General features: G+C 32.7%; 1 long non-coding RNA gene and 1 other non-coding gene across 2 annotated transcripts; one reads left to right on the top strand and one right to left on the bottom strand.

Moving 5' to 3' along the window:
• Nucleotides 1-17,997: 17,997 nt before the first annotated feature.
• LOC115887517 lies at nucleotides 17,998-55,957 on the top strand. The gene is made up of 3 exons (XR_004051094.1): nucleotides 17,998-18,180; nucleotides 23,532-23,785; nucleotides 55,804-55,957. It is a non-coding gene; the product is annotated as an uncharacterized LOC115887517 (long non-coding RNA).
• On the bottom strand, nucleotides 27,661-27,734 carry Trnat-agu. Its single transcript has one exon. It is a non-coding gene; the product is annotated as a tRNA-Thr (tRNA).
• Nucleotides 55,958-72,089: the final 16,132 nt, after the last annotated feature.

The following is a 72,089-nucleotide window of genomic DNA, read 5'->3' as shown; positions in this document are numbered from 1 at the left end:
ACTTATTTTATTAAAATTGATAAAAGCTGTTGCCTTTTCTGTAATGGACGTTCGAAAAGAAGGTAAGAGGAACTGTTTTTTTCTTTTTTGCACTTAATTAAACCTAAGTAATATTAGTTTTTATTATTAATTTATTTGAAGGCAACAAAAATAGTATTTTTACGTTTTTGCTTGTCACTCTTTAAGACTTTTAACTACTTTCCCTTTCAAATCCTCTTAAACGGCATGATAATACTTGTTGCTTAAAGTATATTGCATATGAATTAATTGCCACTGGCTGCCGCGAATTGCCGCCGGATCTTATACCGGGTGGTTAAAGATTGACTTTTTGTTTTAAAATAAAAGTAACTTATTTTTTCCTCTTCGTGTCAACTTATTTCGTGGACACACTGTATATCAATGGACAATAAAATTGTATTTATAAAATGAAACAACTGTCTCTTTTATTTTTTCAACATTTAAAATAAATTTGACCTCTTCAATATGAAAAAACATGTACATGATAGAGAACAACGGCATACGGTCGAGTCGGCCTACAAACACGTAAACGTTTACGTACGCATGCGCATTTCTTATATTTTTTATTTTTTATACACGTAAAAGATTCTATACGTCTACGTACAGTATGTCTGTCCGTTCTGTAGCTACGGGGTATCCGTGAGAGGGGAAACGATATTCTCTCGATGTTTTTCGTAAAAAATTCCCATCAATAAAAATTCGACAAATTTGCAATTAGCCAATAAAATGAATGGGCGGAACGATTTGCGGTGACGTACTCGTCAAGTCGACGTATAAAATATTTTGCTGTTTATTTAAATGTTTTTTGTCCGCATTCCTTTCATAGACACAGAAGTACTGTATATGTGCCAGCAGCGGCCGACTCGACCGTATGCCGTTGTTCTCTATTATGTGGCAAAACATAATCTGTATACCTTCCGAATAGTTAGAACTTAAAATGCAAATCACACGAACTGGGCCCAATTTTTTAAATACATATTACATTAAGTTTTTTTATATGCATTTATTTAGCATTTGTTATCAATTTCTATTAAAAAAGGTGCAGTCAAGCTATATCTAGATATCTAACAGTTATGACCGCGCAGCTAATTAAGGGGAACCACTGTGGCATCGCTTTCATTTTATATCCATGATGTTTGTTTAGAACTTTTGTTCGAGTCTATTGATGTCCTGCTACATAAATACGCAATTTTCATAATTTATGAACACGACGTTAAATTATAATTTATTTTATTACTAATATACCGGGTGTTCCAGAAATAAGTGCAAGTATTTTGAGGGGTGGTGGATCTCCATAAAAGAAACGTATTTTCTCTTTATAGTTTTTCAAATAAGTCCAAAATAACGGAGTTATTTTACTTTGAAAATTTCCAAAAAAAAAATAATTTTTTGCTCAAATTTTGCGAACCACTGGATCTTTTCTGGATTTTCCTTTTTGTAAATTTTATATACTACCTATGTTGCCATATTATCAAGAAATTATGTTTTTTAACTAAAAACTAAAAAAATATTCCAAAAAATTTCGAATATTCCAAAAAAAATGTTCGCGAAAAAAACCTCATAGGCGTGTTTCTGGGGTTGAACTATTCTACCACTTAAAATACTTGCACTTATTTCTGGAACACCTTGTATATTCAAATATTTATACCCATACTGAGTTAACTCTATTCTTATTTTATATAACTATGTATTTTTTTATTATTTATCAGTACTCCTCACCAAAAATTTCTTCAAATAATATTATGAAACACAGTTTGAGATTTTTCCCCATTTAATTAAATGCCACCACACACCGAACGGAGATTCTTATGGGAAAAACGGGCCGTCTCAATCATCACGAAACACCATTAAAATCGAATTCCCATCGGGCCGACGGAATTCGGGCGGCCGAAGGTTGTTTGTTGGTGGTTCTTGCGGTACCGTAGCCTGGCGCCACCGGCCCATCAAGATGGACATTCCATGGGCGTGCAGCAGGGCAAAGGGTTGATTTAATTAGATCTGGCCGTACCGTGACGGGTACAAATCGGCCCGATCGGTTCATCTACACCGGTGGTTCGGGTACCGCTGCATGTAGGCGGCGTTGTCAAATATAAGCAATCCAACGAGATTTACTTTTTTTGGTTTTCTTCTAGGCGTCTTAAGCTGCGTCCACATTGCTCGCGAGCAGGCCGAACGAACACGGGAAACACGTGAAACAATCGGAGCGAGATGTTCGCGGTTCGAAGCGCTCGAGCTGTTTGCGTTGTTTGTTTAGTTTTTAGTTTGGTTTAATTCATAAGATTTGGTATTTACTGCAGTATGATAACGCTACCATGATTTTTCTTATTTTTTTTTGATCCAGAATTAAAAATAGTTGTGTTAGTGGATTAATAATATTAAATATACCTTTAATAAAATATATACGACGGCCAACTAAATTAATAAGTCTTTCAAAATCAGTAGCGAACATTAACAGTAGCGATAAAAATTATTAAAAAAAACATTCCCTCTGTCTGTTTGTAAATCTTGTAGAAGTTTACTTTCACTGTGCTAGGATCTACTTTTGAAATTATTAGACATCCAACACCTTTTTTTCTCTTTGTCTCATTCGTTTTGCAATAATGATCGCACTAGCAGCCGCTATTAAAAATACTTTGGCACAAATTAACTACAACAGATGCGAAAGAACACCGAATTACGCGTTCAGGTTTCTGTGACCTTCAGAAAGAGTTCATAGACAATCCGCATCAATGTATAGTTTGGGTGAAAATAATCTGCAGCAATATGTTATCGAGGCATATAATCTCACAGTAATTTAATAGATTGCTCGTCATATTATATCGGTTCGTAGGAGATTAGGAAAAAAAAGATATTTATAGTATAAAAAATTAATTTATTTAACAAAATTTAATTAAAGATGTGACAAAATAGTTACTTTTCTATTGGTTCTATCGGACTTTTTTCGACTATATAAATCTTTATTTTTTGTAAATTTAATGCATAAAATATTTTCAATCTAATAAATAATTTAATGATGTAAATAAGAGGAAATTTCTCACATGGGTGGTCAAATTCTATAGTTTTCATTATATCAAACAGCCTCTGAATGTTTTCTTCAGTGCAAAACTCATCAAAATTTAATATAAATAATTTTTCCATTTCCAGTAAATAAAATGAAAAAATTTTTCCACTTTCATGATCAAAGGCTTTTAAATGGGTAAATAATTTCGAGTTATCCAGAGATTCGGATTCTTTTGCAAATTTTAGACAAATATCACATTGATGTATTTGAAGACCCTTTTAATTGATGTAGTCAATTATTATTAAAGGCATTTTGAGTTGAAAACATTTCTCAGAGGCTGTTTGATATAATGCAAACTATAGAATTTGACCACCCATGTGAGAAATTTCCTCTTATTTACATCATTAAATGATTTATTAGATTGAAAATATTTGATGTATTAAAGTTTACAAATAAAGATTTATATAGTCGAAAAAAGTCCGATAGAACCAATAGAAAGGTACTATTTTGTCACATTTTTAATTAAATTTTGTTAAATAAATTAATTTTTTATACTATAAATATCTTTTTTTTCCTTATAAATAAACACATTTGTATCCCATTTTAAATAAGATATACAAATTACCAAAACTTAGAAATAACAGTTTAAAAGTTCAACAAAAATCCTACACCCGTTTTTAAAAAGAAACATATAACCACGCACTATGTCATTCCAGCAAGCGAATACGACACAGCATAGGTTTCCGGACGACTGGTGTATTTACACCACTCAATAGGCGTGTGGGGTTTGCCGAGCGGTTTTCGATGCAGTCGCATCTGTTATAGGTAATTTGTGACTTTGGTATATCCATACCCGAGCCCCACACGATCGCAAGCACTACATTACAATGTGGACGTCGTTGCTTGCGAGCCGAAAGATCTTGAGAAACACGAGAAGCAGGAAGCGCAAGCAACGCGAGCACAATCAGAGGCAAGAGCGCAAGCAGGATCACGAACAATGTGGACGCACCTTTACGTTTGTCATTGTCGACTCAATATAGGAGATGAAATTCAGAACTATACACGATCAGATTAAATTTTAAACATTAACTTGGCAAATATCACGAAATAGAAGAAGTATCCTCTATTATTAATATTTCTATCATAAATTCCATTCTTCTGTTAATCGTTCAAATAATTTTGTTTAACATGGTAGATTTTAAGGATGACTTTCTCGTATATTTCGAACAACTCGTCAACGTCGCTTGCTTTCATTTAATTTGGTCACAAATTTAAGCAGACCTGGGCCCGGTGTTCCAATCAGATAGCACCTATTACCGCTTGTTCAGCTTGTTCTAGATAATTCTCGGTGATATTTGTATTTTAATTTTGTCAGCGTTTAAAAGGGACAGGACGTTTCGAACACGCGGCTTAGATAGGGTTCCAGACGTCCGGGTTAATCCGGACATGTCCGGATTTTCACGACGTCCGGTTGAGTTCGGGCGGATTTTCCATAAGCGTCCGAATTTTAATGTTAAGAAATGTCACAATAATGCAAAAATAATATATTAGTTTTAATAAATTTAGATACTTAAAAAATCGTCGGTAAATTGAGCAGTGTAAATTAATTGTTTTAAATTTGAAAGTTGTAATTTTTTTTTCAAACGTCACAAAAGTACCTATTAATTCTTGCGACGTGATTGACAACATAAAAAAGAAATTATAACGCCTAGGCATAAAACTAAAGCACTTTTACGCCTAAGCACAAAAGCAAAGCACAAAAGTACGAAATATATTAGAACTGACATAGTGTCAAATTCAACGAGCGTAATCATAGTTTCTCGATATACGTATAATTACCTACAAGGTATTACTTATAAATCTTTATATATTATTTGGAACGTTTGAAATTGTTTAAAAAATTATTTCTTGCGTTTGAAAAATAGAAAAAGTCGCAACAAAAGCTCGCTAGAAAAAGTATCATTTTTACTCCTGATTAAACAATATATTATTTTTGCTCTTATATCCCTAAAAAATTATGACGTCCGGATTTTGTCCGGAAACCAATAATCAACGAAAATCTATACTAATATATAAAATCCTTAAGTGACTGACATACTGATTAATCACGATCCTGCTCAAACCACTCAACGTAAGATGCTCAATTTTGGCATACAGGTTGATTCTAGGGTGTAGAGGTTCGATAAGAAGGGATTTTTCGAAATTCCAGTTCCAAGAGGGTGAAACCACCCCTCAAATATTACAATAATTTTTATTTAAAAAAACGGTCAAATTTCCGAAAAAACGCTTAAACACGTATATTTTATTTTGTTTTTTTACATATTTTAAGATTTTTTAAAAACGTATACAGGGTGTTTCGAAAAATCTGGTCATTCATTAATCACGATCCTGCTTAAAACGCTTGACGTAAAAAGCTGATTTTTGGAAAACAGATTAACTTTAGGGTGTAGAGGTTCGATAAGAAGGGATTTTTCGAAATTCCAGTTCCAAAAGGGTGAAACCACCCCTTAAATATTACAATAATTTTTATTTAAAAAAGCAGTTCGAAAAAACAACTTAAACATATTTTATTTTGTTTTTTATATTTTAAGATTTTTTAAAAGCATTATACAGGGTGTTTCGAAAATCTGGTCATTCATTAATCTGATCCTGCTTAAAACAGCTTGACGTAAAAGCTGATTTTGGAAAACAGATTAACTTTGGGGTGTAGAGGTTCGATAGAGGATTTTCGAAATTCCAGTTCCAAAGGTGAAACCACCCTTAAATATTACAATATTTTTTATTTAAAAAACGGTCAAGTTTCCGAAAAAACGCTTAAACGCGTATATTTTATTTTGTTTTTTAGATATATTAAGATGTTTTAAAAATGTATACAGGGTGTTTCGAAAAATCTGGTCATTGATTAATCACGATCCTGCTTAAAGCGCTTGGCGTAAAAAGCTGATTTTTTGAAAACAGATTGACTTTAGGGTGTAGAGGTTCGATAAAAAGGGATTTTCCGAAACTCGAATTCTAAGGGGCTGAAACTATCCCTCAAATATTAAAATATTTTTTATTTAGAAACCGGTGAGTTTTTCGGAAAACTCTTAAACACGTATATTTTATTTTGTTGTTTTACATATTTTAAGATTTTTTTAAAATTTATACAGGGTGTTTCATAAAATATGACCATTGAGTAATCACCATTCGCTTAAACTGTTTGATGTTTAAAGCTGATTTTTGGCAAACGGATTGACTGTGGGGTGTAGAGGGTCGATAAGGAGGGGTTTCTCGAATTCCAAGAGGGTGAAAACGCCCCTCAAATATTACAATATTTGTTATTTAAAAAACGGTTAGTCTTTCGGGAAAACGCTTGGATAAGCATAATTTATTTGTTTTTTTTTACATATTTTGAAATTTTTTAAAAAACCATACAGTGTGTTCCAAAATGTTGGGTAATTTCTTAACCACGATTCTGCTTAAACTGCTTTTACGTAAAAAGCTTATCTTTGGCAAACGGATTTTTCGAAAATCAAATTTCAACAAGATGAAACTACCCCTCAAATATTACCAAGTTATATAATAATATCGCCATATTGTTTTTTCTCATGCTGACATAAATGTGAGAAAATTTTATCCAGTTTGTATGTTAATGGAAATTCTTGCTTTGCTTTATCATCACCATTACAAATGATTAATTCGACGCGAACGAAGTCGCTGGTAAACGCTAGTATTCGTATAATTTGACAACATTACTGTAAACCACTATAAACACGAATTGTTGGTTAGGTTCAAAATTTTTTCTCTTCTTAAATAAATTTAACCGTTAATATTATTAGGCATTTGCACAAAAGTGTAAAAAATTTTGGATTATATTCCACAAAATTTGCAGGCTATTGAGGAAACAGAAAATGTACAGATTACAGAAATAATTTAAAACTATATTACTACTACTAACTATTAAACGATATAAGCTTATATTAATAAAAATTAATATTTCAGGCTGCAATCTGATATAAATAATAGTAATTAGATCATATTAGTAGTCACTATAGGCTCATATATTTATGATATTTATTGCTCTAACAACGCTACGATTTCCAAGTATACGCAATTAAATCAACACGGCATTGGTAACAGAGTAAAAGCCCGGGTTCAAGTGAGGGCTCGGGTCGTGCATACAAACAAGGCGGCCGTGATTGTCCGGTACATAATTTAAATAATTCGTATTCAGCATCGGTATCATCTCGTACTATTCCAAAATAAATCCAAAACCAACTGCAAGGAGAATCACAATCACACTGGCTGGTCACTTGGGTGGACGTGATTTTGTTCAAAGGATTCCTTATTTAACGTGTGTATGTAGCAGGCGTGTAGAATAATCTGACTTGTTGCAAAAAGATTAGACATATTATGAAACGCCGGCGTTTTTCACAAAACAAGGATATTTTACAAAGGATCTATCTGTTTTCAGTCGCTTTGCAAAATGCCTAATGAAGACTAGTCATATCACACAAAACATTTTACGCGGGATTGGTTAAACTAACCCAAATTTGTCCAACGACATTTCTTGAACTTCTGTTTCAAAATTTGGAAATAATGGCACAAAAAGTGATAATTCTGTTAAATAGAGAACGGTTAAGGATGATTATTATAAAGCTCTAAATTAATTTTATATTAAAAGAAAGCAAAGTTCCACAAAGAAGCAGTCCTGTACACAGAATCGAATTACAGAGTATAATAATAATTAAATGAGATATTAATATTAAGGTGTTAATATATTCTGTATTTAAAATTAATGTTATTTATAATTAAAATTTATGAGATAGGATTCAAATTGTTTTCGTCTAGACATAATAAAATGTTGACATAAATAATTATGGTTTGTGTCTAGGAAAATATGGGGTATTTTTATTAAAGCGTAAAATATTCAATATGCTTATGCTCATAGCCGACTAAACTTTGATCATTTTTTAATCTTCCTGGCCTCGATTCTCGATTTGGCATTTTTTAAAATGACTGAAAACAGGCAGTCTTTTTGCAGAAGTGTACAGAAAATATCATCATTGTTTAATATGCCTAACTCTGATTAGGCTTTTTGCAAAGTGACTGAAAATAGACACGCATTTTGTAAAAATTCCTTCTTTTGTGTAAAAAAACTGGCGTTTTGTAATATGTCAAGTCTTTTTGCAAAAAAGCCGGATTATTCTATATTTACTACGTCTGCGACATATTATATGTATATTATACAGGGTGTCCCAAAAATAAGTGCAAGTATTTTAAGGTATGGTAGATTTGGTCAAAAGAATTTTTTTTCTTTTAATCGTTTTTCAAGTAAGTTCAAAATAACCAAGTTATTTTACTTTGAAAACTTCCAAAAAAAATATTTTTTGCTAAAATTTTGAGAACCACTGAATCTTTTCTGGATTTTCTTTCATGTAAATTTAAGTTGCTACCTATGTTGCCATATTATCAAGAAATTATGTTTTTTAACTTAAAACTAAAAAAAATTCAAAATTTTTTTTCAAAAAATTCCAAATTTTCCAAAAATTTTTTTTCACTTATAATATCACAAGAGCTTAAATTATTTTCGGAAATTTTTTTGAGGGCACGAATATTTTGATAATTTTCCTAAAATATTCGTGCCCGAAAGAAAATTTCCAGGAATAATTTAAGCTTGCGTGGTATTCGGTAAGAAAATTTCACACCTAAATTTGAAAAAAAAAATATTAATCCAACATGACATTTTAAGATAATTTCAATTTGTTAAGTTATTGAGTATTGATGTTTTTGACATATTGTGTTTGTCATTTTGTTTGATTCTGTCATTAAATATTACTAGTTTTAAAACGTCTGCGTAGAGTAAGAAGTGTATAGCGAAATGTCATGATTTAGAAAAATGAAATAACCAAGTCATTAAAGAAGGAAATTGAAAATATAAAACCAGATAACACCCGAAAATCAAAATCAAGTGTATGAAACAGTTTGTAGTTCATTCACATTATGATTGTAGATCTTATGTTTACCTTCAACTGTCAAAAATTTCCACTAAAGTTTCATTGGCGCCTCGAAAAATTTCCGGTACTTTTAAATTCTCCGTCAACATTAAAGCATCGTGACTAGTTGAAAAGTAGAAGTGTGAAATTTTCCAAAAATACATCGCGAAGGCGTGAACTGGCTGAAATATACTACTGGATTAAAATACTTGCACTTATTTTTAAGACATCCTGTATATAGGCTTTGTCGCGTCACATATGTGAGTCCACATTTTTTTGATAATTTGTTCAGATTTATTATTGGCACTGAGCTGATTTTTCCAGGATTTGCTGATAAAAGTATTTGTAAAACAATGTTTGTATTGTATGGGAAGGAGAATTTAACCACTGCAATCTTGTAGATCTATTGTACCCCCCTTTATTGAGTTATAACTTATCATACAGTCTCAGGACTTTGACAAAAGCCAGTATTTGAGACGGTTTTACAAAGGCCAATCAAAATTTCTCCTGCGGTGAAATGTTATTAAAATTTAGACACGATAGCTCAAAAACGATAAACAGGATCGTAAAAATGAAAAATGTAAACGATTTTTGTCTCTCTCTCCTTAATGCCTTCTCTCCTATTTGAATTTACATATTAAAGTGTTCTAGACCTCCCGTATTTTATACATCTAGCTTTTTTCTTCTTCTTATCTGTCATCAAATTTTATAAATGTGTTGAGCCGAGAATTTAAAGGAGCATACGATACGACCCGCCATCTCACAATGGGACGTGTGATACATAGAACAATAAAATTAAAATAAATGGGTCTAGCTTTTTCTGTTGTTATCATCTGGACCAACAAGTCTCTAGATGGGTAGAGAGTTCGTAGTAGAACGTTCGCCAAAATTCATGGCAGACGTGATAAGCAAAGACAGGAAGACAGGCAAGGGGGTTGCCCGTATTTGTTTGTGGTTTGTTTTAGGCGTGCGTATCGCAATGTGCATTTTTGGTTTCTGCGATTAAATAAAAGGTAGAATTTGATTAAGGTTTATTATGCTTAAGCCTTGCCGTTTTTGAAATATTTTTATTTAACAGTACAGTAAAAATTTTAAAAGCTTCATTTCTCCAAGAGGTATCAATGTTTTTAATACTAAATATTTATTAAGTATTTATTGATCGGTGTGTGTTGCAATAATAAAAATAATACTACCTTATACAGAGTATCTAAAATTTATTTTAAATAATTATTAGCTTCAAACGGCAATAACTTCTTTAATTTAAATAGAACGCCCTGTATATTTTAGGAGAATCAGATGCACAATTTAATTGTCTATCAAATTGTATTATTACACTTTGATAGACCGTTTATTACCTATTTATATTACCGTTTTTTACCTATCCCTTCAAGTTTTCGTAGAAAATGCATTTTCTTATAATTTAGACCTCATTTATCAACATATCCATGGAATATTGACGTTTTAGATTGTTTTTAAAGCAACACAAATGTACAAAATGTACAGGCTAGTAATATTATCGTTTTTAGCAAAACGATAATATTACTAGCCCATTTGTATGCAAAAAGGAAACTATTTAAATCTTTATTAAAGAGTATACCATTAATTAAATATAACACCATTATTTCCGCCTATATACTAATTAAACATACTTAATTGTGTTCGTTAATAAATTATTATAAATAAATGTGGATTTGAGTCAGAAATCAATATAATAATAAGTTATCAAAATTAAAGTCTCTGTTGTTAAAATAAGCATTTATTAAAAAATGAAATATCATTTTTAGGTGTTACTTTTTATCACACTCTCTAATACCCATACAAAATTCAGTTTTTTAGTATTTGGAGCAATTATTATTAATCAACGCAAACAGTCAATTAATGTAGTTTGAATACTGGAATCCTCTTGGAAATTGATCCTCTTTAACAAATATTTAAACAGTTTTTTTTTATTTTTTAATGAAATAAACGAATTATATCGACAAAATTAGTAATAAAGTACTCTTTAAAAATTTGGTACATCCTTAAAAATAATCTAAAATGTTAATATTCCATGGGTATATTGATAAATAAGTTCTAAATTACAAGAAAATGGATTTTCTACGGAAACTTAAAGAGATACGTAAAATGGTATAATATAATTTGATAGACAATTAAATTGTACATCTGATTATAAATAAAATATAGAGGTGTTCCATTTAAATTAAACAAGTTATTGCCGTTTGAAGCTAATAATTATTTAAAATAAATTTTAAGGCTCTGTATAAGGTAGTATTATTTTATTATTGCACAATAACTGATCAGTAAGTAAACTTTAGTAAATATTTGTATTAAAAACTTTGATACCCTTGGAGAAATGAAGCCTTAAAATTTTTACTGCAATTTCACAAGTGAAAATATTTCAGAAAACAGTAGATTTTAAATAATAAACCTTAATCAAATTTACCTTTATTTTAATCGTAGAGACTAAAAATGTAATAATATACAGGGTGTTCCATTTAAAAAAATACAACTTTGATATTTTTTACTTATTTGGGACACTCTGTATCTTGTAAAATTATTTTTAAATTGTACCTCTAATAGTCCTTCATCGAACCCAAAACTTACAATTTGTAAAAATCTCATCGGTTAGCTACAATACTCCGTGTCGTGTGGTGAACAACCCTGTATATATTACAATATATTACAATATACAGGTTGTCTCAGGCTGAGAGAACTACAATATCTAGATTGGAGATTTTTTGCACATCATTGTTTCACAATGAGATCTATGAAATACCAGAAGCTTCCTTATTTTAAATGTGTACCCCCATTTTCTATTACATATTTAAATTCTCTATAAAATTTTATGTATTTTGAAATCAAATAGCCTATACCTAGCGTTAACCGTTTTTGTTAAAACTTAATCTTAAATAACTTCTTAAAAACGATTTTTTTTAGGTATAGGAACATGTATAATCAAAAAGTGACAAACTGAAAAACCTTTTCATTAGTGAAATAAAAAAGTGGGTTTCCATTTGAAAAAAATGATTTATGATAATTTTTTAATCTCTCAATTCCATGACAGCTTATGACGGCCAATATTATATGACATTCAAAAATTTAATTTTTGAAATAGATAGCCACATGTCTTTTCTATATGCCACAGTGGCTGTGGTAATCACTAAATTTGACGTTTAGGCTATACACATTTTTTTGACAGGCAGTTTTTTTTCCACCAAAAATTTTAAATATTTTTTTCCTCAAAAACGGTTAATGTTGGGTATAGTTTTAGATATAAAAATTCATAAAATTTTACAGAGAATTTAAGTATGTAATAAAAAATGAGGGTACCCATTTAAAATAAGAAATTTGCCGTCAACTTCCGATATTTCCGGAAGTGCACTGGTCATATTGAAAATATTTTTAATCGATAGATCTCATTGTGAAACAATGATGAGCAAAAAATATCTGATCTAGATCTTATAGTTCTCTAAAAACTTCTAATGCACGCTCAGGCTGGGACATCATCTGCTGATGATGGCTAAAATAGTTAGCGAAATTTATGTATTGTAGTGATTTAGTGTAGTATTAGAATACCTTAGGGGTAACCTTGGTTCGCTAAGCGTCAGCTGTACATCTAAGTTTCCAAATAGGTACCTGATGGGTACTTTCTTCTATTTTCTTTAATTTTTTATTGAAAATTAAGCCGATATCGAGACTCATCCTTCGCCAGAATGGCGACCGAGAAAGCCGCGAACACGTTTTTTCCCCAAGACGAAAACATGCGGGATTTTTATGATTTATTATCTCGGAAAGTCGGCAGTATTAAGGTACCAATAAACAGACCTCCCAGATTGAAATATAGCCCGTTGGTACCCCGTGATTATCGCTGCGCTCGGGTCCGGCCTCCTCCGATCCCGGAGAGCACCTTGTTAGCAAAATCATCAACGTGTGTGACGTCACGGACTTGGCGCACCGGCAGCCTACAGGCTTAGGGTACTACCGCACAGCTAAATTAACGTACGAGAAACTCAATTTTTTTCTTCTAAAACCATAGCAGGAACAGGGATTGGAGTATTTGGTCCGAAAACTAAATATTCCGAACCTATCCCAGCATGCTTCAGGATGGAGAGATGCGTACAACTTATCTTAGATAGGAACTATCAGAAACAAGAAATCTTATCCTAATATAACTCTGTTTTTTTTCTCAGGTAAGATTTCGACAGACGATGACAGAAGAAAAGCAGATGACGTCCCATACCAATCTATTTATTTTACTAAAAAAAGTTTCTAATCATTTTTAAGTTATCTATGGATGGGTTTAAATATAAATCCGTCATACGTCATGTCTTGTTGTTTTTAACCAGTTTTATTGGTTTATTTAAAAAATGACAGATCGTATTTCAATTTTATTGGTTTGACGGAACGATGAACGACAAACGGACGCCGATGCGTATGAACTCGCCTTTAAATTTTTGTCATTTTTGACGCTTGTCAAAGTCTTGCCAAATTATAGGTTATAATTTTGTGTCAACTTTTGTTAAATACTCTGCGTTTTGGAAGATGATGCATTTTGATTCGTATTATTACGTGTATTTTGTGTCTTTTGAAGTCAAGTGGAGGAAAAATCGAGTGAAAATTAACTGTAGACCCAGAGCACAGTTTATGGTTAATACTCGCTGCCCAGGCAGAAAGTCTTATACACCAATGAAGTTGTCATCTATAAAGTTTGTATACCATTTCGTCGTAGATAAGTGCATCTCGTATATGGTAGAAGGATCAAACTAAACACATACTTAAAACTGGAGTAGCTGTAAAATATCGACATCACACGATAGGTAAATAATGGATTTTAGTACTGCAAAAAAATAATGTCAAAAGGTACTGGTTTAAAAAAATTAAGATTAAAGTTAATTAATCAACCTTTAAGGTATAAAATTTGCTGGGTGTTATTATTAATAAAATAGTTTGTTTTATTTACCTATGTTATTTTATTTATTCCTGTGGAATATTACAAATTTGTATTTGTACATAAGTTATATTGATAAATATAATCATAAATGCGGGTAGTTTCATAAAGCTTGAAAGTAAATAATAGTTCTTTTTTTATATTTTTTTGGTATGTAGTGTCTTGTTCTTGTTTGTTTTGTATTAACACATACCGTTTTTATTAAATAAAATAACTCGATTACATTTTTTCAGTTTTATAGTTTTTTTCACAATATTTTGAAGTAATCACTTGTCATCTTGTCAATCAAATTTTAAATATTTCCTGCTATGCGTTCCAGTTGTACCAACTTATTTCTTTGTAAAATAAAATAAACTAGTTTGAAATTAAAATGACAGACACATCTATCACTGTCAAGGATCTTCTCGTTGGACAAACTATAGTTAAGTAGCCTTTAGAGATACCAACTCACAAGTTGGTCAAAGAATACCTAGAGAGGCTGAATAAATTAGGCAAAGAAAATAAAGTCTTCCTACTCTGTGTACCAGCCCACAAAGGGATAGAAGGTAATGAAAAAGCAAGCGATCTAGCTAGAGAAGATGGACAGAAACACCTTTCTGCGTCCCTAGTGGAAACCAACTGACAGCAGAACCCTGGAATGGGAATCCTCCAAACGGTCTAAGATACTCGAAGAAATTTCTCAGGACGACCGAAAAAAAATAAAGTATTTTCCTTGATTTAAGTAAGTACAATCTTCATTGGATTGTTAGGGGTTTTAGAAGACACTGTTTCCTCGAATCTAGTGATTGAAGCTAAGAAACAGCGGCGAATGCAGATTTTGTGGAAAACTTGGGAAACATCAGAAGATCTCATCACTGAGTGCGCCGAGACAACAACGATTCCTGCCATAAACTTTGGTACGACTGATATCGAAGATGGAGAACTGACCTCTGTAAAACCGTTTCAGATAATGGCTTTTGGTTGGAAACATTAAAACAAGAGAAAGAGTGCATCTTCCAGATACCTTGAGAATGCGGTGACTCGTATATTGGAGGAACAAAATTAAACGTCCATAAAAATCACGTAAAAGAGGTTTGGTATGGTTCTCTCGTAGTATAAGCGGTTGAATTTTACAGTGCACTGAAAAAATCATCGGTTATTCAGGTGCACAGGTGTTATTGTGTTAAATAGTCTATTAATTTAACACCAATCTATTTAAAATAGATGTACGATCATTTTATCTATTGGTATACCTCTTGGTACAAAGTGTACAAAGAAAACAAGGTATGATCGATAGCGGCTCCAATTTCGTTAAGTTTGCGCATACCATCTGTGACGTCATACGCCATACAAAAAAATATCCACATTGTTCAATTGCCACTAATAAAAAAAAAATACCTTAATAGGGAAGAATTAGGACATAACTCCAAAAGTTATGTCAAATTATCGAGCTTGACATTTCAAAAATTATTTTCGCGTTTATTGAGGTATCCCATGGCAAAGAGTAGATAAGACAAGAGACGACAGTGAACAAAGAAGTCTAATTTCGCGAGAGAGACGCAGATATATTAAAATTTAAAGGTCCCATCCAGGGGGGTGACAGTGAAATAGGAAAATTGGAAACAGTCATTAGTGTCATTCCTGTCATTCTCCTCACGACAAGTATGGCCGCCTAGACAAGGACAGCATTGTTTTTGTCTAACTATTGTCTAACTTCACAGTTTAGAATTGACAGATTTCAGTTTCAGAGACAACTTCAGATTTGTTCTAGAACAAATTCGAAAATATTCGACGCCATTTTAATTCATTCCGTTTAGTTTCGTTTTGGAAGTTCAATTTAATATTTCGGCTGAAATTTATAAATATAAAAGTAATAAAGTATATAAAATATATATTACATGAAGAATCCTGGAGAAAATGACGTTTCTGCAGTAGTAGGTATGTCCCATCTATAATCTATATGAAAAATAAGTAGTAAATAAACACTGCTTTTACATTTTCTAGATGCAAGAAAATGGTGTTATAATCTCTTTGATCGGCGATTTTTTTGAAAATGGAAACAATTTGCAGCAAGGTAAGATCATTTTTAACTATAGCCAACATTAGTTATCTCCAGTATGTGCGACTTATTGTCAATAATGCAATAAATCGGACTGATAATCTGATTATGTTATCAGACTAAAAGTCTCTTTTTGCTTCTTTTTGATTTATAAGCCAGGTCTCTTTGGGAATAATGGACGCTTTTTTAAACAGTATATTTATATTTTATACCTATTGATACTTTTACACTGTTAATTTTAGTATAAAAAAATTTGTTTTTCTGTTTTCAGGTTTTTGTATAAGGCTCCCGTTTTCATGTTCCTGTGTCCGTTTTCTGTCCTTGAAGTCTGCGAATACGTGTGTTTATTTACAAAATACTGTAAGTCATGCTTATACCTTAACTAATTTACGTTAAAAGTACATATAATTAACTAATTGGTATTGAAACAATACAATCCTCTATATTTTTATATTTATTTAGTCACGTTGTTCCATATTTCAAATAAATATATGTGAATAAATTATTTTTTGGTTTTATTTATGAAGAGAAAAAATACAAAATACATTTGAACTGAAAGAAGGCCCGCCATTGAATAACCGGAAACGGAAATGAAAATTGAGCCATCATGTAAGCATCATGTCCTTATCATGTCAACCAGTGCCTTCTATTAAAAGATCAGCCTACGGGCGAGATTTATGACGTCACGCTAGTTAGATATAACGGATTAATAAATATGTTGTAGAATACATGGAAAACATAATTATTCCTCAGATTTTTGGTTTGTATTTTAAAAATGATATAGTTTAAATGAAATATACATCCGTTCTTTAGTTTAAAACTCGTTTTTAAAATCGCACTATGGCTAATTTGTGGCATGTTTGTGAATATGTTATAATATATTTTTATATTCACCAATATTCTTTATGAATTTATTTTTAAAACGTCTATCTCATAGTAAAATTGCTTATTCGTTGTAAATTTATCTTTAAAAATCGACTTTTTGTAATATAATAACAAATTAAAACATTTTTTATTATAGTGAATTTACAATTAGTTTTGGAAATTCACAAAGCCTTAGTAAATATTAATAAATTTAATAAAACACTTGTTTATAATAATAATTATAATATTTATTATAAAGGTTAATAAAAAGTCACAAAACAGAACTTATATATTATGTAAGATACTCATTGCATCTCTTCTTGTCTAGAAGAACCTTACTGGAATTCTGCGCCTAACCAAAATAGGGAAAAAATTGCCATTAGATACAAAATAAAAACATGCAAGAAAAAGGTATCTAATCAAAACAATCGACTTACCATCTTAGAGACTATGGATGTATAGAGTCCTCTATTCCGGTCTTCTATTAAGTTTGTCCTCCGAAACACAGTCTGAAAGAATACTTAGAGATATTATGTCGATTTAAAGAGATCATGGAACAATTGTTTACATAAAAAAATCGCTAAAATCAAAATGCAAATAATTATAATAAATGGAGATTGTGTTTTCTAAGAGAGCTGGCTTTATATTTACAGAAACTACATTATGAACATAATTAATATAATATACACCTTAAATTATAAAAACACTAATAACCCACGCACTGAGACTCCCACCTGTTCAAGAAATAAGATACTGCTTAGATTAAAATGTTCTTCGTCTTTCCTCTAACTACGTTTTCAATCCATTACTGCCATTACTTAATTTGCATCATCTTTACAAGAAGTCACGTGACGTAGCGAAATTTTTTACTAAATATATTATGGTAAATTCACAGAAGTTTTGTGAATATGTCTACAGACATGCAATTTTACGACAAGATTGTATTTCTGATTTAAATTTAATTTTTAAACTCACAAAACTCATTGTGAAAATAATATCGTTTAGTAATAATCATTTAATATTAATAAACTGTTTTGCAAAATTACATTTTTTTGTGACACCATGCAAAAATATCTTATTTTTACAAGTTTCTTATTAAAAATACTCTAAGGTATTAATATTTTTTTTGTAAAATTAATTATATTTTTTTTCAGTGTGGACGAAAACCCTGAGGCTATACTCTTGCGATTCAAGGCGGGAAACATTAAAACAAGAGAAAGAGTGCATCTTCTAGGTACCCTGTGAATGCGGTGAGTCGTATATTGGAGGAATAAAACTTTACGAGCATAAAAATAATACGCAAGGAGGTGAAACAATCGAGCTTTATGGAGTTTCAGTAAGTAATATTTCCACCACTGCTACTACAATATACAGTAGTACTGTATATGAACATCTGTTGGTACTACTTGTATATGCTCTCCTGTTCTACGATGAAATTAAAATTGATCACACCATTATCTGTTAGTTCCGAATGTTTAGAGTTTGTCTTCCTCATGGTAAATTAGTTTAACTTGCGCCAGTACTTTCACTTTTTCACATTCATTCCATTTTGACTAAGGGTTGACTAGGACTCCAATATAGGAAAATCAAACAAATATTCACATTTTGAATAAATTTATTCGAATCCGCTGACCTAGTTACAAAAGATGATGCGCTATGCTTTTGTTGTTGTTGCAATATTTAATAAAATATTAAATAAACATTGCTGAATAAAGGTTGATTCTCAGTTATCCATTCCATATCCGTTCCGTATTTTTTATTGTAATGACGCTATACGTAAGCTTTCGTTCCGTATCAGTTCCATACTTTTTATTGTACAATTTATATCAATACGAAAGTTCTGTTTTAAAAATTTGTATCTTTTGAAAAAGATAATAGATTTAATTAAGAGGTGAATGAATAAAAATATCATATGTTAACAGAGCTGATACAAATGTAAGAACTTGACAACGTGAGTGGATCTGGGTGACTTTTTTTGAATGGAACACCCTGTATATTATTGCATTTTTGGCTTCCTTTCAGATCATTTTACATAATCCTAAGATATGAGTAAATCTATTTCGATAGTTTCAGAGATATTAAAAAATAAATCAAAAGTATATATTTTTCAACCCTTCTTAAAAAAAATATTAAAAATACAAGAACTGTTCTGAAATCAAAACTATATTAGATATTTACTTTAGATGGGCTGTTCTTACTTTGCTATAAATATGGTAATCGTAAATCATACAGGGTGTTTAATATTTTACACCAAACTTTCAAAAATATAAAATAATTTTTCTTGGTCTTTTTAAATGGAACACCCTGTATATTATTTTTTTATTTGATGGATAATTAAAAAATGAACATTTTTTGTATTTAAGGTATTTCAAAATTTTGAATAGTTTTCCGGGTACACGCAGTATTATTTCATATGGCGCTTTCAATGGTAAAATACGAGAGAAAAATCATTGGGTGGCTTTGATAAAAATTTACTGTGGAAAACGCCATATGAAATACAAAACCGGGAATATCTGCGAAACCGTGAAAAATTTTGAAATACTCTAAATACAAAAAATGTTCATTTTTTAATTCTCCGTCTATTGAAAAAATAATATACATGGTGTTCCATTTAAAAAAACGAAGAAAAATTATTTTATATTTTAGAAAGTTTGGCGTAGAATTTTGAACATCCTGTATAATTTACGATTTTCATATTTATAGCAAAATAAGTACAGACCATCTAAAGTAAATACCTAATATAGTTTTGTTTTCAGAACAGTTCTTGTATTTTTAAAAAATTTTTAAGAAGGGTTGAAAAAAATATATTTTCGATTTATTTTTTAATATCTCTGAAACTATTAAAATGTTTATTCATATCTTAGAGTTATGTAAAGTGATCGGAAAGGAAGCCAAAAATGTAATAATATATAGGGTGTTCCATTTAAAAAAAATCATCCAGGGCCACTCACACTTTTTTGAGCCACTCTATAGAAGTTAAAATATTTTCCTGAAATACATCCTGGTACATACCTTAGGTTTGCACTAAAACAAAATTCTCAAGTTTTTTATTTTAGGAGCTACAGATGCCCGACGCACTATTGCCGGACCCTGTATATCAGGAAGGTAGCTGATATGGAAGCAAAGATGGAAGGTATAGTGAGAATAAACCTCAATTAGGTCGCATTACGTATGGTTCTCTCGTAGTATAGCCGGTATTACGGTGAATGTGGTTGGCGAGCAGTGTCTAGAGACGTTATTCGTGCCCTAGGGCTGCGGCCACCACGGAGCGATGAAATAGACGCCAAAGTTATAAGCATGAGCGTTTTTAATTAGATATTTCTCGAAATTGCCGTGTAATCATCGTCGAGAAGGGATCTTGTAGTGATAGAAGAGGAAGTTCAAGGTAAATAACGTAAAAAATACGTTAATAGGAATATTTGTTGTGGTACACATTAAACTCTTCTTTTTTCTTCAATATTAAAAGGTGTTCATTGACGAGACAGTGTCTTGTTAAAAACTCCGCGACGCGCGACGGTTCGAAGATTGTTCTTACTTAAGTAAATTAAAATCTTTGATTTTTCTCGGTTGTAAATCTCGATAAATTTCTTCGAGTGTCTTATGTCGGGTCTAGACCAAAGCGACAAAAAGTAAACACGATTTTGAGACAAAAACAAGACAAACTTGAGACAAATTGTCCACACCGCAAGGACAAAAGTACAACAAAGTCAAAAGTTTAGTTGTTGCGAATGAGTTTTATTAACCATGTGTGATTTCACTAATCTCCTACAGGGTTGCCAGATGAAATTTGACGCGTGTCGCAGAACTCAAAAGTTTGAGATAGCCCAATGTCGCAGATTTTGCCAAACCTTCAAAATAGCCCAAAATCGCAGATCAAAAATACATGACGTCTCTTTTATCGTTTTTTTTCTTTGTGACTTTATTAAAAGGCAGCTAAGATAGCCCAAAGTCGCAGATTTTGCCAAAAAGCAGTAAAAAAACCTGTTTTTTGAAAAGTGGGGTAAAGGAAAAGAGGGACTAAAGAGAAACAATTGTTAAGTTTTGGTTAATATAATATTATGATCATTGAACAGTATTTATATTAATATACAGTGTTCCTAAATATCATATACAAACGAAAGGGGGTTATCCTTTGGCTCTTTGACATATTTTATGACTAAAGTTTCATATAAACATGGATCTGCAAACGTTTGGTTTTCAAGCTACAGGGTGTTTTTTCTAATAATATCTCGACAAATCCTTTTGCTGGTTTTGTGAAAATTTGGAAGTGTTATCATAGATAAATGAAACAAGTTTAGATTGGAAAGTGCCCATAAGGACAATGTATACACTATTTGGCGCTATTCTTGCAACGGTCGCGACCCAAAACTTTTGAAAATTTCGGAGCGGTTCGGCTTTTTCCGGAATTATATCGCCAAATATTGTATAATCAAATTTATTATTATTTTCGTTTGATTTTATAAATAAAATACAGTGTGTTGCATACAAGAAACTTTATTTTATATAAGGACGCATGTATGAAATACCTATGAAACATTGGAAACCGACGTTATGCCACGATCCACGATGGTTTTTGCAGTTCACAGTTCACAGCACAGCTTTTTAAGTTTTTAATGCCACTTTTTCACAATTATCACCGGTTGGAGTAAATAAAACTTGAATTAAACTCACAAGATAGCAATAATTACTTTGAAAATGGACGCTATAAACACTTTTCGGAATTTCTTTAATGAGAGCGGTTTAGATTTTGAAAGATTATTATGATTTTTGAAGATTCTGACTTTGACAAGAGAAAATTATTTCTGTTTTTGTTTGCCGTTGTTCTTAGCGACCGCTATAGCAGCGCCAGATCGCGTATAACGGTCGCGACCCAAAATAATTTCGCGACCCAAAATTTTTACGGGCTTTCCGATCTAAACTTGTTGCATTTATCTATGAGTGTTATTTATTATGACAAGATGCAAAAAGTTAGGTTAGCAGTAACCAAAAAAACACCCCTTTTCGTTTGTACATGATATTTAGGAGCACCCTGTATAATACAACAAATAAAATTACAAATAAGATTTTAGGTTAGCCAACTTAAAGTATATTTTCTTTGTAGCCCAAAAAATCTCAGAAAAATTTTGAGAATCGCCCAATTTGCGACTAGTCGCAGAAAGATAAAATGTGTTCCAAAATTATTTTTAAAGTAGCCCAATTTGCGATAAGTCGCCCAATCTGGCAACCCTGATCTCCTACTGTTGGCAGCACACGCCATCCACACTGCGCCGACAACTTGTCTTAAAATATACGAACAAAACATAGACACTTTGATCTTTACCGACTCGAGACGGGACATTGAAAAGCCTCCGAATTTTGAAACAAAACAAAAATGAGACAAAAATGTCCCAGAAATGTATTGGATTTGTCGTAAAACATGAATTTTTCTGTCTTGTCGTTGTTTTGTCTGCTTGGTCTGGACCCGTTGGAGGATTCCCATTCCAGGTTACGGATTGAGTCTTCCAGAATGGTCCTGATAACGGTGAAGTGGAGGAACTCGTATATACGTATTATAGGTATTGTTATCGGAGTCTGTCGTTCCTACAGGTACCTCTCGCGTTTCCCCCCCGCCCCGCCGATCCGCCACGATCGCAGCGCCGTGGGTGGCGACGCTCGCAGACTCCAGCGGGCGCTATTCTTTTGTCTTTAGCCGCCGTCGCCGCCTCGGACCGAACATGCACTAAATGCCCGAATAATGACGGCGTGACGGTGCCAGTACCGCCGCTTAATAACCACAAGACATGGCCGACGACGAATACCGAGAAGAATGAGATGGATATTATGCGATTAAGCAAGATGGAAGGGAGGAAAATCGGTCTTTGATTTAATCGATCGAGATCTGCGTCGATCCACCAGCCCAGTACTTACGGAACGTACGAAAAAGGAGCCTGCGCTCTGGTGCGGTTTTATGCTTTTTCTCTAATCGTACCATCGGGCATTACATTTGTCAAGCGACCGGTGTATGCAAATTGTATGAGAGTCGAAAGGCTCGGGAACTATCACGTTTTTCTATCTCAGTTTGGTGTAAGTTGAGTCTCACTCCCACGAACGGGGTCTAAAGGTCTCCTATGACGAGATAGTGCGTTCGAGAATTTTCGAGAAACGGGAATAACAGAGGCGTCAAGTTGCAAAACCCGCCTTACCCATTCAAAAAAAATGCTTAAAATTTCCGATTTTACGGGTCTTGATTTGGTAGTTCTCTATGACACCTAGAAATATTTCTAATTTTTTTTGCATACCTATATATGAGGCCTCAAGTTGCAAAACCCGTCTTATCTATTTAAAAAAAATACCTATTGGCATATATTAATAGTGGACCCTGCAATCTACATAAACATAGGTCCAAACTGTAATAAAATTCACTACAAATTACGTTACTGCAGCAAAATCGGTTTTATCCACTTATTTTTGCTTTTTATTGTCATTATTGTTGCAAATCCCGCATTTTTTCATAGGATTTTTACACAAGTATAATATTACTACTGACGTCTTATCCATTTCAAATCCTTACCTGATTTTAATAAAATAGCATATCTAATAAATCAAGTTGGGATGCAGGAAATGAAACAAACTGCAACAAACCCCACCTTATCCGAATTATTTTTGTGTTTTTTATTAAAAAAATTAAATATTAATTTTTATTTCTAGGAAAACGAGCAACTTGGAGACTTGGGAATCCCCCACATAGCTTTTTGTCAATGGCCTATCATTGCAGATCGAGCTTAGCGTAAGTAACTGCTGACAACTTGGACAGCATCATTATAACTGCTGACGTCTGAGTACTGAGTAAAAAGATGTGTTGGTCCTCAACCTCAACATGATGGATCGAGGAAAGCCAGACAAACAACGGGTCTATCAGTACTGTAGTATAACAATCCAGGCTCGTCAACAAAGTTGAAGAGGTAATATTTTGGCCAACTGTATAACAAGCAATTTAAATGAAATAAAGAAAACTACGTTGTGTTAGAAATATTTTCTATTGTGATTGCCTCGGCTGCGAAAAAATATTATTGCAATCTATATATATTATACAGGGTGTCCCAGAAATAAGTGCAAGTATTTTAAGGGGTGATATAGATCTCGATAAAAGAAACATATTTTCTCTTTATTGTTTTTCAAATAATTCCAAAATAACGGAGTTATTTTACTTTGAAAATTTCCAAAAAAAATGATTTTTTCCTAAAATTTTGAGAACCACTGGATCTTTTCTGGATTTTCTTTCTTGTAAATTTAATCTACTACCTATGTTGCTATATTATCAAGAAATTATGTTTTTTAAATAAAAATTAAAAAAAATTCCAAAAAAATGATGAAATGTTCATGAAAAAATGATTTAAAAACATCCAGAAATCATTTAATTTTTAATAAAAAAAAACTATACCCAAGAAAATCACAATTGGAATATTGAATAAAGGTTTAAGAAAAAGAAAGATACCTATAGTACCAAATAACTACACATTTGCCAGGCAGATTCCGCAGATTCCGATTATAAAATGTGTTCTGTTGTTTCTTCTTGAAGATTTCTTCACTACTTTTAGACTTTTCTTCACTGACATATCTTCTTTTTAATAATTCTCGAACGTACCACTTCATTGCGACAAAGATAAGACATCGGCACGTCTTTAAGTGTGAGCTAAAGATCATCATAGCCAGATCAAAACGTGTCGCAGTCGTCGGGTAATGTAAAAAAATAATATTCGTGAGAAAGCCCGCCGTGGACGTCGAGACTCGCATCTCGAATTTTGATGATGACGGAGGGAATATATAGAGTTTAAAACGGTTAGTGCGTTATCTCGGGACAATTTTGAATTTACGACCAAAACGCGGACAGGCCAATGCGTTTTTAAAGTGAATTGGATGGGTGCTAGGTGGAGATTATTCTATTTTTTTAATTGATATTATCACAGAATCTGTGGCTTCTTTTCACCACCTAAAATGAATTTAAATATAAGTTTTTCTAATTTTCTTAGATTCACATTTTTAGTTGGATGAACTAAAATGTCTTCTCCTCATCGGACTAGGTGTTTATTAGGGTGGGTCAAAAAAATTGACTATTTTTTTTTCCACTTTATACTTTGAAAAAAAGGTTGGTAGACACCTCAAAAAATTCTCTCCAAGTATGAGCTCTTAATTTTAATAGAAAGGTCCTTCGCCTTTCAGTTTTCTATTTTTTCCTTTATTACTAGAAAAAAAAATTCATATCTTCGTTCTGCTTTTTGGAAAAAATATATCGTCTCCTATGTTTGTAGAAAATTGAATTCTCTACAAAAAAGGTCTCTTACCATTTTTTTGTAAACCTCACCGTTCGAAAGTTATTAAAGGTTCGTCAAACTTCAATGCACAATAATTTTAACAGTTTTTGATTAATAATTCGAACAATTCCAATTGATTTTATAAGTTTTGGGAAAATTTTTACAAATTTAAGTTTCTGTCGTGAAAGTAACTACCATGGAAGTTCTCTGTTCGAAAATTTATTTGAAATTTATTATTCTTATAATATTGTTACGGATCACTAATTTAAACTCACGATAAAATACTTAAGGAATTTATTAAATAACAATAACAATATAAGCAACAGGATGTACTAGGATGTATCACGACAGAAACTTATGATTTTGTATACATATACAGGGTGTTTCAAAAAACATGTGCCATCTCTCGTGGGGAGATTCCTCACGTAAAATAAGATTATTTTATTTGTATTAGTAAATAAGATTTATTTTTCATATCAACATAGATAGATTCAGAGAGACAACATAGATTCTGCTTTGTTTCGTAGTTACAGGGTGTTAACGTCTTAATATTTTTTTGATTTATTATAATTTTCTTCCAAGTACTTTTAGCGTTTCGAATGAAATTTTGATGGTAAAAGTTACTATAAATGCGACATATTTTAAAGCTAAAAAAGGGTCAACTTATTCACCAGGGACGTGCTTATGGGTTATCACTGAAATATTTTTTCTAAAAAAAGCATGTACGCCACTGATTTTTTTCCCTCTTGTTAGCGAAATTTTTGGCGAAATAGTGTAAGCAGTTTAATGCCGATTAACAGTTGTTTGCGAAAGTTTTAAATAAGTACTCATTGATTCCTCATCAAAAAATATGAAAAAAACTTTCTATAAACATGGGTATGGAAAAAATGTATAGTTTTAGAGTTACACGATGTTAAAACTTTTTAAAATTAGTTTTTTTGTAATTATCTTAAATACCATTATTTTTTTATTTGAAATTGCTGTATGTTGGACTAATAGTAATAATAAATAATAATAAATTAGGTAAAATATATAATTTATTAATTTTATTTTAGTTTTAATTTTATTAATTCTGATTTATAAAATTGCGCTTTATCGAATTCGGTCTCCTTGATGAGATATCAATTAAATTTAAGATTAAAAGCTCATGTTTGGAGAGAATTTTTTTGAGATATCTACCAACCTTTTCTTCAGAGTATAAAGTGAAAAAAAATAGTCGATTTTCTTGACCCACCCTAGTGTTCATTGAGGACACAGTGTCCTGTTACAAACCCCGTAATATCCCGAAAATTGTTTTTTCTTAAATCAAGGAAAATCTTTTATTTTTCTCGGCCGGAAGTCCTAAAGTACGTATAGAGTGTCCCAGACTCAATCGCCATGGATAATCGCCAATGCCACTGAGTGAAATTCCATTTCAGAATTGCCATTCAGAATTAACAGCCCAACACGATAAACAACGACATGCTGGCATCACTGTCGACCGATAATAATAGTAATAATCAAAGTGCCTGGGCCCTGATCGAGTCGTTAAGAAATACTTAACGATGCTTGACCGATGTTTGGTAAACAATAGCTCTCGCTACGACCTACGTAATTCGATAGGGCCAATAAGGGCTACAAAGGGCACTATGGGCAACGACGGTCGATCTTAGGATGGTGTGTCGTGCGTGGCCTTTATTGTGTCCGCCGTTGCGGCTGGACAATGGTCACGTGTGATTAATATGGGAAAATCAGGCGATTCAGAATCGTCAGGATGTATAATACCGGTGAATTTAAATTTAATCGGTAATTATCAAGGACAGTACCAGGAGTCTAGGTATATCTCGAATCTCTATACCCGACCTGAACATAGGAAATCCCATGTAAATTTTTAAAATGATGAATAAGTTTTTCCCATATTATTTTATAGAAAAATGTATTTGAAATTTTTTAAATAACTTCTTAAAATGGAGCAAATCTTCCATTTTCAATTGTTTCTACTAATTCCCTTTGGAGTAATGAGAGATAAAAAAGCACCAAGTTAATAGAAACAATAATGTGGTTCTGATTGGAATAAGAGGCCGCTATTACACTATAAAATTTCTTTGCCAAAGATCTTTTTTAAAAGATATTTGATGAAAAATTTGATAGTGTTATTATTCAATATTTTAATAAAATCACACATATTACACTGTCAAGTTCTTCATAAAATATCTTTTAAATAAAATCTTTGAGAAGGAATTTTTATAGGTTAATACTAGCCTAACAAACACGCCACCATCAAATTCGATTTTTTTTGTTGACTTTATTATTTTTGAATTGACTTTATTGTTGCCAAAAAAAAATTGCAAATAAGTTTAGAACCACTGGATTTTTTTTTCCTATAAATTTAATCCAACTACCCATGTTGCAATTATTATCAAGATATTATGTTTTTTAAAAGAAAATTACAAAAAAAATCCATTTTTATTTGTCTGCCCTAAAAATATCTGCTGATCTAGAATTAATTAAAAATTTATTTAAAAAAAAATGAAAAAGTTTCAACTAGGCCCCGACGAGATTCGAACTCGTGATCTCCTGTTTACTAGACAGGCGCTTTAACCAACTAAGCCACGGCGCCGTTGGATAGAGATCGTTTATTCCGGTAGAATAGTTGCAAAGCGACTAGGTATTCCAGTTTTATTTATATTTTTTTCTTATTTATCTTGTCTACATATTAGGTATTTTTTCTATTAATTAATGATAGGTGTTTGTTGAGGAGACAGTGTCCTGTTAAAAACCCCGTGACAATCCAAAGACATAATACTTATTTTATAAGCATTTTGTGAACTTATAAATATAAATGTATCTCATACAGTATACAGTATATTATTTATATCAGTTCTCTAAGGAGAAAACATAAGAAATGCCAAACGACAGGGAGACGCGATATCCCCAAAGCTGTTTACAGCAAAACTAGAAGAAATCTTCCGTCAACTGGACTGGACCAAAAAAGAATTAAAAATAGATGGAGAATATCTTAACCATCTAAAAGTCGCTGATGACATAGTTCTAATTGCCAATAGTCCCGAAGAACTACAATCAAAAATTAATGAACTAAACATAACCAGCAATAAAGTGGCTCTCAAAATGAATTTAGCATAAACTAAAGTAATGTACAACGAACTGGTGGAAAGAAAACGCATTCTAATAAATTACACAACTCTGGACCAATATATATTTTAGAGGTGTTGCTAATTTCAAAGTTTTTATTAAATACTTTTTTAAAACACTTATGTCGTTAGTGCATCATTTAACTTGCACAACCCTTAAAAATAAAGCACATTAAATTAATCTACCCTTACAGCTTCGGCAATGATGCAGATCCCTGATGTTGGGCCAACACACAGTAGCTTAATTTCGATCTGGCCGTTAAGGGCTAGAGATTTATGGCCCTATCCCCTATTTAACACATGGCACTCCGAAAAGGTGGGTTTAACAAAATTGTCGAGAGTTGTAGTAATTTAGCGCGGTGTAACCGGAGCCTCTGTTAACCCTTGATTAAATCGGACGGTTACACTGCACCCTTTGGGCCCTTCGTCTAGTTCACGTTCGTGTTTGTTTGGTTTTCCCGATTTGTTTTGGATTTGTATCGTCGCTGATCGGACAGATAGTTACACACAGAGAGAGCCGAGTAGGGAGATAAAAAAAGAGAGAAAAAAATAGGAATTATAGTCGATTTTTTTCGTGATTTTAGAACAAGGAAACTAATGTTTTTTAACCTCTTCATTCTTTTTTTATACAGGGTGCTAAAAATTCGAGGTACGAGCATGGGTATCTGGGTAACCGTAATAGATACGAAGATGGTTAAATTGGGGCAAAGTTGCGCCTTGGGATGTTCACCTAGATGCCATCAAAAAAGTTTTAAAAATTTCATGGATTGCTGAGTTTTTTTTGGAAAAAACGATTTTTTTTGAAAATAAATTTTCAAAAAAATCCGTTTTTTCCAAAAAGAGACCAACTTAATTTTTTTAAATACGGACCTGCATTTTTTATTTCACTTTTTGAAAGAACTCGTTCTCCTGAGTACAATGATATGCCACACTTTATACTGTTTTTTTGTTTCGGACAGTTGAACACAATTTATTTAATTTATTACTTGACGTCATTATTTGTAAAAGTGAAATCAATATTTTTCAACATTTACAATAAAGAGTACAAAATGCATTTGGAAGTATAAGAAGAATGTTCTATAAAAAAGAGCTATAAATAAAATTGAACGAATAATACATTTGTGCAATATGGAGGGTGGTAACCAGGGTTCGGAAGTAGTTAATTAAGACGTAATTTACCTGATTAACTACGTGTAGTTTTTCTTCAAAAACTACGTCTTTTCCCGTTCATTAACTACATGAAAACTACGTTAATAAACTATGTATTGATATTATGAATAAGTTTCCTTTGTATGAGGTGTAATAGAGATAATATGATGTAAATATTATATTTAAAGCCATATTTCTTCTGTTTTCTTAAATACATTAGGTGTTTTTAAAGCTTCAATTTATTAAAACCTCACCTCAAACCTTTAATATTTGAAAGTTACATACATAAGTTACATAAACTACACCCTCTACATAAACTACATTAACTACATGTAATGTAGTTTATGTAGTTTCTAAAAGTAACATGTAGTTTTCCGAACCCTGGTGGTAACCCTTTCGAACATGTATAGAGCATTTGAAACTAGTTTGTAGAAGTTGATTTATTTATAATAACTAAAAACGCACAACACAAAATCTACACTAAATTTTCTTGAAATGTTGACATTTTCATAATTTTACAATTATGTTTATTATATATTTTTTTAAAAACCTTTGAAGATGTTTAAAAAATAGTCACAAGTGGCCATTTTTCAAACTCTTTTCATACATAAAGAGCATATTTTTATATGAACGCCCATTTAAATTCACCAAAACGTCCGCTGGATATTTCCAGAGTCCTCTTCTGCCTGCAGGACGTTTGGTTTTTTGCCAAGAGGCAAAACTCGGTAATATAGAGCTTCCTCGTTTCCTGGATCGGTGCCAAGGATGCAAAATGCTTTTCGCTTCTTAGGTGATTTGTTTCGCTGGCAGAGACGGCATTTTCTACACGATTAAATCGTCCCAAGTCTGGAAAATTGTTTATTAATAACGCGCGGTAAGTGGCTCGCGGTGTTACAGTTTAATATCCACAGGATCTGTGACGGCTTTTTTTTCTACCGAAATCAATTTAAATAAGAGTTTCTCTTATTTTTATAAAAATTTACATTTTTGTTTATTTCAAACTTACTGTTGATATTTTGCTTATCGTATACAGGGTGTTTCAAAAAAACGTGCCATCTCTCGTGGGGAGATTCCTCACGTAAAAATAAGATTTATTTTTCATATCAACATAGGTCCGATTCTGCTTTGTTTCGTAGTTACAGGGTGTTAAATTCTTAATATTTTTCGATTTATTCTTATTTTCTTCTAAGTATTTTTAGCGTTTCGAATGAAATTTTCAGGATAAAAGTTACTATAAATGCGACATATTTTAAAGCTAAAAAATGTCGACATATTCATCAGGGACGTGCATATGGGTTATCACTAGAATATTTTTCAAAAACAGCATGTACGCCACTGACTTTTTTTTCCTTTGTTAGCGAAATAGTGTAAGCAGTTTAATGCCGCTTAAAAGTTGTCTCTTGATAGTTTGTTGATTTCGATCTCCTTAATTCAAGTCTAATAGCAACCTTTAAAAAATTAATATCATTAACTTGCAAAAGTTTTAAATAAGTACTCATTGAGATTGCTCATCAAAAAATATGAAAAAAAGTTCCTGTAAACATGGGTATAGAAATGCATAGTTTTAGAATTACAGGATGTTAAAACTTTTTAAAATTAGGTTTTTTGTAATTAACTTAAGTACCATTATTTTTTTATTTGAAATTGCTGTAAGTTGAACTAATAGTAATAATCTCTCCAAAAAAAAATTTTATGGGTATTTTGCCACTGCACTGCAAGAAAAATCTACAAAATAAAATAGTTATTTTTTGTAAACACTTCTGCGTTAAACCTAAACGGACGCTGCTTGTCAGAAGTTATGTTTACAGTTATAAAAATTTGCCTAAAATGAAAAAAATGCTTAAACGTTTCGGAAAGTTTATCAAAAAAATTATTAATATTTTAAAAATTATTTTTTTTTATTTTTTTTATTTTTTTTTATTTTTTTTTTTGAATCCGCCACATAGGTATAGACATTTTTTACAATAGTAATAATAACTAATACTAATATATTTGTTTTAGTTTTATTAATTGTGATTAATAAAATTACGTTTATCTCATCAAGGAGGCCGAATTCGACAAAATATCAAGAGATAACTTTTAACTGGCATTAAACGGCCTACACAATTTTGATATCAAAAGAAAAAAAGTCAGTGGCGTACATTTTTTTTTGAAAAATATTACAGTGATAACCCATATGCACGCCCCTGATAAATTTATCAACCCTTTTTTAGCATTAAAATATGCAGTACTTTAATAGTAATTTTCATCCTCAAAATTTCATTGGAATCACTAAAAGTACTTGGAAGAAAATTATAATAAATCGAAGAAGAAAAGATTGTTAAGATTTTAACACCCTGTAGCTACGAAATATAGCAGAATCGGACCTATGTTGATATAAAAAACAAATCTTATTTTTTTTAGGTGACGTATCTACCAACGAGAGATGGCACATGTTTTTTGAAACACCCTGTATACACACTATGACCTCCAACGTTGGAAGTCATTTGACATATGGTCTGGAGCCGGTTAAACAAGTACTTTTATTTCTTATTGAATTAGTATAAGCTTACGCTAACCATAAAAAAATGGAGTCATAATTCCCTCTATCTTTCATAGGTAACAGCCAGAGCTGCAACAAGTCAGTTTTAAAAAGACTAAAGTCTTAAATCTTAAGTCATTTCTAAAATCAAGAGGATTTAAGTCTTAAGTCTTTGACTTAAATCATTTTATTTCAAGTCAAGTCATTTTTGTAAAGACTTTTATCAATATAACATTATTTAAGTCGCTTTTATGGTTTAAGTCTATATTTTTTACTTAAATCATGATGATCTGCACGTTAAGTCAGTAAAGTCAGTTTAAACGATGTATCACATATTATGTAGTCTTTTCTTTACCTTGCTTATTATATTAAATGTGACACACTATGTGTCCAACTATCTAGCCTCCGATGTTGGAAGCCATTTGACCCATAGTCTATAACCATCCTAACAAGTAGTATATACATTATATTTACGCCACTATACGCCTGGCTAATAATAATTTTAAAATCCTTATCTAATTTTCTCTCCGCTAAGGACGATAATCATGCCTGAGGTAGCGTGTCTTGTGCAGCGCATCGCTCGCGGCTTTGATCTATGGAGGAATAAAAAGCCGCTGTTGCTACCTAATGACGTGTACTATAATTAAAGCGCACTACACGTGGAGATGTTCGCGTTAGTTCATTAGGCACGGCCGGATTTATTTCGAATAGAAGAGGCTCGTATTAATATCGCGAGTTGGTACGACGTCTCGTTTTTTTTTCTTGGCAAATCTCCACTGCCCAGTAGAGTAGTTTTGTTATTAAGTGTATTTGCCATCGGTAAATCGTTTTAGAACACCCTATGCATATATTTCCTAAAAAAAATCATGAAGCTAATAAAATATTTTTTTTCCATAGCAACTGTTAAAATTGTCTTATATCTACCAAAAATAAAGGGTAGATTAAATGATACTTTAACAGCGAGGATAGGTTAAAAACTTTATTTCTTCTCGCACGTTTTTTAATTGCTTCCATTTTTGAAAATTTTTGTATTCCTTTTCATAAGTTATTCGGGATTTAAATGGAAGTGTTTGGATATGGCGTTTGTCGCCTCAGCCTGAATATCTGCTGGTAATTTACTTATTTCGTTTTGAGCCATTTCTGGTTCCAATTCAATCAGCAATCGACACGAAAGAGAATTAAAAAATATTGACTCAAAACTGACAACTAAAGAGACAGCTTTATTTATTTGTCAAATTACATAGAAACGAACGGCAACCCAGCACAATATTTTTTCTAGTCGTAATAAATTCCTTGAAATAATAATTTCTGAATATTTTTTAAAACGTAATTCGCTACGGAAAAAAAATATTGTTTTATACACGACGATAAAATTGCATTATCGCCTCCCGAAATTAATTCATTCGCGATATCATCGCTCGTGAATTAATCTTTTCGGTCGACGATAAAATACCATTTTATCAGGGGCGGATCGTGAATTTGTGGGGCCCTGGGCTGAAACTACTTAGAGGCCTACCTAAGTACTCAACTAAGAGCCATGTCAAAAAACTGTTTCTATAATGATATATTATTATTATATATTCTTTATTGCACAAAAAAAACCATAAATGTTACTTAAATCTACGCAAGTATTAGTTGTACAAAAGGCGACTTATTGCTGTGGTAGCAATCTCTTCCAGGCAACCTTTGGGTGAGAGAGAAATCGAAATAGTGATATTATATAAGAATACAAAAAAAAACAATAAAACAATTTTATTTATTTATTATTAATTAGTAAAAGAAATTGATAGGTTGCAGTCACAGAAATTGACAGTTATTTGGCCATCACATTGCAAGTCTTTTGTTAGATCACAGTTTATGGAAAGAAGTGATAAATTATTTAGTCGATGGTTCGACATTGTTGTCCTATATTTATTTTCTACATAGGACATCTTGGAGAAGGAGCGTTTTGCTTCACAGCTAGTGATTGGCAATGATAAAAAAATCTTTAAAATGGTATAGCAGTGAGGGAACACGTCAATAAGTTTATTTTCATACATGAGCATAAAAATGTCACTGCAAGAGGTGTAAGACTCTGGCTTAGATTGGAGTCAGTACGATTTTAATTGAATGCACTCATTCACTAAATGCTCGTCTACGTCATCCGGATAGTAATCAATAATATGACGTGCAATTTCCAAATCTATGTTTTCGATATTTTTGTCTTGCAAATCCATGAAAAATTTGAATTTTTTGCTATATTTGTCTCATAGACTTGGCTCCTTTTATTTAAATCCATAATCAGCTTATCCAACGTAACGTTTAACGTGTCTCCTTTAAATCTTTCTTCTTTCTGCGCCGTATACTGAGAATTCACCTGTAGACTTATCTGAAAATTTTGGAATAATGCGTCTCTTGTTTACGTCATTGTAGTCTATCCCCACACTAGTACTTAATTTTTAGCTTTCTCTTCGTATTCCTTTAGCTTTTGATCTGATCGGTATCGTATGTTGTTCACAAAGTCTTCTAATGACACAATTAACTTGTTGCCTTCACAACTGTCTAAACCAGGCGTATTTTTTTATTAACTAAATGAAATCTCTGCAAAAGTTCTTCCCAAAAGATAATCAAAATTGCAGTCTCGAGTTTCGCCATTTTATTGAATAAATTTCGTGCCTCTTTCCGGAAATCAACTTTCTCGATCTCATTTTCGCTGAAACTTACGAAATTTTTTATAATGTCATCATAATTATTTTTAAGGCTTTGACAGCATCATAGTGGCAAAACCATCTGGTCTGGCTTAAACTTTTTAACGCGAATTTTAATTTTATTTCACGATTCAACAGTTCCGACCTATGGGTCTATTGTTTTTAGCGGGGTCTGGGGGCCCCTTGTAACCTCGGGGCCCTGGGCTGCAGCCCAAACAGCCCTTAGGTAGATCCGGCCCTGCATTTTATCATCTTGTATAAAAATAACAATTTCCTTTCCTGTAATGTTTTGATAATTTTTTCAATACTTTATAAGATGGTTAAAATATAGGTATGATTTTATTAAAACTGCTGTTATTTACTAACTAAAAGAAAATATAGGATGGTGTAGTCTTAGGAGTGCGGTATTAGTTGTAGGGAAAGTTTTAATCATCATCCAACAGCTCAAAAACCGTCAGGGTTCAAAAAATTAATTTTTACGTAAAAAATGTCTCTTAGTAAGAATCTCTACGAACAACTGTTCTCAAGATACTTGGAATGGAAATAGTCAATACATGTCATTATTGACAAAAAATGGACATATTGAGTATAGATAGTCATTTGATTGAAATGATAAATTTGGAAACTTTATTTTTTAAAATAATCCATTAATTTTTCTTCGAAGAAGATGATGATAAAACAGTTTCTGTTGAACTTTTGACACAAAATAATTTCAAATTTATGATTTCAGACTAATAACTATTTATGTCAATGAAGTCAATGATGACAGGTATTGATAATTTCGATTCCGAATATATCGAGAACCATTACTCGGTAGTTATTTTTACCAAGATACCTTTTTTACCTAAAAAACGTCGTCTAACCGGTTAAAACACATTTAGGTGAAACCCCCTACAAATAGGAGTCATATTGACATCAAAATCAAATTTCTCATGTCAAAAAATGCTGATCTGATGCTAACGTTTCAGTCAGTCAGAAGTAAAATACCGAAAAGAATAAAAACGCAATCTAAAACTAACAAAGTACTTTGAGATTACTTCAGTTATTTTTGCACAACACTTGTATGAAATTAAGAATAAAAGTGAAATAAATTGAAATATATAAATTCGTTTCAAAAATAGCAAATGGCCAGAATAGTTTGTTGAAATTAATCCTTCCCCCCGCCCCTCCACATCTTGGCGTCTCCATAGACGCCTCCTTCTCTCAACTGAGCTGACAGAGTTTACACAACACCCACACTCATACACACACGCATTTGCCAGAAAACGCCTGGAAATGACACAGGCGGGGGTAAACGGGGCAAAGAGGGGGGAGAGATAGAAGTCCAGTGGACTAAACTCTAAATGTACACAGGCCAAGACTAGAACTTGGTATATTTAAGTTAATCTTTTCTGTGGTTATTTATTTACTAAATTTTTGCACTTGTTAGGTGTTAATGCCAGACTATTTAAAGCTGTGGTTTATAAAAACTGCTGCTATTTGCTAATTTAAAGGAGTAGAATAAAATAAAATATACCATTGTGGTTTTACGAGTGCAAAATTAGTTGCAAGGGGGAAGTTTTAATCATCATTAAAGATAGCTGAAAAACTAGGGTTCAAAAAATTAATTTTCTCATAAAACCAAGGCATCTAACTCTTCAAAGGTGTATGGATTCAGAATTTACATAAAATTTCCTAGAAATACTTTTACTATTTTTCTAAGACCTTCGAATATGTCTAAAAAATACTTTAAAGGCAAGGGTTTAAAAAAATAATTTTATCACAAAACCAAGGCATCTAAACCATTAAAGATGTATATATATTCTCAATCTACATAAAATTTCTTACAAACACTGACATTTTCATAATTTTACGACTATATTTACTATATATTTTTCTAACGCTGTTGACAGTATGTAAAAATTGCCCTAAATGGGCATTTTTTCTACTTTTTTTCACCATGTAAACCATCTCACCTCCAGCATTGGAAGCCACTTGACTTGGAGGTGGTTTAACAAGTAGTAAAGCATTTTTCGCCTTTTTTCTATATATATACTCATGAAAATTGGCTTAAAGACACAAATAGAATGGACTAGAAGGGTGGGAGGTCATTACCTACCCCTTCCAACCCCATATTCCTAGTCCTGGGGGCTATGTTTACTATATATTTTTAGGACCATCAAAAATAACCACAAATGGGCATTTTTTTCGACCAACTTGCCTCCAACGTTGGAAGCCATTTGATCTGGAAACGGCTTAACAAGTACCAAGACATCTTTCGACTTTTTTTCCGTACATATAGTCTGAATGAGTGCATTCTAGTAGTGCAACTATGAAATAAATTGAATGAGTGCATTCTAGGACTGCAACTATGAAAAAAATTGAAGGAGGACATGCTAGGAGTGCCAATTGTTAACATGATTTATGTCCCACCAAACTCACATTAGCCTCCTACTGTCCCCACGTTCTCCTCATCAAACCGAGAAGCCTAGGAGGGTGGGGGGCTATTACCTCCCCCTTCCCCTACGTATTCCTAGTCCGGGGGGACGCCGGAGCTCCGGCGTCGGCTACTCTCGGCGCGGCGCCGCTCTGGACGAGCAGGGGCGTCGCTCCGAGGCGCCGGGCGTCGCGTCATAACCGACGCCGGCGGTGCGCGGCCGGACGCGATGGCAACGCCGCAAAAAGTGCCGGCGGAGATGATCCGGACGTCGCGTCGGCATAGGAGCAACGCCGGGGGGTTGGGGGGAACAAGCAGGGGCGGATCTAGGCGGGGGACGTATATTTTCGTCGTTAAATTAAGTTGGGATAATAAAGAGAAGAAAATATTGGAAGTGGGATGTTTGTAAAATGTCTCCGGAGAGGTATTAACCTGAAACAGTGATGAGTCTATTCTAGTTTTTTATTTGTGTATATCTGAATTAAATAATATTAAATCGGATTTGCTTCTAAAGTGCATACACTTATTGGTTCACCAGTCTTAGGAGAATGATGAAGTTTTATGTCAATTTTATCATCAATTGTCATCCCATAGCCGCCTTTGACACAGTTTTTTTTTCGATTATACAGTATAAAAGGAATATAAGAAAATATGTAAATATAAGAAATATAATATACCGGGTACGTTTCAAAAGTGGCTCACCCCTATAACTTTTTGATTTTTTCAGAAAAAAAACGAGATTTGGTATGTTAGTATATGACATAAATTAGGATTGATTGACGAATTCAATTATATTTGGCCACTTCCTGTTTCACCGGAAATGATTACAACTTTTGATTTTTAAATGGCACCTTCGGTATTTTTTTAATTTATTGGATAGAAAATGACACCCTGAATAGATTGACATATCATATGTCAACTGTTGACATTTTCGCTTAAAACAAAATCGTATTTTAAATTTCAATCTAGAGTGCCGTAGCTGTGTTAAAAACACTATAATTTTTAATCAAGGAGCCTTGGAAAAATAGATTTGATCGTCTAATGTTTTTAGTGCCTTGTCCTGGCCGATTAAAAGATGTACAAATCGTATTTTTAATCATATCTCATTTTTTTCAAATGGAACGAGTGTGGCTAATTAGCATATTTGGAAAAGGTATTTTTTTACGAATAATTTGATACCAAACACTTGATATTTCAAGTCAAATTGTCGTTATGAATCGCATGTTGCAATTTCAAATAAACCATATTCGAAAATGTCAAAAGTTGACATATGATATGTTATTCTAAGTAACAAAATACCGAGGTCACTTTAAAAACAATTTAAGACGTCAATCAATCCTAATTTATGTCATATACTAAAATACCAAATCTCAATTTTTTATCTGAAAAAATAAATAAGTTATAGGGGTGAGCTACTTTTGAGACGCACCCTGTATATAAGAAAAAAATCAGGCTAATACCCAAAGACACTGTCGATGTTACATCAATTTTGGCGACTGTTGTTTTACATCAATTTTGGCGGCTTCAAGTACTTAAAATTTATTTTGACCATTGAGAAATAATTTTGGAAGAAAATCATATTAAAATAGCAACGAAATTTTGACATTTGAGTCGATTTAGACGAATTAGAGTCAGATCCCTGGACTATTATTTTAAACTAAAGCTTCTATTATGCTGTTCCCGTAAAAATTTCATTGCAGATTTGTCTGTCTTGTTTGCCCAATGTCCACTACCGCCATACCTACCACCCGGTCGCAGCGACTACTAACTATTCCTCTTCCAGAATTGAAATGGGCGCGGCGTTTGTCCATCTCTATTGAATTATGCAGGACGGAACAACGCAGCGCTGTCCGGTCCGGCGACCAGGGGCGTATTTGCAGGCGAACTGAGAGCAGCAGGAATCGCAATGAACTTAACAGGGTTAGCCAGCATCGGCCAACGGTCAATTTTGTCTGTTTGCCGAGCCAGATCGTTAGCTGGACAAACAAGGGTGGTCTCGATGGTCGTGATTTGACGTTCAAACTAACGAAAGAGTTTCGGTTTGACTCGTATATATAAACCAAAATTAGTCGTGCCTGACTTGTTAAGAAAAAAATATTACCCAAGTAGCATTTTTGGAGACTTTTTAAGTAATGTTTCTAATAATTGTGTCTGTTTCTTGACATAAAATGGAAACGGTATGCCACAAATAGGAAACGTTTTCGCAACCTATATATTTTATATAGCTGTATTACATATGTTTCCAATGTGGTGGCAGTTTCCTGAAATGTTTCGATGCGGAATCAAAACTTTTAGAGGAAATGTTCGAAACATTTTGTGCAATTTGTGTCCAAGATGTTTCCGTTTTCAGCAGCCACTGTTTCTAAATGTGAAAAAACAAAATACCATACTAAAATTGTCTATGTCTGTGTGTGGGTTTCAAAGTGAAAACAACCATCAACAATGTCGACCTCCGCCATAATCTTTTTATCTTAAGATCTTTGTTTTTAGGCAAATTCATCGATTAATTTATTAATGTACCTTCATATTTTTGATGCCTCTTCTATATATCATTATGTGTTGCTACAAAATATTTTTGTTTGAAATATAGATTTTATATCATGGTTCTGAAAATAAAAATATATAAATTAATGTAAGTAGCACGCGTTCTTATGAGTTTAAAAGCTCAACAGCCGATAAAAACATATATTTCTAGTTAAAAACGTCATCGCTAGACAACATAGCGGAATTTTCATTCATTATTTTATAAAATTGACATGGAGTCGGACACAAATCATCTACATATATCATATTTGTGTCTAAAAAGAGAGAGACTCGTGTTTCGAAAACAAATCGACAATAAATGGAAACCTTGTTTCCAAAATGTTTCGATTTAGCGCTATCTGTGTAGAAATTTCGAACTAGTCACCTGTCAACAACGCCAATTAAAACTTCTGGTCAAAATAATTAAAACATTTTTATTTGCTTATTATAACACAATTAAAACATAAAAACATGTAGTCCATTGTAGTCTGTCAGGGATGACCCTAACAGGGGTCTCCTGTTAGGGATGGGTAGTGGCTCTTATTACATTTATTCCTAAAGGAAATCATCTCTGTAATGCGTATAATAAATTATTATAAAATCGCATAAGAAAAATATCTGTATTTGTCTTCACCAAAAGAAGAAAAGCGTCTCATTATCTACTGGATTTCATGGTCTCGCCACTAAAACTCATCCCCACAGAAAACAATAACAATTTCCACATAAACTCCTAAGACGTCTCTCGACATGCACTCGACTCACCCCACAAGTTTATCCCCCGCAGAGGGCAGAAAATCGGAGGGGTGCCGCATTCGCAACGCCGGTTTTAGGGCTATTTATTGGAATTCCAAACGGATTTATCATTTTTATTATTTCGACGGGATTCTGTATGCTCTGCGGACGTTGGAAAGATGATCGTAACGCCAGTTCCAGACTTTGTATCAAATGGCTTCTAAGGCTGGAGGCATGATAGTTGAGCGCATAATGTGTATCTATACTATATACTACATTTTATAATGGGTATATTAGTTAATAAGACTTTTTATATAGTGTATATTTAAAATATATTTAGTACTTGTTTAGCCAGAGCATACGTCGAATGGCTTTCCTTTCAACGTTGGAGGCAAAATAGTTCGGACACATAATGTGTATATACAATAAGCAATGTATATATAAGTGTATATACTAGAGTCAGAATTTTTGTACCATTCAAAGGTAATCTCGAAATTCCATTCGTGGTTCGTCTAGTCCAGACTATGCACCCAAGGTTTTTGTCAAAGGAAAAATATTTTGTGTTTTTTCTGTTCAGCATTGCTTTACTGACCAATAGACTTTGTAGGTCTTTACTTAATATAAAACTTTTTAATAATTATCTTAGATTACAGTTGAGGGTTGGAACCTTTGGTGTTACACAGCAAAATAAAAACACTAAATCACCACAATACACCAAAACACTTTTACTTTTACACTGGACGCGCGTTTCGCTAACCATGTTAGCATCATCAGCAGATGATTATAAACTCAGTTTGGTAAAAGTAAAAGTAAAACAAGTAAAAGTGTTTTGGTGTATTGTGGTGATTTAGTGTTTTTATTTTGCAATAATTATCTTAATAAATAAAAATTGTTATTTGCTGGAATAATGAGCAAATTTCAGAGCTTATTAGTGTAGAATAAGAAAATATAAAAATATAGGCCATTGTGGTCTTACGAGTGCAGTATTAGTTGTAGGGGAAGTTTTAATCATCATCAAAAATACTAAGCTCAAAAACAAAGATTCTAAAATATAATTTTCTCACAAAACCAAGGAATCTAATGCCTTCAAAGGTGTATATATCCTGAATCTATATAAAATTTCATACACATGCTTGTATTTTCATAATTTTATGACTATGCTTACTATTCTTCTAAGACTTTTGAAAATAAATAAAAAATAGCGAAAAATTGGCATTTTTTCGTTAACCATAATCAAAAATAGCTCAAAAACAAGGTTTCAAAAAAATAATTTTCTCACAAAACCAAGAAATCTAAGTCTTCAAAGGTGTAAATATTCTGAATCTAAATAAAATTTCCTACAAATACTTGTATTTTCATAATTTTATGACTATGCTTACTATTTTTCTAAGACTTTTGAAAATAAGTAAAAAATAGCGAAAAATTAGCATTTTTTCGTTAAATCATCGTCAAAAATTGCTCAAAAACAAGGTTTCAAAAAATTAATTTTCTCACAAAACCAAGGGATCTAAGCCTTCGATGATATATTCTGAATCTACATAAAATTTTCCAGAAATGCTGATATTTTTATCATTTTATGATCATCTTTACTATTTTTCCAAGATCGTTGAAAATGTGTCATGAAAATTGGTGAAAGATAGAGAGACTTAATAAAATTATCATACGTATCTCCATTTCTTAGCATAGGAATATTCCTATCGATATAGTTATAACAGGAACTAGGCCAGAGTATCTTCGATTAAATGAACAATCCGTTCTACTCTGGACCGAAAATTAATTTTCCATTCTATCTAACTTTATGACGACGTCGGGGTCTTTTTTAGCATCCCTCCATATTTCAATCCCGGCCCAAACACAATTAATAGAAACATCAGAAAGTGTTCCGACCAATTTGGACAAGTCTTTACATACGATTTAATCCGAAGGGGTGGCCGGAGCCAGCCGAGCGCGTCTAACGTCCGCAACAGTCACAGTGGCGTAATTGTCACGCTGGCCACGTTGCCACATTGATTGTTTTTGGATGTGCCAATATTATAAAGCTAGATATTTACGGAGAGAACGAGAAAATCGGATCCTCTTCTCAATGAAGATTGCCGATGTGTGCTCTCTAGAATGCAGACACCTGATAAGCAAAGACAGTTAAATATGTGGTGGATTTATTAACAGGACATTGGTAGCTAAAACTGATGGGATTTATGAGAAATGTGCTGTTTATTTGTATTAAGCAATAGCGAAATAAAACTCTAAAACACCACAATACACCAAAACACTTTTACTTTAACACTGGACGCGCGTTTCGCTAACCATATTAGAATCATCAGCAGATGATTAAAACTAAACTAATATCTACAAAATAGAGCGTTTATATACTCTCTCAGTTGGCTCTGAATGGGCGTGGCAAAACTAGCCAAGCGAGTCAAAACCATCCGAGGGTAACAATTAATTCCCAAAACTAGAGCAGTAGAAACAGAGACCTGGAAGGAATTGGGCCATAGTCTTTTTTCATACTATCTTTACATTTATTAATTTTGGCGCACTCATATGCATCTAATTGCCTGTAATTTGAGACTTGTTTAACTAATTTTAAATTAGTAATATCTATACAATGTTCTTTATCAACGATATGTTCAGCAACGCAAGATTTATCCGGTCTACCATATCTTATCTGAGCTATATGTTCTTTAAATCTAGTTAATATTGATCTTCTAGTTTGCCCAACATATTTCTGATTACAATCTTTATATGAAATTTCATAAACACTTTAGGATTACTTAATAATTGTTGTAATTTATTATTAGCACTATATACAAGTTTATAATTGACATTCTTAAAAATTCTTTTTATACAACGGGATAACTCTCTATCAAACGGTATTGAAAAATATAATGACGTTTCTTTCTCCACTTGGAAAGTCAAATTTTCAGCAATAACAACCTTATACCTACGTTTTCTAATTATTTTATCCACTAATGAAGAAACATATCCATTACACTCAGCTACATCCCTAATGTAATTTCTTTCTATTTCATATTAGGCAATGTCAAAAAGCTATATGGAGGGCTCAGTCTGCAAAGGGTAGGACTTGAGAATGTAAATAGAGATCAGAAGAAGGCCACAACAGGAACAAAAATTTAATCTAATCTGAAACGATACTTAAATTGAAGTAAATCCGGCAACACTGTTCGAATTGGCGGATGCAAAACGACAGAAAGTCACCCTCCGTGCAACCAACCCCAATTTCGGCGGCACACTCCGGAAGTGAGCGAAAGTTTGGTGTTTTAGTGTTTGCGTGGGAGTCCTGAAAGTTAGGAATCTATTATACAAAGCGTTCCACCCACTTCTGTACAAAAGTAATACTTATTTCTATAAGCTGCGTAGATAATATAATGGAAATATATTGTTATTTATTGAAACTAAAAGAATTTCGGACTTCCATTGTCTTTATTTATTTATTTTAACAAATTTCGCAGAGATATATCATTGACCGTTAGAATTTCAATGCATTTCCCACATACGTCTAACCATTATTGTTGAAATTTCTATTCTTGGATGGCTAAAGTTATTACTGATGTTTGATATGAATTCGGCTTCTTTAAATTTACGCCTTTTCCAGTGAGGTTCCTTGTGTCCATTTTGTCTCTCCAATATAATAAAGACAATGGAAGTCTTTTAGTTCGAATACTGAATCATTGATTATCACTCTCAAAGATTTATTAGTAAGTACCATTCGATCGAAAAAAAAACGGTGTCGAAGACGGCTCGGGAATGACAATCAATGATAATTTTAGCGAGGTCGAGCCCTAGCCGTCATTTACTTTGACCGTGCTCTTTTAGATTTTTTATTGAAGCTTGCTTCACCTACTTGATTTTATATTGAGTAAAAAATGATTGTGTAGTAATGTTCGTATATTTTTCATTTTATTGATTTTATGGAAAGCACTGTTCATTAAAATGTTGTATCCTATGTTATAGGGCTTGTTTCTCTCTACAATTTCCTGTCTCACAATGTACCGTTTGTCTCCGGGAAGGGTTCATAGTTTCATAGTTGTCGATTTTCGAAAGAAATCAGTACATGGATATTATTTCGTATATTTTTCATTTTATTGATTTTATTCTTTTGTAATCTTTCTATTGTTATGGTTAATTTTTGAGCCAAGTTTTATGCCAATTTTTAGTAAATTCCCCGATCATAAGTACTGTAAATACAGTTTGATTGTGAGTCATTTTCTAAATTTCTACTTTATATAGTTAAACCTCTCTCCTTATAATAGCTTTGTTATTGAACAAAGACTCGTACTACTTAACCCAATATTTCAAGCCATTAATATAAAACTAAAGCTATATTACTCGGTATTATCGCAATATAACTGGAAAAATTACATGGATTCCCGTTGAAACTCGCAGCTTAATGGCACTATACGCAATCCTATAACCACTCCGTTCCTATAGCTTTTCCTAATTAATCTTTTATCTAAACTATCGATGAAAAGAAGAGAATAACATCCACCCCCAGCATAAAGATAGTGAATTAAGTTAACTACCCCTGATGCGAGTTCCTCTGAATACACACACACAGAATTGGGGCCGCTCGCGAGCTTTATAAATCCAATTTTGGTATTAGAATTAGCCCCCAGGGGGGCAGCGTATAAATTACTAATTCTTCGTGTAAACATCTCGGCTATCTACGGCTTTGTTCGGATTAAGAAATTACTGGGTTAAGAAGGAGGGTCAATATTCAATATAGTCTGTCCAACGACAAAATCCCTGACAGTGATAGTTGTGTCTGTCATTTTAATTTCGAGGTTGTTTATTTTATTTTACAAAGAAATAAGTTGGTACAACTGGAACGCATAGGAGGAAATATATTTAAAAATTGACTGATAAGTGATTACTTCAAAATATTGTGAAAAAAAAACTGTATAAAATTAAAAAATGTAACCGAGTTATTTTATTTAAAAAAAACGGTATGTTTTAATACAATACAAAGAAGAACAAAACACCACTTGCCAAAAAAATATAAAAAAACTATTTCTTACTTTCAAGCTTCAAGAAACTTTCCGCATTTATTATTATTATATTTATCAATATCACTTATGCACAAATACAAATTTGTTATATTCCACAAGAAGAAATAAAACAATCTATTTTATTAATAATAACACTTACCAAATTTTATACCTTAAAGTAAAGTAAAGATTTCAGTTAACGTCTCCTTTTTGCTGCCAGGGATAATCTGGGCGGGGCCTACTTTGTTTACGCGGAATCCGAACCGCGGTCCTCGGCCACATATCACGGTCAAAGGCCTACCGACTTAGGAAGTGTCTAAATCAACTCTTACTGACGAGATATCCGATCTCTTCCAGCCTCGAACCGGCGTGAATGAGCAGTGTGTGTCAACATATTTTACACTTTTCCAGATACAGAGTTTCAAACCGGTCACCCGTCCATCCACCAGTATCGCCTTACGTCGCTTAACTTCGGTGTTCTAATGGGAACCGGTGTTTCAACGTAGGTAGGGCGTTGCTTTTTATACCTTAAAGGTTGTTTAATTAATTTTAATCATAATTTTTTTAAACCAGTACCTTTTGACATTTTTCTGCAGTACTAAAATCCATTATTTACCTATCGTGTGATGTCGATATTTTACAGATACTCCAGTAGTTCCTTCTAGCATAGTATACGAGATGCACTTATCTATGACGAGATGGTATACAAACTTTATTGATGGTAACTTTATTGGTGTATAAGATTTTCTGACTGTAGAAGCGAGTATTAATTATAAACTCTGCTCTGGGTCTACAGTTAACTTTTCCTCGATTTTTCCTCCACTTGGCTTCGAAAGACACAAAACACGCGTAATAACACGAATCAAAATGTATCATCTTCCAAAACACAGATATTTGACATAAGTTGACACAAATTTATAACCTATAATTTGGCAAGATTTTGACAAGTCTCAAAAATCTAAAGGCGTGTTCATAAGCATCGGCGTCGGTTTGTCGTTAATCGTTCCATCAAACCAATAAAATTGAAATATGATCTGTCATTTTTGAAATAAACCAATAAAACTGGTTAAAAACAACAAGTGACGACGCATGACGAATTTATATTTAAACCCATCCATAGTTAACTTAAAAAATATTAGAAACTTTACCCTGATGCGAGTTCCTCTGAACACACACACAGAGAGGTGGGGCCGCTCGCGAGCTTTATAAATCCAATTTTGGTATTAGGAATTACCCCCAGGGGGCAGCATATAATTACTAATTCTTCGTGTAAACATCTCGGCTATCTACGGCTTCGTTCGGATTAAGAAATTACTGGGTTAAGAAGGAGGGTCAATATTCAATATAGTCTGTCCAACGACAAAATCCTTTCAAGTGATAGATGTGTCTGTCATTTTAATTTCAAAGTAGCTTTTTGTATTTTACAAAGAAATAAGTTGGTATAGTCTGTGAAACGAATAACTTTGAATTTGACAGTTCCCAAGCGGGCTTTTCTAGTGTTAATTTTATTAGGTTAGCAACTTGCGGCCCTGCAGACGCAATGCCGTCTCTAATAGAACAGCCTCACTTGACTATGGCTGAAATCGCACTCCATAGTCAATCTAGATAGTTTTAGTGTTAAGAATAATAATTTTAAAAAATATGTGATCATCTTTTGACAAGTTTATATTAGTTTATTAATTGTAGTAAACATTATGTGGTGTGTGGTGTGAATATTTTATATGTATTTTTTTTGCATTATATTCGACACTATTTTTTTTCATATGACACAACACTGATGCAGGCTATAATGTTACCCGAAACGTTTCTTTTTAAACCAAATAAAAATAATGAAAAACCAAATGAAAACGTAATCAGCGTTTTTCCCGAACCTAAATCACAAGAAAATCAAAAATTTTAGAATAATTTTACATATAAAATGACAGCGATCTTTATTTCATAGCCATCGCTGACGCCTTTTTTCTATGATATTGTATTGTTTGCAAATATAATTTTCGAACATTGATACTTGCAAAATATACATATAAATTTGGTGAATGCAAATAATAATACATCACTATTAGTAGATATTGAATGTTTTTTATTAAATTAGATCGATTTTAAAACCCCAAAATTTAAAATATATTTTACATTTTATACATTATCTGATGCACCTATTCATTATTTGTATATTGTAAAAATTTGCTGCATTTGTGTGGTTCATAGTTTATTTGCCAAAGTATTTATTACTATAAATAGGTATATGTATTGTATTTATTAACTGTATGTTATGTATATTTCATGTAAACTATATAATTTTTAAAATACAATGTTTATGAATGAACAATGTATCATGAATACATGTTTTCCATGTACTCTACAATATATTTATTAATCCGTAGTATCTAACTAGCGTGACGTCATCAACCTCGCTCCGAGGCTGTTCTATTAGAGACGGCATTGGTCAGATATTTAGAAATGTCAAAAGCTGATGACATTTTACTTTTGGCAATTATGACATTTTGTGTTGATTTTGCAAGAAGAGGAGGAACTGTCACTTGTTTTATTATTTTCCTTTTCTATTTCACGAAAGTAAAAAAGAGTTACCTATCTGATTCGTTCAGGTACTCAGTTTAAAGAATATCAGTAACTTTTTTGACAGAGGGATTTTATATTTGCCATGTTGGTAAAAAAATAACGGTCAAAATTCAAGTTATTCATTTTATAGACTATACAACTGGAACGCATAGCAGGAAATATATTTAAAAATTGACTGATAAGTGATTACTTCAAAATATTGTGAGAAAAAAACTGTATAAAATTAAAAAATGTAATCGAGTTATTTTTTATACAGGGAGTCCCAGAAATATTTATTTCTGGGACACCCTATATATAAAAGTATGTTTAATACAAAACAACCAAGAAAAAACACCACTTACCAAATCAATTTTTTTTAGTCTTAAGAAGCTAAATGGTAGTACCTGTAGTAGTACTAATCGTTGTTATTTATTTATTTTTTCTGAGTAATATCAAAAAGCTAAAGTACGGAGGTACCATGAAATTTAGCGGTGGTACCGCCGATCTTCTGGTACTGCCTCGCCGCTTCGGTACGCGATTATTTCCACGATCGGCCTGTCGGGTCGGTTGTCGCTGACGCGGCCGCTGTCGCCGCCTACTTTGATCGTTTTCGAAAAACAACGGGCAGAGAAAGGCGCCATTGGTCGCCGGGTACGGCCGGTCGTACCCGTCATGGGAGGCCGCGGGCATCACGAAGGAGGCGGCGGCGAAGACGAGCGGAGTCCGCCACGTCCGAGGCGGCTATGGTTTATGGCCATAGGAGGTGAAGAAAGTATATATACAGGATGCTACAAATTCGAGGTACGAGCTTTGGTATCTTGGTAACCGTAAGAGATACGAACATGGTTAAATTAGGGCAAAATGGTGCTTTAGAATGTTCACCAAGATGCCATGAAATTTTTTTTAAAAATTTCAAGGATTGCTGAGTTTTTTGGAAAAACGGATTTTTTTGAAAATAATTTTTATTTTTTCCTGGCGTTACTTTTTAGAAAATGAAAAAACTAATTGCACATTCTCATTGCCACTTTGTTACGGCTATTTGATAGTATTTTTAGATTTTCAAATTAGCTTATAATTTGTGAAATATAGAAACCAACTTAATTTTTTTAAATACGGACCTGCATTTTTTATTTCAGATTTTGAAAGAACTCGGTCTCCTGAGTAAAATGACATGCCACACTTTATACTTTTTTGTTTCGGACATTTGAACACAATTTAATTAAACTAATTTCAAATCTGGTTTTTTTTTAATTTAATCTATTTATCGTCAAAATATGACGTGAGGTACGGAAAATCAAATGTAATATAAATTAAAAATACTTATAATATATAATAATACTTATCATATAGCCCTAATAAAGTGGATATGAGATTGTGCAATTCGTTTTTTGATTTTCTAAAAAGTAACGAGAGGAAAAAATAAAATCGATTTTCAAAAAAATTAGTTTTTTCCAAAAAAACTCAGCAATCCTTGAAATTTTTAAATCTTTTTGATGGCATTTTGGTAAACATCTCAAGGCGCAACTTTGCCCCAATTTAATCATCTTCGTCTCTATTACGGTTTTCAAGATACCAATGCTCGTACCTCGAATTTGTAGCACCCTGTAGCACCCTTAGGGGTAGTATATTTTGACCCCAGAAACATGACTTTAAGTTTCTTTTCGCACAATTTTTTTTCAAAATTTGGAATTTTCTGAAAAAAATTTGGAAATCTTTTTAGTTTTTCGTTAAAAAAACATCATTTCTTGATAATCTGGCAACATAAATAGTAGATTAAATTTACTACAAGAAAGAAAATCCAGAAAAGATCGAGTGATTCTCAAAATTTTAGCAATAAATCATTTTTTTGGTAACTTTCAAAGTAAAATAACTCAGTTATTTTGGATTTATTTGAAAAACGGTAAAGAGAAAATATGATTCTTTTATCGAGATCCATCGGCCCTGAAAATATTTGCACTTATTCAAGACTCACCCTGTATATTTATATTTAATTTAATTTTGTTTCTCACCCCGTATATACACACAACTAATACACAACTGAGAATTTCTACTACCAGAAATCAAACAATTAATTTAGAATGGAGTGCGTTATTTAGATACAGACAACAGATGGACCAGAAAAATTAGAGTATGGTACTCACGAGGAATTAAGAGACCTAGAAGAAGACCAAACCTAAGATGGGAATATTAGGAAATTAGCAGGGATAACTTGGGCTCGCATAACCAACAATAGACAACAATGGGCCCAATTAAACGATTATCTAAAAGTAACTCTAGAGAACTTTTAACCATAAATATACAAACGCGTGCCAAAAAAATAATAACCAAAATCACTGTATGTCCAAAGCCATTACGAAGAATTTAATACCGATACCAACTATTCCAATATTGCCCTAAGAAGAGCGTAATATTTTTCATAAAGACCTTCCCTTTTAACGTCAAAAATCATCCCTTATCAAAACAGATTCGTACTGTCCGCCCGAGCTGGGGTCATTTCGTATAAATATGAAAGATGAAATCACTGATTTGATAAGATTGAAAGACCTCTAACAACACCATGACAAATATATTGCTTTTGATAATACACGGAAATTATAGGGAAAGATATCTGCACCAATAAATTTATATAGAAAACTTTGGATGGGAGCTTATATCGTCTTGGTTGATGAATGCGAAACTACAGGGGAATTGCAGTTGCAGGGGTCAATAAGGAGGCTATATGGAAAGGTACTTAAGGCCAGAATAGAACACGAATTCGCTGACTATGAAGCTGAAGAACAAGCTGGATTTCGGGCAGGAAGATCAACTGTTCGATCACCTTTTGTGTCACACAAATCCTGGAAAAATAGCATTTCGCTTGTTAAACTGTGGGGACGTATTGGAGACAACAAACATCAACGCTACACTAATTAAAGCCGCCAAAGAAATATATAAAAACTCTATATAAAAATAAAATCAAAAACTCAGTCTCCAGCGGGTTCATGCCAAATAAAGGATTAAAGCAGGCTTGCTGTCTATCCCCAACGCTCTTCAAAATATTTTGAGAAAAGATGCTGCAACAATGGAAAAAGAAATTTAGCTATATGGGTATCCCATTAAACGACAATACCATCTATACCTTAAGTAACAGACTCATGTTAGGGCATTGTAGGTTTTCTCATCATTTTTGATTTTTTTGGCTTAAGGGCCAACCACCGCCTCTATGTGATAAATGTAGTAATCCTTTAACTGTCAAACATATCCTTAAGGAATGTAGTCAGTTAATTAACCTAAGAGAGGCCTGCAATTTTTCGTCAGACATGTCAGTTATATTTTCTACAAGTGAGCAACCAAAACATTTTGATTTTTTGGAAAGATCGGGATATATATCTAAAATATAGGTATCTAAAAAGCTACATTTTGGTTTGGTTTGGTTTTTGGTTTACAACCAATTACTAATTAAATTGTACACATTTTTACGTTTTATTGTTTTATTCTGTGTTGTTTTGTACCATTTACTTTATTTTACAAAATCAATGTCTGTACTGTTAACATACACAATCTGTCTATAAACGTGTTGTTTAGTTTTTACTTTTTGTCAAATATTGTACCGAACTAAAGTAGCAGATGATACGCCGCTAAATAGCCTTTGATGCTGATGCGGCTTGAAAGCTAAAATTTCTTCTTCTTCTTCTATACCTTAAGTTTTGTAGACGACCAAGTAGTACTGGCGCAAGACTCCGACGATCTCGAGAACCAGAAAGCTAATCGAAGAATACAGCAAATGAGGATTGGAGGCAAACTTATATAGGCGGAATATATGGATTCCAAGAAAACCTCCCCCTTGAAAACGGTCAAAATATTAACGGCTGCATAAATTGTAAATACTTGGGGGCCAAAATTTCAAGGGATTCGTGATAAAGTCATTAGGAACAGAAACGCTCAGGGAAGAAAGGCAATCTCTATGTTAAACGGCGAAATGTGGGATGGTAGCATCTCTAAATCCAACGAACGTCATTTATACAGCACAATAGTTAAAAGCATCGTTTGCTATAGCAGCTAAAAGATAAGATACGGCTAAAAGATAAGGGTGCGCACGCCCTGGATGCGACAGAAATGGATTTCTGGAGACGGGCCTCAGGTAAATCCAGAAAAGAAAGGTGTATGAATAACAGAATACTAGAAGGATGAACATGACGACAGAGAAGAGTGGAAGACATTGCGATGGACTAAGAAGGCTAAATAGAGTTAGATATTTCTACAGGGTGTTTCAAAAAACATCATGTGCCATCGCTCGTGGGGAGTAATTCCTGGCGTAAAAGTAAGGTTTATTTTTCATATCAACATAGGTCTGATTCTGCTTTGTTTTGTAGCTACAGGGTGTTAAAGTATTAATTTTCTTCCAAGTAATTTTAGCGTTTCGAATGAAATTTTTAAAGGAAAAGTTACTAGAAATGCGACATATTTTAAAGCTAAAAATATATGAAAAATAAATCTTATTTTTACGTGAGGAATCTCCCCACGAGAGATGGCACATGTTTTCAAAACACCCTGTATATCTCTGGATAGTTCTCAGTCAAAAAACCTTTTAAAAAATGGGCATGTTTGTGTTGGTGCGGACGATCGAAATCCGCCCTAAACGGAGGAAATTTTACAAGTAGACTAACTGGGGCATTACAATATTGTCGCAATTTATTTCTTCCCCGTTTTTCTGGCCCGGACAATGGAACTTCGGCAACGGAACGGAGAAATATTTGGGGTGCCGGCGATTTTGCTTATAAAAACTATGCTTACATTTTTGCTCTTTACTATCAAAAGCAGATAAATTTTCGTGGACCCCCATTAACATCTTATGGACCCCCATTTTTTGTTCACGCCTACGTAGACCCCCAGCAAGTCTCCCGTGGACCCCTGGGGGTCCACCTGGACCACTTTGGGAATCACTGATATAAATGATCCGTTTTTTTCTTAAATTAAATAATTTCGTCAATCGTTTTAACATTTCTGGGTATTTGTGTGGAATGCTTAATGATAAATTGAATCGGTCCAATGCCTCATCATGTAGAGAGCTGATGTTATGTGATACCTTATTAGGAGAAACCTTATAACGCATACAGGGTGGTCCGAACTGTATTCCGGAAACTTCGGCAGAATATTCAGCAGATAAAAATAAATAAAAAAGTTTGTATACATGTATGTCCTAAAATGCTTAGTTTTGGAGATGCAGGGTAGAAGTAATTTTTATTTCGATTTTTTTCCAAATCATTTCTGAAGTAACATCAGTATTTGGATGAAACTTGGCGTCTTTGAGTTTTTTGCCATGAAAATTTTGATTTTTACGTCAATATGACTCCTAATTGTAGGGGGCGCCACCTACATTTGTTTTAACTGTTTTGAAGAGTGCTGTTGAAGTTTCTGAACTACTCAATGAAAAAATGTACATTTCCGTAATTTTTTATGTAAAAAATGTTTCTTAGTAAAAATGGCTACGATCAACCGTTCTCAAGATATTTAAAATGGAAATAGTCAATACATGTCATTATTGAAAAGAAAATAATCATGAGTAGATATTTATTTGACTTAAATGATAAATTTGGGAGCCTTTTATTTTTTTAAAATTATTCATAAATTTTTCTTCGAAAAAATGATAATAAAACAGTTTCTGTTAAACTTTTGGCACAATAACATTTCAAATTTATGATTTCGGTCTAATAAGACGAAAAATAAAGACGAAAAGTTATTACCTACTCTTCAAACCAGTTAAAACGCATGCAGGTGGCGCCCTCTGCAAATAGGAGTCATATTGACATCAAAATCAAATTTCTCATGTCTAAAACCTCCCAGACACCAATTTTCATTGAAATAAAAATGAAACTTCTACACCCTGTATCTCCGAAACTAAGAATTTTAGGACATACAAACATTTATACAAACTTTTTTACTTACTTTTATTTGCAGAATATGCTGCCGAAGTCATCGTCATCTGAAAATATGGCTATTAAATTATGTTGATGTTGCGTCGACGACTATGCTGCAGTATTTTTCTTTTGGCGATACAAACATAACGGTTATTGAGTTGCTAAAGTTATCGTTTTTTTTCCTTGGCTGGAGGAGGCTGGAAAATTATATTTTTTTGTAAGATAGTCGCTCAAAAACAAGGGTTCAAAAATTAATTTGGCTCAAAAAACAAAGGACTCTAAGCCGTCAAAGGTGATATATTCTGAATCTACATAAAATTTTCTACATCTGTCATTTTCATAATTTTATGACTATATTTACTATTAACCTTTAAAAATTGTAAAAAATAACCAAAAATGGGTATTTTTTGGACTTTTTTCCATACATATAGTCATGTAAATTGGCGATTTTTGCCATGTCACTGATTTTATTTAAATTCCTGCTATTTGCTAACTAAAAGGCGTAGAATAAGAAAATATAGGCCGTTGTAAGGGAAACTTCAACCACTAATAGTAAAAAATTAATTTTCTCGCAAAACCAAGGAATCCAAGGATTTAAACATGTGTATGTTACAGACCATATACAAAAGGGCTAACCCATATATAAAAGGACTGAAGATTTTAGTCCATATGTGTAAGCAGCTTGTTTTTTCACAAACGGAAATTTAAAAAACAAAAAAAAACAAAAAAAATTAACCCATATAGATACGGCCTAGGCTGTATACTTACGGTCTGTTTTCACATGTGGTTTGTAACATATACAGGGTGAGCCTTAAATAAGTGCAAATATTTTAAGGGGTAGTATATTTTGACCCCAGTAACACGATTATGAGGTTTTTTTGCGAAAAATTTTGGAAATTTTTTTTAGTTTGTAATTAAAAAACATAATTTTTTGATAGTATGGCAACATAGGTAATAGATTAAATTTATAAGGAAGAAAATCCGGAAAAAATCCAGTGGTTTTCAAAATTTGAGCAAAACATCATTTTTTTGGGGGAATTTTCAAAGTAAAATAATTTGGTTATTTGAAAAACGATAAAGAGAAAAATGTTTCTTTTATCGAGGTCTATACCAGCCCTGAAGATATTTGTACTTATTTAAGTTCACCCTGTATATTCTGAATCTATATAAAATTTCACTACAAATAGATTTATTTTCATAAATTTATGACTCTATTTTCTATTACTTCCTCTATGTTTACTATATTTTTAAAGACCTTTGAAAACTGATGTAAAAATGTTCAAAAAAAATTGTTTTTTTTCATAAATATACTCACGAAAATTTGTAATCTTCATCTCATGTCAATAGTTTTATTAAAACCATAAGATATTCTCCCGATAAACAACTTCAAACCGATTTGTTTCTTCTTAGAGATCCAAGATCCTTTCAGGTTAAAGGGCAAAAGTGGGGATGCTTTTAGGAAAAAATATATAGACAAAGGGCCGAAAGGTGGGAAGAGATAGGGCGAAGATGTTGCGCGGCAAGCGGAAACATTTGTAAAGTCAAATACCGGCGGTAAATCTGCCGCCCCGCTGTTTATTTGACGTCGCTGCGGCGGAAAAATTAAATTTCGGGGAAATCCCGCCCCTGCAGACATTGAATTATCCGAACGACCTAAAAGGGGGACCGAAAAAAATATACGTATCTTTTTTTCTTGATTTCTCCCGAAAGAAACCAGCACAGAAACATCGAAAAAAACATTTTTTGGTTGCCTGTATCTATCAGTTAAAAATCTTAGCATTATCTTAAGCAGAAATACTCATCAGGGAGCATATTGAGCAACGTGTCTGTCAAAATCAACTCTGGATTAAGGAAAAACATAATTTTTTTGGAAATTTTCAAAGTAAAATAACTCCTTTATTTTGGACTTATTTGAAAAACGATAAAGAGAAAATATGTTTCTTTTATCGAGATCTATCACCCCTTCAAATACTTGCACTTATTTCTGGGACACCCTGTATATACTATTCTATCAAATTTTTTTTTGTAAAGTTACTTATATTTTTTTCAGTCTAGAAGCACAGGCATGGCAAGATCTTTATCAAAGTACCTAGACCTAAAACCACAAAGGGACTGCAGGATTGATCAACAAAATGTCTTTTAAACTTTCTTAACTTGTATCAAGGAACTCTTTGCTGCAGACTCTGCGAGATGGATCCTGAAACAGCTACATGTGAGTATAACTGTGAGGCTCTGAATCGCCAGAAAGTAGTGCTTGTCAATATGCATTCAACATAAAAAGAGAGCCATATTGCTTTTGCTATAGCCACTCCCTTAAGAACAGAGACAAAGACTCTTGTCTCAATAATTTACGCGGCAGAGGGGTTAAAAATGGTCAGTTCATTTTCCGAATACGTACACCTACCAGTGTCGTTATCGCAAGGGAGATCTGTATGGACAAAATGTCCATTTCTCTCCCTCTTCAGTGGCTATTTACTTTTCATATGTGCTCTAGTGGAGGAAAAAGGGGTGTTATTGTTTGCTAAATATGTCCGGTCAGTATTTTTTGTTTATAAGCTGGCACCGAGGGTGTTTCCAACTTCATTCTTGGTTTCTGTTTACTTTTTTTAGTTGACAAATGACCACAGACAGCTCAAGTGTTTGTCTTCTTCTGGTCGTTTGTGATTAGTCTTATATATATATTATGTATACCGGGTGGGTCTCAAAAGCGGCTCACCCCTATACCTTTTTTACTTTTTCAGATAACAAAACGAGATTTATGACATTACGAGATGTTAGTATATGACATAAATTAGGATTGATTGACGTATTCAATTGATTTTGATCACTTCCTGTTTCACCGGAAATTACTACAACTTTTTTTAAATGACATCCCCGGTATTTTTTTACTTTATTCGATAGAATATGACACTCTTAATATAATGACATATCATATGTCAACTTTTGACATTTTTGCATTTGGTTTATTTGAAATTGTAACATGTGGTTCGTAACGACAATTTGACTCGAAATACCAAGTGTGTGGTACCAAACTATTCGTAAAAAATGCTTTTTCCAAATATGCTAATGTGCCACCTTTGTTCCTTTTGAAAAAATTGAGATATGATTAAAAATACGATTTGGGCATCTTTTAACCGGCCAGGCCAAGACACGAAAAGCATTAAACGGTCAAATCTATTTTTTCAAAGCTTCTTGATTAAAAATTTAAGTATTATTTAGTATTTTTAACACAATTATGACACTCTAGATTAAAATTTAAAACGATTTGTTCTTAAGCGAAATTTTCAAAAGTTAGCATATGATACCTCATTCTATTCAGAGTACTCATTTTCTATCGAATAAAGTAAAAATATACCGGGGGTGCCGTATAAAAATCAAAAGTTGTAGTAACTTTCGGTGAAACAGGAAGTGAGCGAAAAGAATTGAATATATATCAATCAATTCTAATTTATATCATATTCTAACATACCAAATTTCGTTTTTTTATCTGAAAAAATAAAAAAAGTTATAGGGGTGAGCCGCTTTTGAGACGCACTCGGTATGGTAATGTATACACTGATAAAAAAGATAGAATTGAACTAAAGTCGTCATCGTTCTTGAAAAAAAAATTAGTGGCAAGTGAATTTATTTTAGCGTAAAAGAAAATATTTTGCCTGAAGAAAAACTCTCTTAACTCAAGAAAACTGGTTCTCTTGAAAAATTCGAAAATTTCTCTTGAATTTTTTTTCATTCAACCAAGCGCATGTTACTTTGTTATAAGATAATAAGAAAAATACGCTAGGAAGTACTTCATTCAAGAAACATGGCCATATTTCCAATAGCTAAATACTCTTTTGATGAAAAATAATAACGACACGCAAAGACGATGACGAAGGACGGTATATACAATCAGTCGGCAGTTCGATCCATAGTCCGATCAGTCGTACCATAGAGTCGTACGTCGCATTTCATAGGTTGCACATCATAGTACGCACGGGTTTTGTTGCTTGGAATTTTCCACTTGCAATTTTGCATAATTTGCTTTTTAAACGCATATCGTATAACAAATTAGTGATCGTTATTAACATGGATTTGTCATTTTATATGGACAAATTTTAGGATATATGGATTCTTTAAAAGAGTTTCTGAAAAATGGAAATTAGATCATTTATTTGCTATATTTGAAGGTAAGAGACATTTACCTAATGCATGTACCTGTTTAGATAATGCATGCGTGACTATAGATAGAATAAGAATATAGGTATCGATTTTTTATGCAAATAACTACAAAAAATTTAGAATTTCAAGTCGTTGTATTAAAAAATTCAAAATGTGACCAACGCTTATAATTTTAATAATTTATTTGCTTTACTTTGAAATCGTGATGTAACATTTCTTTTTAATTTGTAGAGTGATGAACCACCCCAAAAAATACCAAGGAGTGAAGAAGCAGAAATAACTACTATCGAGGAAAATAATATCACTTTACTTACTACAGACCATACCTTTGACTAAAATTCTCTACAACTTCTGTATAAGTAATTTATCAATTATTTTTTATTTATTTTTTTTATTTATCATTTTTTTAAAGCCCTGAGACTGTATGATGAGTTATAATGTTTCATATTATGAATTCGAGGACTTAGAATTAATTAAATTTACCACAGGTTTTCATATACTTTAATTTGGCAAATCCTGAGAAAATCAGCTCAACGCTAACAAATCTTAAATTTTCGTTATTTCCAATATAACAAAACTCTCTTTACATAAGCTAGTTGTTTACCTACCGAGATTGTGCTTCTCTGAATAGCACCATCTCCTCTTACCCAAGAACTAATAAGTCGTACCTTATTGGGTCAAAAGCATCCTGCAACCAAACGAACTACCAGCTAATTATAACTTGAAGCCTTTGAAACTCACTTTCGCCATTTCGTATAATTGTTTCCGCCATTTTGTTTTCGATCAGCGTCACGATTTTCCACTAACCAACCGCATTCCTTAAAGATGCCTTCCACTGTCTCCGTGCTTCATAGAAATAGAAAACCACCAATCGCAAAGATCGTTAATTGATGCTCGCCGATAATTGGTCGATCTAATTTATTTAATTATAAACTTGATTTCCAATAAGTGCAGCTTTGAACTTTTTTTAACTAATGAAGAATTATCGAAATGCTTGTTTAAGTATTTTTTTTAAATTAGATGTCAAGATCAGTTTTTGATTTAATAATTAATGCGGAATTTATTGCCATTAATTTAAGTAGTTAATTAAATTATAGCAATTAAAATATTACTGTTATTACTGTTAGAAATATGTTAAAGAATTTACGACAATTACTGAACGACTAAGGCTTCATTCGGAATCTCGAAATTAGTGGAATAAATTAGTGGTTTCAATTATAATTTATAATTAAGAGTTTACGATCATTCACAGTGTCTTAATAAATACTTAAATTAAAATTAATAGAATACCCTAGCAAGAACTTGCGGTAGTCAAATGCAACCATAGAGAAAATATAATAATTAGCTTATAAAACAGTAAACCTTTAATTTCTAGCCACAATTTTTTTTGAGTGATGATAATCAAAGGCCAAATTGACATTACTCGCTTTTTTTCAAGAATAATTAGTGGAAAAAGTTAAAAGTTTGTTAACTTTTTCTACTAATTGAAAATTACTACCGCAAATTTTGACGGTCTGAATGCTTACATTGAAATTAGAGGAACAAACTATTTCGAGGCAAAAAAAAAAACATTACTGGAAAATTTTGAAACGTAATTAGTAGAAAAAGCTTCTTAACTTTTTCTGCTAATTGAAAATTACTACCGCTAATTTTGACGTTGTGAATGCTTACATTGAAATTAGGGGAACAAACTAATTTATTCCACTAATTTCTAAACCAAAGTGACATTACCGGAAAATTTTGAAGTATAATTAGTGGAAAAAGTTTCTTAACTTTTTCTGCTAATTGAAAATTACTACCCCTAATTTTGACGTTCTGAATGCTTACATTGAAATTAGAGGAACAAACTAATTTATTCCACTAATTTCTAGACCAAAGTGACATTACCGGAAAATTTTGAAGTATAATTAGTGGAAAAAGTTTCTTAACTTTTTCTGCTAATTGAAAATTACTACCGCTAATTTTGACGTTGTGAATGCTTACATTGAAATTAGAGGTACAAACTAATTTATTCCACTAATTTCGATACTAAAATGACATTACAGGAAAATTTTTAAAGTATAATTAGTGAAAAATGTTAAAAGTTTCTTAACTTTTTTGCTAATTGAGAAAATTACTACCGCTAATTTTGACGTTCTGAATGCTTACATTGAAATTAGAGGAACAAACTACTTTATTCCACTAATTTCTGACCAAAGTGACATTACCGGAAAATTTTGAAGTATAATTAGTGGAAAAAGTTTCTTAACTTTTTCTGCTAATTGAAAATTACTACCGCTAATTTTGACGTTGTGAATGCTTACATTGAAATTAGAGGTACAAACTAATTTATTCCACTAATTTCGATACTAAAATGACATTACAGGAAAATTTTAAAGTATAATTAGTGAAAAATGTTAAAAGTTTCTTAACTTTTTTTGCTAATTGAAAATTACTACCGCTAATTTTGACGTTCTGAATGCTTACATTGAAATTAGAGGAACAAACTAATTTATTCCACTAATTTCTAGACCAAAGTGACATTACCGGAAAATTTTGAAGTATAATTAGTGAAAAAAGTTTCTTAACTTTTTCTGCTAATTGAAAATTACTACCGCTAATTTTGACGATCTGAATGCCTTACATTGAAATTAGAGGAAGAAACTAATTTATTCCACTAATTTCTAGACCAAAGTGACATTACCGGAAAATTTTGAAGTATAATTAGCGTGAAAAGTTTCTTAACTTTTTCTGCTAATTGAAAATTACTACCGCTAATTTTGACGATCTGAATGCCTTACATTGAAATTAGAGGAAGAAACTAATTTATTCCACTAATTTCTAGACCAAAGTGACATTACCGGAAAATTTTGAAGTATAATTAGTGGAAAAAGTTTCTTAACTTTTTCTGCTAATTGAAAATTACTATCGCTCATTTTGACGTTGTGAATGCTTACATTGAAATTAGAGGTACAAACTAATTTATTCCACTAATTTCGATGCTAAAATGACATTACAGGAAAATTTTAAAGTATAATTACTGAAAAAAGTTAAGAGTTTCTTAACTTTTTCTGCTAATTGAAAATTACTACCGCTAATTTTGACGTTCTGAATGCTTACATTGAAATTAGAGGAACAAACTAATTTATTCCGCTAATTTCTAGACCAAAGTGACATTACCGGAAAATGTTGAAGTATAATTAGTGGAAAAAGTTTCTTAACTTTTTCTGCTAATTGAAAATTACTACCGCTAATTTTGACGTTGTGAATGCTTACATTGAAATTAGAGGAGCAAACTAATTTATTCCACTAATTTCTAGACCAAAATGACATTACCGGAAAATTTTGAAGTATAATTAGTGGAAAAAGTTTCTTAACTTTTTCTGCTAATTGAAAATTACTACCGCTAATTTTGACGTTCTGAATGCCTTACATTGAAATTAGAGGAACAAACTAATTTATTCCACTAATTTCGATGCCAATATGACATTACTGGAAAATTTTAAAGTATAATTAGTGAAAAAAGTTAAAGTTTCTTAACTTTTTCTGCTAATTGAAAATTACTACCGCTAATTTTGACGTTCTGAATGCCCCTTACATTGAAATTAGAGGAACAAACTAATTTATTCCACTAATTTCGAAATTCTGAATTAAGCTTTGAATTGTCTGTTTATGATTTTTTATGGTTTCTTTTTAATTTTTGTTTATGTTACGTTTATTAAAATCGACATAAAAAAACTACTAAATTTAGTAAGGATCGCATAGGTTAATAATAATTTCATTTTTATTTTGATTATTTCACAATAATTTCTGAAGTAACGTCAATATTTGGACGAAAATTGGTGACTGGGTGTTTTTTAACATGAGAAATTTGATTTTGATGCCAATATGACTCCTACGTGTAGAGGGCGCCACCTACATATATTTTTCACTCGTTTGAAGAGTAATAACTTTTCGTTCGTACCTGTATAAAATTACTGACTAAAAAATGTACATTTACGACGTTTTCTACGTAAAAAAAGTCTCTTGGTAAAAATCGCTATAAGTAATAGTTCTCAAGATATTTGGAATCGAAATTATCAAAACCTGTCATCATTGACATAAATTTAACATGTTGACTAAATAGTTATTAGACTGAAATCATAAATTTGAAATGTTTTTGTGTCAAAAGTTCAAAAGAAACGGTTTTATCATCATTTTTTCGCAGAAAAATTTATGATTGCCGAAGTTCCCGGAATGTAGTTCGAACCACCCTGTATACAGGTGTGTTTTGCCTGTTTAATTGCGTGATTAATACTGCACACCACACAAGTCATGTCAATCATATCATAGGCTTCGTATCAGTGATATCAAATAAAATTTCTCCTGTAATTATTTTCTTGATTTTCTAAATCCCATCAGGACGCCTCATATAGACTTCTCCCATCAAAAAAGCCACAATATTAGGACAGGCATTATACCAGATTATCTCTTGATATAATTACCAGGCTTATAACTAAAACAGTAATCACATCCAATCATTTTCCGTTTCTCTCACTCCTTCGCATTCACAGATACCTCCTCCTTATCTTTTTCACTTCTTGCCGGCTTAATAGATTCCTTCTCGTCGGCACGACATCAAAGCGACGACGGCGTACTATCAGTACCGAACAAACTTACACACACTCGTACGGCCAGAAAGGGAACCGCGCATATGTAAGATTTGCGTAAGGTAGCTCTCGAGCTGCTAGAGCAAATATGTTTGCCGGGTGATCTCTCGCGAGTGCTTTCCGCTGTTCCGACAAAGTACTCCCGGTTTGCTCAGCATGCTGCATGTTGCTCGTTTTTTTTCCCGGGCTTCTTGGTCAAGGCGCAGAGAGATTTCTAGTAGGTAGCCGGTATATTATTTGTAGAAGATTGTCGATTGGTGCTTTATGAAGGGAATCAATCTGATATTGTTGGTTCTGGGATAATAGAAGGAACTGGGAGTAGTGGAATTGAGGAAATTTGTTTAATGTGATCGGGTAAACTAGAAGAGATAGGGGAGGGTAGTTTAAACAGTACAGTTTTGTAGAAAAGTTAAAAAAATTAAATTTTTTGGGCTGGATTGTTTTTATATTAGGAACTAGCGTGTATCAGCGACTTTCTGGAACACCCTGTATAATTTTTTTAAAAATTTCAAAATACGTAAAAAAACAAAATAAATTATGCTTGTCCAAGCGTTTTCCCGAAAGACTAACTGTTTTTTAAATAACAAATATTGTAATATTTGAGGGGCGTTTTCACCCTCTTGGAATTTGAGATTCGAGAAACCCCTCCTTATCGAACCTCTACACCCCACAGTCAATCCGTTTGTCAAAAATCAGCTTTAAACGTCAAGCAGTTTAAGCAGAATCGTGATTACTCAATGGTCATATTTTATGGAACATCCTGTATAAATTTATAAAAAAATCTTAAAATATATAAAACAACGAAATAAAATATACGTGTTTGAGAGTTTTTCCGAAAAACTCACCGGTTTTTAAATAAAAAATATTTTAATATTTGAGGGATAGCTTCACCCCCTTAGAATTCGAGTTTCGCAAAATTTCTTCTTATCAAACCTCTACACCCTAAAGTCCATCTGTTTTCCAAAAATCAGCTTTTTACGTCAAGCGCTTTAAGCAGGATCGTGATTAATCAATGACCAGATTTTTCGAAACACCCTGTATACATTTTTTGTAAAAAGACAAAATAAAATATACATGTTTAAGCGTTTTTTCGGAAACTTGACCGTTTTTTAAATAAAAAATATTGTAATATTTGAAGAGTGGTTTCACCCTCTTGGAACTGGAATTTCAAAAAATCCCTTCTTAGCGAACCTCTACACCCTAGAATCAACCTGTATGCCAAAATTGAGCTTCTTACGTTGAGTGGTTTGAGCAGGATCGTGATTAATCAGTATGTCAGTCACTTAAGGATTTTATATATTAGAATAGATTAATATACATTAAAACCATCCCGAGTTATATTAAGGCCTCGTATAAAAGTTATACAGGTGTATGAGAACTTTCCCAAAATCCTCCACGTCCAGTCGGGACCCCCGACCACGCGGGAGACGCTGGTCCAGGCGGTACCGAAGGCACTAATGCCGCCGCCTCGGTACCACGTCCGCGGTACCGACACCGGGCCCGATGGCGGTACGACCTGGCGGACCACCCGTAAGGGCACACTCGCGCTCCGCGTGGGGTCCACCGCGGTTCCGTCTCGCCGGGTCCATTCATGCAAATTCAAGTCCGGTCCGCACCAAGCGTCAAAAAAACCAACGTTGGTAGTACCCTCCAACGTTGGTTGCAATATACACTATGTAAACTGTATGGGTGGAGGTATGTTAATCACCGCGACCTTATAAATCTATTGTATCCCCCTTTCTTCAGTTATAACTCATCATACAGTTTCAGGGCCAGTATCTGAGACGGTTTTATAGAGGTTAGTTCTCAATCTTCGACATTAGTCGTACCAAAGTCTATATGGTACAAAGGGTTGTCGTCTCGGCTTACTCAGTGATGATTTCTTCAGTGTGTTTATCATAGTTAAGTTATATTTATTACTCTTTCTTGATACAATTTGCTGAAATTGGTAGTACCTCATCCTTATTATTCTTTAATATTTAAATTAATTTTAAAGAGCTTCATATTAGAGATTTTCTTACCTCTATACTTATTCCAGAATAATTTCCTTCCAATATCTTAATTCCTTCACTGAATATTCCAGCCCTGTACCTACGCCAGTGATTCTCTTTCTCAGCCGAGCAAGATGCGATTATCTGGAGCCGCAAGTCCCGTAGTACCACCGCTAGGCAGTACCTTGACAAGTATCACGATGATATGCAGATTTATGGCCCGTAATTACAATAAGGCCCAAACGGATCGGCTGGGGCTTGTTACAGAGGAACCTAACGTGAATTTTGCTTTTGCTTTTCAAGATAACTAAAATTATTAAAAGAAAATCTAGTAAGGCGTATATATTTATAAGGGTAACAAAACTCTATAGGATCGCTTTGTTTGTCTGCTTGTAAAGACCCTTTATCTCGGGAACGCGTGAAAGTATTTAGTTGAAATTTAAACCATATTCTCAAGGTCTTGAATCTGTCAAAAAATCAAACCTCTAAGTTAAGATAAAAAAAAGATACTGGCCGTTTATACCGCAAAAAACGTATATTTTGACCATATATATTTATATTACACTGTATCGCCAGTCAGGAATAGAAATAGAAGCCACATTTTTGAGATGGAGCTATACAAAATCCACATAAGTCGGTCCTTTTCGTTCAACAGCTTTGAACTTTCCAAGCATGAGAAGTGCTTCTCGATTAGATGATTTATTTCATACTAACCAATAGAAGTAGTTTTCTAAGTTTCTATCTATCACGTAAATCAATTTAGAGCCTTTACTTATAAATTTAAATTTAATCTCTGACATATTTAAGAAAAAAAAAGAAACGGATAGATATGATGAATATCTAAAATAACAGGTTTAAATAATGCCATTACCAATAAAAAGATAATAGACAGTTAAACCACGGCCAAAGACGTAGAGGTAAACGTATCGTTTGACATGTACGCTTGCGCAGTGTGAAATTCACTTGCGTTTACGGATACGTGATACGTATCTTTACGTGCCTTTACGTACGTACAAAACGCAAACGTATCGAACCGAAGGAGTTTAGATTTTCACCCGAATGATGCCGAACGTACAAATTCACAAACAACTCGTTTCCACAACTGGCTAGTAATTAAGTTATTTCATAAATTTTGGGGCCAGTGTCACAGAACTGGGCCTATTTTATTACGATAAATTAGTATGAAAATACCGTATGATCGAGAACAAACGCGTCAGCGATGGCTATGGAATGAAGATCGCTATCATTTTATATGTAAATTTATATGGGAAATGTCATCGATGTTCATTTCCCAGCCAACTAGACGCCATTTTTTTCGATCATACGGTATTAAGCATCATAATAAACTCATTTTGGAATAGAGTTCCCAACCGTCTCGGTTAGCCCGGGATTAACCAGGAATCAGAAAGTTTGTCCCGGCGAAAGTTTTGCCTTGGCCGGGACCTGGAAACTAAAAAAGTGTGTACTGCACAAATAATATATTTTAATTTCTAATAGTTAATGTTTTGTTTCAATTATTTAAAAGCTTAAAAATAATTGTCCCGGAATCGCGGATGCTCAAGTTGGGAACCCTATTTTGGAATCTATTTAATTAAATGCTAGTTCTTATAGCCAAAACCATATGAGGATTCTAAAAGATGGAATCTAATAAATAATCATAAAGAATCTAATAAATAATCATATTTTTTTATTACGAAGAGCATTTTAAGTTGTAAGGACTACTTTCTGTAATAAAATAATTTACATTTATAATTTTCTTCATTTTTCGATATTACTTTTATAAATTTAATGTGGAATCAATGGAATAATAGATATCCATTTTCCATTTTAAAATTAAATAAATTGTTTGACAAAATAATTTATAATTACAAATGTACCATTTGCGTTACGTACGTCAACATACTTGCTTTAACTCTTGTTTACACGACAACGCAACGGCAGACGTAACGTAACTTTCTGCGTTACATCTCGAGAGATATGTATACGTATTGTGCCTTGCTTTAACTGTCTAATATGTTATACGTTACTAATATTTAGAGTTTATAATAGTGCGCGGGCAGGTGACAGCGTTTAGTGATGAAGTAGACGAATCAGATCGTTTTATTTGGTGCGTGAGCACGAAAATTTTGTTGAACGAAAAGGATAGACTTATGCAAGATTGATATTCCTATTTCTTTTCTTTGGCTTCACTTTCCACTCACCAACTTTCCACTCGCATTGTGTAAATGCGATACTAGCAATATATTCTTATAATATATTTTAATTAACTATAAAATTTGGCAAGTGATACAGTCTTATCCTACAAGTTATAGGGAAAAATCTAAAAACTATACATCTATAATTAAATCAGAAAAAATATAGTCTTTAAACATTTTTTTGTGAGCCCAGTTCCATAAGCTTTACAATTTTCTTTTACTCTAATATCATGTAAGATACAAATAGGTTTTCTCTATGCCATATTGAATCGAGAAATCTAAGAAAAAGTTATATGCTCACAACAGGAATCTATTCTAGGTTTCGATTGCGTACGAAGGACAAAAAATGGCGAGCTTGTACGTTTCAGTAGCCACTCGAGTTGTTTGCGGAATTTATCGAAATGTGTCGTGAATAGTAATCGCCTCTTTACCAGCTTCGCGTGTGGACTTAAGTGACCAATGATAAAGATCTTAAGGAGGGCCTGCACCATACGAACTCGATTACAACTAGTCTCGTTTACAGAACCGTGTTTTCAGTTTCAAACTTTCGACCGAAACCGTTTAGGGCGTTTTCACTTTATACTTTGAAAAAAAGTTTGGTAGACACCTCAAAAAATCTCTCCAAGTACCAAGTATGAGCTCTTAATTTTAATTGGAAGGTCCTCCGCCTTTCAGTGGAGTTCTGTAAAAATGGTCAATTTTTTCATACATATACTCATGAAATCTGTAGATTTTGGTCAGGTCACCGATTTTGATGAAACTATTGTTATCTTCTAATTAAAAGGTGTAGAATACAAAAATATAGACCATTTTGGTGAGTTCAATTTGGTTTGTAGGTAGTATCTTAGCTACCAAGAAAAATCGTTCGAAAACAAGCGTTCGAAAAATCCGGATTATTAAAAAACTAAAACACTGAAACTATTAAAGTATTATATATTCTAAATCTACATGAAATTTTGTATAAAAACTGAAATTTTCATAATTTTACGATTGTGTTTACTATTTTTCTGCCAGCTTTGAAATTTTGGCCAATTTTTCTACTTCTTCCATACATGCATTTGATAGAATAAAAAATCTGTACCTAAAAACGGTTTTGTAAAAGAAAATAATAAATAAAAACAGTCTAAAGAAATAATTTAAAAAAATTCAAAAACTCAAAGACACCAAACAATGTGTTCTACATATATTTCGATTCAACAACAACTTATAATCTTTCCAAAGCCAAATCCGATTTTTTTACTTACTAAGTGAATTCACATCGTTATAAACATATAATCATTTTAAAATTAAATTTCGACAAAATTTCACAATAAACACCAGCGAAGCCTCGAAAATCGCACGGGAAGAGCAAATAACAGTGTTCAGTTGTCATTATACCCGGTTATTGTTTTCATCGTGTGTGTTTGTTAGAATGCCTATTATTAAAATATATTTACTTTCAAATCAGAGAGGGTTACAGAGACAACCTGTATATTTTGACTAATCGTATTTGGTCTAAAAACATGAAAAATAAACATTATTTTAATAAAACGATTTAGACTCGTTTAAAGTATAATTTAGACGCAATAAACCTCTAAAAATGGGAATTTTTGGCTCGTGTTGTCAATGATATCACAAATTATTGAGTGACCTCAATTATATTCAATTTTATAAAACCAACCAACGATTTCTGGGTATTTGAAGCTTGGATAGACTATTATTAATTTAACATCTGGCGCCTTTTTGAGTCTGGCAGCACTTATAGTGTCATCAAGAAACGGATCATTTAATAATAATAAAATGTCTTCTAGGTTACAAAAAATCGAGCAAAAAATAGTAGTATAGGTGATGGTAAAATAATTGGGACATGGCACTCAAAGGGTATAGCCGGATTAATATAGGAAATCTGGCCCCCGCGGCTTTTTTGACTCGCACTCAGGGGATCGATTTGGTGTCGAATCAAAACAATTCACCTAAATTTTTAGCTCTTTAACTAAAACGGTTTTCGAGATTTTCAAAAAACCTCTTTTTTCAATTTTATTTCTATTTTTATAGTAAAATTCAAAGTTAATTAATGATGATTTTTTTCTAATTATTAGAAGTCTAATACATGAAAAAATAATATGATCATGATTCTTAAACGAAAAGCCGATTTTTAGTGGAGGAAAGAAAATTTAAATCTTCATTTTTTTAACCTTCGTGAAATATGTCACTCACTATAAATCGTCAGAAAATGTCTTTTATACTCCTTTTAAAAATGTTTAAATGTTGAATTTTTTAGCAACTTATATTTTTTTTTGAAATTCTACTATCATCCCCTAGTTATCCCGAGAGCTAATTACTCCGAACCAATGGGCACTTACCCTAGTATCCTACAGGCAGAAATCTACGCTATCGAGAGATGCGTACAACTTATCTTGATAGGAACTATCGGAAACAAGAAATAGCCATCTTATCTGATAGTCAAGCAGCGTTAAAGGCGATCAACTCAGTATCAATCAATTCGAAATTGGTCAAAGAATGCATAGAGAAGCTGAATAAATTAGGCAAAGAAAACAAAGTCACCAAGGGATAGAAGGCAATGAAAAAGCAAATAATCTAGCTAGGAAAGGAGCGAACACTCCACTAACTGGACCAGAACCGTTCTGCTTTCCAAGTGGTAACCAACTCAAGGCGGAACTCAAGAACTTGGAAGATTCCATCCGCAACCTGGAATGGAAATCTTGCAATGGTCTAAGACACTCGAAGAAGTTTCTGAGGGCTTATGATCAAGAAAAATCACAGATCTTCCTGGGTCTGAGTAAGAACAATCTTCGGATTGTCACGGGGTTTTAACAGGACACTGTCTCCTCAATGAACACCTCAGTAGATTGAAACTAAGAAGAAACGGCGAATGCAGATTCTGTGGGGAAGATGGGGAAACACCAGTACACCTCATCACTGAGTGCCGAGACGACAACCATTCGTGCCATGAATTTTGGTACGACTGATATTGGAGATGGAGAACTACTCCTCTATAAAAACCGTCCCAGATACTGGCTTTTGTCAAAGCCCTGGGACTATATGATGAGTTATGATTCAAGAAAGGGGGACACAATGGATCTGTAAGGTCGAAGAGATTAACCCCCCTCCCACTCATTCTAAAATTCTAAAAATCCCCTAGTTTCTAGCCACCGTATTTCGGTTAATTTTTATCTGGACAAAAAAGGTATATCATTTCTATGTAAAATTTGATGCTCCACAACTTTTATTTGAACAATTTGAATTTTTTCCTAGTTCCTACCGTTTCTCCGAAATTTTAGAAAAATAATGTTATTTATTTTACCCCTTCTAGGGTGTGAATTTAAAAAAAACTTTCACAATTCGTTTTTAGATTTTTGAAAGTTACTCATATTAAAAATTCAAGTTTCTATCAAAACTTCGTATATGAAAAAACTAGTTTGCCCAAAATCAGCTTTAAACGTCAAGCAGTGTTTAAGCAGAATCGTGATTACTCAATGGTCATATTTTTTGAAACATCCTGTATAAATTTTTAAAAAATCTTAAAATATGTAAAACAACAAAATAATATATACGTGTTTAAGAGTTTTTCCGAAAAACTCACCGGTTTTTAAATAAAAAAATATTCTAATATTTGAGGGGTAGTTTCACCCCCTTAGAATTCGAATTTCGAAAAATCCCTTCTTATCGAACCTCTACACCCTAAAGTCAATTCGTTTTCCAAAAATCAGCTTTTTACGTCAAGCGCTTTAAGCAGGATCGTGATTAATCGATCAGATTTTTAAAAAATCTTAAAATATGTAAAAAAACAAAATAAAATATACGTGTTTAAGCGTTTTTTCGGAAACTTGACCGTCTTTTAAATAAAACATATTGTAATATTTGCAATTGGGGTGGTTTCACTCTCTTGGAACTGAAATTTCGAAAAATCCCTTCTTATTCAACCTCTACACCCTAGAATCAACCTGTATGCCAAAATTGAGCTTCTTACGTTGAGTGGTTTGAGCAGGATCGTGATTAATCAGTGAATCAGTCACTTAAGAATTTTATATATTAGTATAGATTCGTATTTTCTCTAAAATAAAGTAATATATTTTTTCTTTTGGATATTGCATAGTTGTTTCCTGTAAAATCTCTTTATAAGAAAATTTATAATTTACACTCTCAGTGCATTTAATAATAGAAATTTAATTATATGTTTGAGGACTAATTACCATGCGTAGAATTACTTCTTATTTCATAATTTACCTAGTTTTATTTAGGAGTAAACGGGTTCTAGTAACCGAATTAGATGCAATTACAGTACTAAATAGCCCTCGAGTTTTAAGTTTGCAACACTCGAAGAACAATGCAGGCACAAGTTTAACGAACGCCATGTAAATCTCACCTAATTACCTGCTTTTCAAGAGGCGTTATTATTGCATGGGGGTACGGGACAATAGACACTAAAAAATCTATAATTTCTCAGTCAGTAGAGTAAGAGATACATTTAAAATTATTCCATGGACCATTATAAGCACGAGATGTGTTTTGATTGTTTTTCTTTAATACTATAATAATATATCGGTTTTGAACGTCTTGTGACGTACTCGATGCATAACCTCCACGTCATTCTATTGCGACTCACTTGGGTTTTTCAGGCACCTTTTGGTCGAAATCGTCTTAGATCTTCCATGCTTTCTCGGGTTTTGAGCCCTATAACATAGGATACAACATTTTAATGAACAGTTCTTTCCATAAAATCAATAAAATGAAAAATATACGAAATAATATACATGTACTGATTTCTCTCGAAAATCGACAACTATGAAACTATGATCCCTTCCCCGACACAAACGGTACATTGTGAGACAGGAAATATTAGAGAGAAACAAGCACTATAACATAGGATTCAACATTTTAATGAACAGTGCTTTCCATAAAATCAATAAAATGAAAAATATACGAAATAATATACATGTACTGATTTCTCTCGAAAATCGACAACTATGAAACTATGAACCCTTCCCGGATACAAACGGTATATTGTGGGACAGGGAATTGTAGAGAGAAACAAGCCCTATAACATAGGATACAACATTTTAATGAACAGTGCATTCCATAAAATCAATAAAATGAAAAATATACGAAATAATATACATGTACTGATTTCTCTCGAAAATCGACAACTATGAAACTATGATCCCTTCCCCGACACAAACGGTACATTGTGAGACAGGAAATATTAGAGAAACAAGCACTATAACATAGGATTCAACATTTTTAATGAACAGTGCTTTCCATAAAATCAATAAAATGAAAAATATACGAAATAATATACATGTACTGATTTCTCTCGAAAATCGACAACTATGAAACTATGAACCCTTCCCGGATACAAACGGT

This window comes from Sitophilus oryzae, unplaced genomic scaffold (assembly GCF_002938485.1).
Source record: "Sitophilus oryzae breed Bouriz unplaced genomic scaffold, Soryzae_2.0 scaffold_576_pilon_pilon, whole genome shotgun sequence".
In the NCBI taxonomy this organism is placed as follows: Eukaryota; Metazoa; Arthropoda; class Insecta; order Coleoptera; family Curculionidae; genus Sitophilus; species Sitophilus oryzae.
The sequence above is the reverse complement of the archived record's forward strand: the minus strand, read 5'-3'. Positions and strand labels throughout refer to the sequence as shown.